Source organism: Setaria viridis, chromosome 8 (genome assembly GCF_005286985.2).
Source record: "Setaria viridis chromosome 8, Setaria_viridis_v4.0, whole genome shotgun sequence".
NCBI lineage: Eukaryota > Viridiplantae > Streptophyta > Magnoliopsida > Poales > Poaceae > Setaria > Setaria viridis.
Window position 1 is genome coordinate 31,259,018 of NC_048270.2, and position 70,302 is coordinate 31,329,319.

The following is a 70,302-nucleotide window of genomic DNA, read 5'->3' on the forward strand; positions in this document are numbered from 1 at the left end:
AAATAGTTTAATGTAATTTTCTCTATCATGGTTATTTTTGTCTTAGTGTATTTTTGCATTATTTTGTTGTAGATGGCACCTGGCAATACCACATCGTTTGCTTTGCGTTCGGTCCTTGAGAAGGACAAGTTGAATGAAACAAATTACTCGGATTGTATCCATAACCTGAGAATTATTCTTAGGGCTGATAAAAAAGAAGATGTTCTAGACACCCTATTACCACAAGTACTTGCTGATGATGCATCTGCTGCTGTTAATGCTGCTTACAAGGAAGCATTTGATGTCAATCTTGAGGTAAGCTGCCTTGTGCTTGCTTGCATGAAATCCGAGCTGTAGATGCAGTTTGAAACAAACCATGAGGCGCACGATATGATCGTGGCGCTTAAGGATATGTTCCAGACATAGGCCAGGACTGAAAGGTTCAATGTGTCCAAGGCCTTTGTGGAGTGCAAGCTAGCAGAAGGCGCAGCAATAGGACCACACGTAATCAAGATGGTTGGTTACACTCAGCGATTGGAGAAACTGGGCTTCCCAATAGGCCAAGAGTTGGCCACTGATTTTATCCTTTCATCTCTTCCGTCCAGTTATGGGAACTTCATCTCGAACTACCATATGCATGGGATGGAGAAGGGTTTGAATGAATTGTGGGGTATGCTTAAAACAGTAGAGGTTGACATAAAGAAAAACGCTAGTAGCAGCCATGTGATGGCGATACAGAACAAGCCTAACTTTAAGAAAAAGGGCAATTCTTCGAAGAAGAAGTGCAAGGCTGGAGTGTCCAAGCCAAACCCAGCACCCAAGGTTAAAGCTCGACCTGCTCCAGATAAAGAGTGTTTTTATTGTCACGAGCTTGGTCATTGGAAGAGGAATTTCAAGCAGTACCTAACTTCGTTGAAGAATGGCGGAAGTAAGAGTACTTCCACCTCAGGTACGCTTGTGATTAATGTTATAGATAACATATTTCTTGCTGATACAATTATTAATTCTTGGGTATTTGATACCGGATCGGTTGCTCATATTTGCAATTCGATGCAGGGAATGATAAGAGGAGAAGTTGATTTCCGCGTTGGCAATAATGTAAGAGTTGCTGCGTTGACCGTCGAGACGATGCAACTCCACCTCCCGTCAGGATTTATTATGGAGTTCAATAATTGTTATTTCGTTCCTAGTTTAAGTCGAAACATTTTTGTCTCCATGCTTGATGAAGGATGGTTATTCATTTGCGAGTGAAAACAATGGTTGTGTGATCTCTAAGAATAATATGTTTATGGCTTTTGCACTCATTGTGAATGGATTATTTGTTTTAAATCTTGATGAATCACCTGTCTATAATATAAGTGCTAAAAGACCTCGACCTAATGATTTGAGTCCTACCTATATGTGGCATTGTCGTTTGGGTCATATAAGTGAGAAACGCATGAAGAAGCTCCATACTGATGGACTTTTAACTTCATTTGATTTTTGAATCATACGAGACATGTGAGGCTTGCTTGCTAGGCAAGATGACCAAGACGTCTTTCACAGGTTTTCCTGAGAGAGCAGTAGACTTATTGGAACTCCTACATAGCGATGTATGCGGACCAATGAGCACGACAGCCAGAGGAAGGTACCAATACTTCATAACTTTTACTGATGATTTTAGTAGATATGGATGTCTACTTGATGAGGCACAAGTCTGAAACCTTTGAAAAGTTCAAGGAATTTCAAAATGAAGTTGAAAATTAGCGTGGCAAAAAAATTAAGGCCTTGCGATCTGATCGTGGAGGCTAGTATTTGAGCCACGAGTTTAGCAATCATCTGAAGAGTTGCGGAATTGTTCCACAGCTTACGCCGTCTGCAACGCCTCAGAGAAACGATCAATGATGAGCCAGTCGGACCTACCGTTATCATTTTTGGAATTCGCACTAGAAATAGCAACTTTCACACTTAATAGGGTACTGTCTAAATCTGTAGTTAAGACACCATATGAGATGTGGAATGGAAAGGTTCCTAGTTTGTCTTTTCTAAAGATCTAGGGACGTGAAGTGTTTGTCAAGCGATTTCAAACGGACAAGATCACACCCAAATCAGATAAATGTATTTTCGTGGGATATTCAAAGAAAATTTTAGGATATTATTTCTACAACCGGTCAAAGAGCAAAGTGTTTATCGACTTCTGCATACGGGCACTAGTAGAGAATTGAGCTTTAGTCCCGGTTGGTAGGGTGCAAAGATCCCGAAAAGGCATCCGGGATAAACCAACCGGGACAAAAGGGGGGGGGGGTCTTTTATCCCGGGTCACTCAACCGGGACAAAAGACTCCCTTTTATCCCGGTTGGTAATACCAACCGGGATAAAAGGGGTCACCCACGGCCGACGTTGCAAAAAAAAAAATTCCCGAGCTCCCAGGAGGCCCCCCCACACCGTTATCATTTTTGGAATTCGCACTAGAAATAGCAACTTTCACACTTAATAGGGTACTGTCTAATTCCGTAGTTAAGACACCATATGAGATGTGGAATGGAAAGGTTCCTAGTTTGTCTTTTCTAAAGATCTAGGGACGTGAAGTGTTTGTCAAGCGATTTCAGACGGACAAGATCACACCCAAATCAGATAAATGTATTTTCGTGGGATATTCAAAGAAAATTTTAGGATATTATTTCTACAACCGGTCAGAGAGCAAAGTGTTTATCGACTTCTGCATACGGGCACTAGTATAGAATTGAGCTTTAGTCCCGGTTGGTAGGGTGCAAAGATCCCGAAAATGCATCCGGGATAAACCAACCGGGACAAAAGGGGGGGTCTTTTATCCCGGGTCACTCAACCGGGACAAAAGACTCCCTTTTATCCCGGTTGGTAATACCAACCGGGATAAAAGGGGTCACCCACGGCCGACGTTGCAAAAAAAAAATTCCCGAGCTCCCAGGAAGCCCCCCCACACCGTTATCATTTTTGGAATTCGCACTAGAAATAGCAACTTTCACACTTAATAGGGTACTGTCTAAATCCGTAGTTAAGACACCATATGAGATGTGGAATGGAAAGGTTCCTAGTTTGTCTTTTCTAAAGATCTAGGGATGTGAAGTGTTTGTCAAGCGATTTCAGACGGACAAGATCACACCCAAATCAGATAAATGTATTTTCGTGGGATATTCAAAGAAAACTTTAGGATATTATTTCTACAACCGGTCAGAGAGCAAAGTGTTTATCGACTTCTGCATACGGGCACTAGTAGAGAATTGAGCTTTAGTCCCGGTTGGTAGGGTGCAAAGATCCCGAAAATGCATCCGGGATAAACCAACCGGGACAAAAGGCGGGGTCTTTTATCCCGGGTCACTCAACCGGGACAAAAGACTCTTTTTTATCCCGGTTGGTAACCAACCGGGATAAAAGGGGTCACCCACGGCCGACGTTGCAAAAAAAATAATTTCCCGAGCTCCCAGGAGGCCCCCCCACACCGTTATCATTTTTGGAATTCGCACTAGAAATAGCAACTTTCACACTTAATAGGGTACTGTCTAAATCCGTAGTTAAGACACCATATGAGATGTGGAATGGAAAGGTTCCTAGTTTGTCTTTTCTAAAGATCTAGGGACGTGAAGTGTTTGTCAAGCGATTTCAGACGGACAAGATCACACCCAAATCAGATAAATGTATTTTCGTGGGATATTCAAAGAAAATTTTAGGATATTATTTCTACAACCGGTCAGAGAGCAAAGTGTTTATCGACTTCTGCATACGGGCACTAGTAGAGAATTGAGCTTTAGTCCCGGTTGGTAGGGTGCAAAGATCCCGAAAATGCATCCGGGATAAACCAACCGGGATAAAAGGGGGGGTCTTTTATCCCGGGTCACTCAACCGGGACAAAAGACAAAAGTCACAAGTCACGCGATTTTTCACGCGAAATATGCGCGTGCGCGGTTCGTGGGATTCGAACCCACAACCTCCAGCCTCGCGCGTAGCTTCCTTGCCATCCCACCTACACACCACATCTGACTATGTAGGGGATACTATCCTTTTGTATTAACTCGTGGGGGACCCTTTTATCCCGGTTGGTGTGTCCAACCGGGATAAAAGGGTTCGAGGATTTAATCCCCTTCCAGCCACCTTCCAGTCACCTCGTTGGGGGATCCTTTTATCCCGGTTTGAGACACCAACCGGGATAAATGACTCCCTTTTATCCCGGTTGGTATTACAAACCGGGATAAAAGGCTCTTGACCCTTTTATCTCGGTTGGTGTTACCAACCGGGATAAAAGGGGGGGTCTTTTATCCCGGTTGGTGTTTCAAATCGGGATAAAATGCCTCTCAGAGTCTTTTTTTCCCACTAGCCTTTGCAACCGGGATAAAAGGTCCCGGTTGGTGAGCCCCCCACCAGTGACCGAGTTTTAGTCCCGGTTGGTGAACCTTTTGTCCCGGGCCAACTTTAAACCGGGACAAAAGGGGGCGTATGGAAAGCCAATTGTCTACTAGTGGGTGGCAGCTAGCACAACTGTTTGACGCTGCGGAGGAGGGAGCCACCGCGGGCGAGGACAGCCTCCACGGTAGCCGAGCTATGTGCGAGCTCAAGTGCCAGCATCATCATGATCCAGTGAACAAGAAGCGGTGCGTCGACTTTTGCATACGGTGGCAGCTAGCACTACTGTTTGACGTTAAGGAGGAGGATGGAGCCACCACCACCGCCACCATCACCGCTGGTGAGGACGGCATCTGCGCCAACCGGCGTATATGCAAGCTCAAGTGCCAGCACCATCACGACCCGGTGAACAGCAACCGGTGCACGACTTCTGCATAGGGTACCAAGTGGCACTAGATGCCATTATGGAGAATGGAGCCACCGCCACCGTCACCGCTGGTGAGGACACGTTACGCGGTAGCGGGCGTATGTGCGAGCTCAAGTGTCAGCACCACCATAACCCGGTGAACAAGAAGAGGTGCATCGACTTCTGCATTCGGTACCAGCTGGCACCGCATGATATCAATGATGGAGTCACCGCCACCGATGCCGGCGGAGCCATCCGCCAGGTGGTGTGACGCCGGCGCATGGATGGACGGCATGAATAAGGGCCTAAGTACGTGTCGCTGGATATTTACGGACCGCTCGTGTGCGTTTGTCTTTTACGTTGATGTGTGTGTGATGTGTGAGAGGCCCTGACCGAAGCTTACATATTCGGTTTCACTAGTACTTGTTGTCTTTGGTTCTACTGCGTTTTTAAGAGCCTTTGCAAGTGAGTTGTCAGTTGTGATGAATAAAATGGCAGGATTTTTCGTTCAGAGTGGATTTGTAAAAAGCACGGGCCAGTTAGGTTTATTTTGAACAAGATCGTCATCTTCTCTTTTAGCACGCTAGATCATCTCGAGAATGATTAAATTCTCAACTCATAAATGGACAATATTGTTGGTATAGATGGGTAATCACCAGTGACATATCACTATACTATGCATATACTCTCACACATATAAACACCGAAACACACATGCTACATGCACACAAACTGGAGCTGCTATAGCAGATACACCGTTTCAGTGTTTGTTGGGGTTGTAATAAAAGGGGATATCCCAAAGGAACTATTGTAATCTTTATGTTGTGTTGTACACTATTTCCTATGGCAACTATTATAAATAAGTAAATGAAGTAGTAGCTGTGTGACTGCATAACTGAACACTGGAGCGTCCATTACGCCGCCCGTTGTACAAGGATAGCAACATTGCCAGTTTGGCAGTCTAAATAATGTGTGTGAATAAAGTCTCAAACTGGTGCATGTAGCTGTGTACATGAGTTTAGGAAAACACCGAACAACTGCTACAAGAGGGACAGGGCAGCACAAGGGCAAGTGAGACATGGGGACCGTGAAGCTGTACACCTAAATTTCATCTGATGAGGAAGCAGGAAGGTTATAATAGCGATTACCTCAAGGCCTCCTGAGGGCGCCAGGCGACGACTGCAGCGGCAGTGGCGGCGCCGGGGACAGGAGCCAATCGAGCTTGGCGGTGCCGGTGAGGGCAAGCGCGGCGACCGGAGGCGCCTGCGCCGCCTGATTCGATCGCCTCCATGCCCATGAGGCATCGAGCAGTGGATGGGGCAGATGAAAAAACTGTTTCCATGTGTGCGGGCATGTTGTTTAGATGGGCCGGCCCAACGCGGGCACCCACTACAGACCTAGAGTTAGATTTATTCTATTTGTTGCTAAAATATTGGTATTAAGCCCGAAGTTGATCTGTGAGCTTAAAAAAACGAAAGAATAGGTTACATTTTGAGATAATTCCCTATTTAATACTGAAAAAGTTACTCGTTCCTTTCTTAACCCTCAAAAATTTTCGTTTAATTTTCATTCCCTATTACTAGGTATAACTTTAGTTCTTCTATGACACTCTGTAGATTTTCCATCCGATCGCCGTTAAATACCCTATGAAAAGATCATTTTACCCCTATGAATCCCACCACCCTTCTCCCTCCTCTCCTCTCCTTCTCCATCTGCTCCACACCGGCTGCCGTGCTCCTGCGGGAGGTCGAGCCCCGTCGGCAGCCGGGCCCCTTGGAGGCCGCACACCACCGCGGGAGGCTGGGCGCCGCCGGACGCCGTGCCCCCGCGGGAGGCCACGTGCGCCGGCTGCCGTGCCAACCCCCACCCGCGGTCGCCGGCGTACGGCCTCTCCTGGGCGCACCAACCCCCACCCGCGTCGCCTATCGCGCCGCGCACGCCTCCCTGCTCTCGCTCCGCGCCCCCGACCATTAAACCCAACGCCCCGGTCTCTCCATTCCCTCCCGCACACAAATACTCCGCCATTGCCAAGCCGAGCAAGCTCTGTCGCCGGCGTAATCCGCCAAGCACCAGCCATCACCCGTCGATTCACCACTCCCGCGCCCTCTCCACCTTCCTAGCTCCCTCCTCCACCTATCCGCCCAACCTGCCGTGCCTCCACCGGCCGGGTGCCGCGGTTCCGCCACCGTGCCGGCTCAGCGGCGCGGCCGGGGCTGCGCCGGCGCCCGGCCGCTAGTGCTGCGGCGGCCGCAGCGGGTGCACGCTCGGGCTCGTGCGGCTGGTGTGGCGCCTGCGGCCGGCAGGGCAGGCGGGCGCTGCGCTCCGCGGCCTCGGCGGCGTCGCTCCGCGAGTGCCAGTACGACCCGCTCAGCTACGCACGCAACTTCGACCTCAGCGGCTGCGACGGCGACGCCGACGACGCCGCGCAGGTCTGCTACGGCTGCTCCTTCTCGTCCCGCTTTGTGCTCGTCCCCGTCGCGTCGCAATCCGCCGGCGCCGGCTCTGCCAGCGCTGCTCAAGCAGCGGTCGCGACTGCTAGTAAGTACCGGATGGATGTTAATTAAAGTAGGTGGCCGGGTTGATCGCTGCATCATCCTCTTGTCGTCCCTGTAATTCATGGGGAAACATGATTATACGGTACATACGCACTGAGCAGCCCAGTGATTCTTGGTTTCTCGTCACAAATCACTCATCTGTTCATGTGTGCAAAATTTTCCAAACTCTGAACTGCTGGCTGCTAGCTGTGCACCTCTTGCGCCGCACCAGGGGTTCTTGGCGCTCGTGTCGCCAGCCATGGCGCTGCCTTCCTCGACGCTGTCGGCCTCCGTTTCTCCGATGCTGATGATGGCATCGAGAGAAGGGGGAGGAAGGAATGCTTGGCTCTCCACATCGTCGTCTTCCTCTCCTCATCGGGTGCCAGTACATCAGTACCGCGATCGCAAGCACATCGGCGGACGCGACACAGGGACACCGGCCGGTGGCGAGATTTGGGCGTCCGTTCAGCTGAGTGCGTACCCGCCCGCCGTTGCCAGACTGCCGTCCTCCGCCGAAGCCCGCTTTTCACGCCGAGCATGTTTTCAATCTGGACACAGGGGCCGCTCTGCGGTCCTGCCTTTGACGCCGGCCGCCGGAGACGCGAGGCGAGCAGCGACCGTAGCAGCGAAACCGTGGCGTCGCTTGCACTGTAGCTCAATCTAGACCGCAGATCAAAGGTCCACCGGCCCGCGTCGCAGCCTATGGCAGCGTAGACCGCGGTCAACTAAACTAGCACGAAGCGGCCCACGTTCTTCCGAGGGGCAAAATCATCTTTTCTTAGGGTATTTAACAGTGATTGAATGGAAAATCTAACGGAGTGTCATATAACACTAGTAGAGAATTGGCCTTTAGTCCCGGTTGGTAGGGTGCAAATCTCCCGAAAATCCATCCGGGATAAACCAAGCGGGACAAAGGGGGGGTCTTTTGTCCCGGATCACTCAACCGGGACTAAAGACCCCCTTTTATCCCGGTTGGTACGGGAGGGCCACGCGCACGTCGCAAGTCACAAGTCGCGTAATTTTTCACGCGAAATATGCACGTGCGTGCTGCGTGGGATTCAAACCCACAACCTCCAACCTCGCACGTAGCTTCCTTACCATCCCACCTACACACCACGTTTGACTATATAGGGGATACTATCATTTTGTATTAACTCGTGGGGAACCTTTTATCCCGGTCGGTATTACAAACCAGGATAAAAGGGTTTGAGGGATTTGATCCTCTTTCAGTCACCTCGTTGGGGACCCTTTTATCCCGGTTTGAAACACCAACCGGGATAAATGACCCCCTTTTATCCCGGTTGGTATTACAAACCGGGATAAAAGGCTCTCGACCCTTTTATCCCGGTTGGTGTTACCAACCGGGATAAAAGGGGGGGTCTTTTATCCCGGTTGGTGTTTCAAACCGGGATAAAAGGCCTCTTATGGTCTTTTTTTCTCACTAGCCTTTGCAACCGGGATAAAAGGTCCCGGTTGGTGAGCCCCCCACAAGTGACCGAGCTTTAGTCCCGGTTGGTGAACCTTTTGTCCCGGGCCAACTTTAAACCGGGATAAAAGGGGGCGCATCGAAAGTCAATTCTCTACTAGTGTAAGTAACCAAAGTTATACCCAGTGTCAAATAGAGAACGAAAAAATTTTGAGAACCAAGAAAGAAACCGTAACTTTTCTAGTATCAAATAGGGAATTATCTCTTACATTTTTCATATTCTCTTATAGATAGGATGAATAAAGAAGAAAGTTTTTCGATCACTTACTTTGGTAGCCCTTTTTTGATGGTTTTTTAATGCAATCTTTTTTAATACAAATAGATTTAATCTAATAATTATTTTAGATTAAGTCTTAGGTCTCGTTTGACCTGTAAAAAATCTCCTTTGTTGAAAAGTTTCCAAAATTCGAGGAGCCTCGAGCGTGCCAGGCCCAAGCCCACTTGAAGCCGAAACGAATCCGTTCCAGCCGGAGTGCGAGTACAAATCCAAGAGGTGGCACGACTTCCATGTCAGCACGCATGATCAGTGAGGTCGTCAAAGCCAGAGTGCACTACATCAGCATCAGCACCACCATTTTCTCACGGGAATCCGAAGTCCTTAATCATGTGATTGGGACGAGTTGAAGCACACAATATATATTATGTATACATATATACATTCCTCATAGGTCACCATGTCCGTGACCGCTTGTCGGTGTTTAGACCCGGCAACCTACCGAGGGAGTGCTCGAGATTAGGAACTCGAAGGTAAACGCAGACACACGATTTAGATAGATTCGGAAAGCTAAATAGTATAATACCCTACGTCCTGTGTGTTGGTTGAATTGAATTGCTTTGGAGAGGATCCTTGTCTCGCCTTATATTGCTGGGGCAGAGTTACAGGTCGGTTGTTTATAAAAATACAAGTCGGATTTGAATATACGAGCTCTACTCTTATTGCTACGAGTACGTTTCCTAATCCTCGACTAGTTCTTATCTTGCCACGTAGACTACACCGTCCTGCGCTATAGTCTCCATATCAGATACGTCTCAATATTTACCCATATTTAGAACTATCCAAACCTTCTAGTGGACCCATGGATGTATGTACGACAAGCCCCTAAGTACTTTTTAGTCAAATGTAGCAATTCCGAGTACTTTTGTAAACTTCATTGACTAGTTCTTGGTGCTTTTCAAGTACTTCATCTGGTTGAGTCTTTAAAGGGACCTGAGAACTGTCATGTGGCTAGAATATGCTCAAGCCTCATTTAGCTTAGTCTTGTATCCTTCATCCTTTTATTTTATATGGAATGTGCAACAAAAGTCACACTCCATATGGAGTAGCCCCCGAGTCTTAGGTTGAATCGAAGAATCATGCTGAGGGTCAATCTGTAATTTGCATCAATTTCCGCTTAAAACCTAGAGAAATTTTTTTTTGCCAATGGATACGTGGCACACAGCCCCCGAGCCTTTTACCGACTAGTTTGGTGGGTGTAAGGGTCAACCTCTGGTCAACGTGACCATCTTTGAAAGGAAATCTTATCCCTTCCGAAAATAGAGGTAACTGCCAATCATGTGTCGCAAAATCTGAGGATCCGTTAAACCTGATATTCCTACATTCGCGCTACTGTTACTGCATCGCGGTTACAAATAATGGAGGAATTCATTCCCTTCCATTTTACCTTTGTCATCTGCCTTTCCAACTTCAACACTTGAGCCCCAGTGCCGCTGCTGCCCGAACTTCGAGCGCTATCGCCGCCGCTCCCACCACTCAGCCCTCGAGCTTATGTGACAGAAGAAACTCGTGACATCAAGGATGGCGAGGAAGGCTGCTGCTGTCAAGCCTGCCGTGGAGGAAAAGTAGAAGAAATCTGACAAGAAGGAGTCGTAGTTGCCGACACCCAAGTATGAGAAGACGGATCAAACTGCGCCGCCAACTTCTGCTTGTGCTTGGAAGCGGTCATCTTTGAAGGAGGAGGAGATCAAAGTACTTGTGGCTGCCAATCTACTCCAAGATCATGACTTCATCAATTGGAGATCCGCCTACGTCAACCCGTGGCCATTGGAGGAATACCCTGATGAAATGGTAATCTCCGCTCACTTCATCAAGCGCCGTCTTGCATTGCCAATGTTTGATTTTTTTTCTGGGCCTGCTGGAGTATTATAAGTTGGAGCTGGTTCATTTGAACCCCAACAAAATTCTGCACACTGCTGTTTTGTGCACCTCTGTGAAGCTTTCTTGGGGATCAGGCCCCACTTCCAACTATTTCGGAATTTTTTTCCATGTAAAGCCACAACCGAAGAGGGAGCACACCCAAGTAGTCGGAGGTGCCGGTATCCAGATGCGGGAGAAGCTCAGCAGCCTGTACCTAGATTACGAGCTGATAGATTCAAATGCCAAGTGGAAGGAGATGTGGTGCTACATTGGCAACCATGATCCCAAACTACCCAAGCTAACAGGACATCGCCCCACCTGGAACAACCGGTGGTTGTATGAGCCAACTCATGGAGATTGCCTCCAACTACCCGAGCTCCTAGACATAATATCCAAACTGAAGCAAGAAGGGCTCACTAGAGTGGGAGTAGCCTTCAGCTTTATGAAGCGGCTAATCGAGTCCTTGCAACAGCGATATCACTGGGGCTACGAGTACACTAGTGTTAATGACCCATCTAGACTGTCTCCTGAGGAGCTCAACACAGAGGTAATTATGGTGCTACGAGCACACTGGTGTCAATGACCCATTTGATAAGGCCAGGTCGTCCTCTAGATCGGGGAAGCGCACAGCTGATGAAGATTTTGAAGCTACAATTCCTCCACCATCAAAGAAGAAGCGGTCCATTGCTATGAAGTGGGCTGTAAAGAAGTCTGTCACCACAAAAGATGTGCCTCCCACGATAATTAGTTATGAGAAAGGACAAGATCCTGAGGATCGAGTACTCCTAATAAGCGATTTCAATATAACCACCGTGTCTACTCAAGATGGCTTTGATGGTTTGCAGGTACTCAAGCTGGCAATAGATGCTGAGAAAGCGGCTACTTTGGCCGTGCAAGATAGGTTGCCGGTCATCGAGCAGGTGATCGAAATTGAAGATGATCCAAAGCCTCCTGTTGCTAAGGTGGACCCTGCTGGCGGAAGAAATACTCAAAGAACAGAGGCGGTGCCTAAGGCTAGAATTGATTGTGTTGTGACCATGCAAGTCGTGCCAAAGAAAGCGTCTCTGACCATCAAGATGTTGCACCTGATAAGAGAACCCCTTTTGAAGTTGAGGAGATCTACAAGGTATGTCTTGTTGCTCCTTTGAGTACTAATTGTAGCTCACGATCGACTTGTTGTGTCTCTAAAGCTTTGCTTTGTGTAGGAAATCCTCTAACGTGGACCTTGGAGGGCCTAGCTTGAGGTCCATGACTGATGGCAGTAGCCACTCAGTCCAGGACATTTGCCTGGTCCAAGCAACTCTGCACCTAGAGGAACACCCTGCGATGTTAAGCAATCCAGGTGCGGTGCCTCTTGTGGCAGCGTTGATGCAAGATGTCATATCATCTTTGACTGAAGTTGTAGTGCCAGCCTTCAAGCAACAAGTACCCGAAGACATGGTGGCGACTACCTCTGGCACCATGGCTACTCTCGTAGCCCCCGAGCCAGAGGTGGAAATTGAAGCAGCGACATTGTTGGAAGTTAAAGCTGCCGATGCGTCTTCCGAGCCAGGTCCATCGACAAGTCTTGCCATGGTTCCACTCAACACAACTGATTCAAAGATAACTTTATGAAAATAAAGGATCGAAAATGATTCTCCTGTGTGCAAAATGCATCAATTAAACATCTGTTTTTTGAATGTTCTATGGCCAAATATTTATGGAGCCTGGTGACTCTAGTGGTGGGAGCACCTTGCAGACCAAAAGGTATGTATATGCACTACTAGAAAACTAACCTTTCATCCCTAGCCTTAGTACTGGTTGCATTTGGAACTGGTACTAATGTTAGCATTAGTACCGGTTCCAAAGGATACTGTCTGGAGGGCGTCCCAATAACCCCTTTAGTACCGGTTGGGGGCAACAACCAGTACTAAAGGGTGAGCATTAGTACTGGTTGCTACCTTAAATCGGTACTAATGCTCCATGCACCCTTTAGTACCGGTTAGTGGCATAAACCGGTACTAAAGGGGGTACCCTCTAGTACCGGTTGCTGCCACAGCCCGGTACTAGTGCGGCACCATCAGAATAGGAGGGAAATGGATTGTGGAGGAGCAAAAGAAGAAGGGAGAAAGGCAAATCATCAGCTTATTATCACATGGTAGACTAGTCTTTGAAACATGTTTAGGGTAGAGCACATTACGTTTATCATGTTTTGCACAACAACAAATGTGACCTTTGGAAGATAGCCCTCCTTTAATTAAACTCGCACAACAATGTACATGAAGTACTTGTTGAACTTGCACACCGTACGTGTTCATCTCGGCGAGCTCATGAAGTACTAGAATGATACTTATGAGCACTCTGATGATGAAACTAGTGCAACTTTGCTTTGGTCAAACTAGTGCACTACTACAAGATGGTATAGCATGCTTCCTTTTTCCCTATGAAAATGAAGTTTTTAATGATCTCATAGCAGCTGGCAAAACAAATGATTGTAGAGATGTTTGCAGATGATAGTGATACTTATGAGCACTCCGATGATGAAGAGATAGATGAACATTTGGCCCGTCAACATATTTCAAATTAACATGTCAAATCGCACTCAAGACCACTCACCAACTCCTCCACCACTTTCCAAAGGCAAATCAACTTATTACCACATGGTAGTGTCTTTGAAACATGTTTAGGGTACAACACATTACATTTATCATCTTTTGCACAACAATAAATGTGACCTTTGGAAGATAGCCCTCCTCTAAACTTGTGATGCATTGTAATGATATGTCATGTATGTCTCACTTGTATCATAGCTGTTAAAGTACCAAGTCAAATCGCACTCGAGATCTCTGACCAAGGCAAATCAGTCAAATTCCTTGTTATATTCCACCTCTTGGTTGCATCCTTATATAGATGTCCATGTATACTCCTTTGTTTGTCTACTCAACTTATCACATGGTCGTAGTGTCTTTGAAACATGTCTAGGGAAAGTCCATAGTGGAGGGAAGTAAATGTCAAAAGAAGTTTGTAAGGATAAGACAACACAAATTTTGTAAGAATATTCTAATATACCATCAGATTCCTTGCAGGAGTTTGTATGTTGGTCCAACGGGAAACTAACGAAAGAGTGGGACAAGAATGTGACTCATGTCATTGTGGGAAAAGGTCCTTATAGCTCATGGAACAGATCATTTGAAGTCCTCATGGCAGTACTACTTGGCAAATTGGTTATCCATTTTGATTACGTAAGCCCAATAGAGGTTGATTACCAAAGATGTCCACAATGATGCTCCACTAGCAACAGCTACCAGCATCAAGGTTTGCAATGGATTTTTGCTAACTTCAAAGCTAGGAGGAATGTTAATCTTACTGGTACAAGTACAGTATATTGATAAGACGCGTATCAGTCATCTTTCCTTGGTTGAACTGCCAGTGGTTCAATGATGTCTTCTTATAGATCAGTTCATAGATCTTATGTATTTGGCTGTGATGACAGCTATGGAGCCCTCACAGCCCCTTTGAGTCGATGCCAAGCCCAATCTAAACTGCACATGGAATGTGAAAACTCTTTTTGCAATGAGCCAAGCTATCAATCCATCCCTGTGAGGCAACATCTCGATTATGTGGCTACTGAGTGAGGCATTTGTTGTACAAGGGACTCGGTTGATCCGCGAGACCTCTCACCAACTCCTCCACCACTTTCCAAGGCAAATCAGTTTATCACGTGGTAGTGTCTTTGAAACAAGTTTAGGGCACATCACATTACATTTATCATCTTCTGCACAACAACAAATGTGACCTTTGAAAGATAGCCCTCCTCTAAACTCGCACAACAACAAATGATGTCTTCTTATAGATCAGCTCATAGATCTTATGTATTTGGCCGTGATAATAGCTATGGAGCCCTCACATCCCCTTTGAGCCGATGCCAAGCCCTTTCTGAACTGCACATGGAACGTTCTCGTATGAAGGAAGCTCCATCAACTAGATTGGCACTCAAGTTGCATGAAGCAGATGCCACAGTCAATGGAGAGATCATCCAGGTCTAACCATATGGACACAAGTCTTCCCTTTAGATAATATACCATCGGATTTCTTGCAGGAGTTTGTATGTTGGACCAATGGGAAGTTGACGAAAGAGTGGGACAAAAATGTGACTCAATCATGTCATTGTGGGCAAAGGTCCTAGTAGCTCATGGAATAGATCATTTGAAGTACATAGAACAAGGAGGCAATAGTAGGCACACAGAGAAGCATGACCAGAAGCTTGAAAGAGGTAACCTTCAAAGCTAGGAGGAATGTTATTCTTGCTGGTTCAGTCGTGTCTTCTTATAGATCAGTTCATAGATCTTATGTATTTGGCCATGATGACAGCTATGGAGCCCTCCCAACCCCTTCGAGCCGATGCCATGCCCCTTCAAATAAGTTGATTGGAGTTAGCAGTTTCTTCAATTCAGTAGTACCTCAGGGGAGTAGCGGTCGACGAGGAAGTTAAGGCGACCTGCGCGGGGGTGACCTTGTTCTTGGGCTTGCTGGCAGCGTTGGGAGTGGTGGGCTTGGGTGGCGCCATGTCTAGCTTAGCTAATGCGGGGCTCCACTTAATTCCACTTTCAATGTGCTGATACAAGGAGGAGCATGACTAGAAGCTTGAAAGAGGTAATAACCTCGCTCTCATTAAGGGCATGAAAAAGAAAAACCTTTAGAAGATAGCCCTCCTCTAAACTCGCACAACAACATGCATTGCAGATGATAATGATACTTATGAGCACTCTGATGATGAAGAGATAGAGGAACATTTGGTGGACATTTTGGTGTACACAGGACAGGGAAGCAATAGTCAACACAAGGAGAAGCATGACAAGAAGCTTGAAATAGGTAACCTTCAAAGCTAGGAGGAATGTTATTCTTGCTGGTTCAATGTTGTCTTCTTATAGATCAGTTCATGGATCTTATATCCACAATGATACTTTCTACAGCTACCAACATCAAGGTTTACAATGGATTTTTGCTAACTTCAAAGCTAGGAGGAATGTTATTCTTGCTGGTACAAGTACAGTATATTGAACCAAACTGCTAGTGGTTCAATGGTGTCTTCTTATAGATCAATTCATAGTTCTTATGTATTTGGTCGTGATGACAGCTATGGAGCCCTCCCAGCCCCTTCGAGCCGATGCCAAGCCCCTTCGAATAAGTTGATTGGAGTTAGCAATCTCTTCAATTCAGTAGTACCTCAGAGGAGTAGAGGTCGACGAGGAAGTTAAGGTGACCTGCGCAGGGGTGACCTTGTTCTTGGGCTTGCTGGCAGCGTTAGGAGTGGTGGGCTTAGGTGGCGCCATGTCTAGCTTAGCTGATGCGGGGCTTCACTTAATTCCACTTTCCAATGTGCTGGTACAAGGAGAAGCATGACCAGAAGCTTGAAAGAGGTAATAACCTCGCTCTCATGAACAGCATGAAAAAGAAAAACCTTTGGAAGGTATCTCATGGAACAGATCATTTGAAGTTCTCAATGGTGTCTTCTTATAGATGAGTTCATAGATCTTATGTATTTGGCCGTGATTACAGCTATGGAACCAAGTCGACGGAGAGCTATCAGCAGCACAACAACCATCCAAAATTAGCCAAGCTATCAATCCATCCCTGTGAGGCAACATCTCGATTATGTGCCTACTGACTGAGCCATTTGTCCTAGAGTTGACCAAATTGTTTTTATAATTTTTATGAATGTTATTTAATGTACTGTGCAATAAATTAATATAATAGCAATTGTAAAAGAAAGAAAAATAAAAAGATGGGTGGAAAATTGAAACAGGGGTACTGGAGTGGGGCATTTTTTCCCGTGCGGGGAGACCCTCTAGTACCGGTTTTAAACTACAACCGGTACTAGAGGTGGGGCATTTTCATTTCCCACGCGAGGAGACCCTCTAGTACTGGTCGTTGTTAACAACCGGCACTAGTTAGTAACTCTAGTACCGTATATTAGAACCGGTACTAGACAATGGGGGGGGGGTATAAGAAGCGCCCAGTGCTCTGCTCTAGTAAACACTTAGACATTTCCAACCTCCACTTCATCTTCCTCACGTGCGTCGGCCACCTCCGATGCCCCCCCCCCCCCCCCCCCCCGACGTCGTCCCGGCCAGCCCCGATGCCACCCCTACCTCCCCGTTCATGCCCTGGCCCCAACGTCGCCACCCCCAACACCGTCGTGGCAGCGCTAGCCCCAATGCCTTCCCGCCGCCACCGTCGCCACCTCACCAATCGGCCATGCCCTTGATGCCGGCTGCCCCGCCCCGCGCTTGCAGACTCACGGCGGCCGCCCGCGGCCGCCGTGACGTCATCATGCCATTTATTTTTTTATTTCTGTAGTAGTACAAAATAGCTAGAAACTATAGAAAATTGCTTGAGTAGCTAGAAATTATACAAATTGAAATACTTAGTAATTAAAATCATGCCATTTATTTTTTTTAGAGTGAATTTTTCCCATGAATTGAAATACTTAGAAAATATCTAGAAAATTATAGAAAATTTGTATTTGTTAAACTTGCATACCGTGTTCATCTCAGCGAGCATGTTCTCTGCTGAGTGGCAACGAATGACAAGGAGGAGCTCTGATTCTATGAGGGAGAGCGACAACGGTCGTGGAAGACCGTGTCCCCTTCCTCATAGAATTGGAGCTCTTCCATGGCGAAGTACGGTGTCGCCCGGTGGAGAAATGCTCGCCGAGATGATCATGGTCTGTAAGTTCAACTAGTACGGATGGTTATTTATTTAAACAAGTTTTTTAGCTAGAATTTGATGGATATTTGATAACTTCAAACCTAGGAATGTCATCTTGAAATGCTACTACCCTCGAGGTGGCACTGTTGCCTTGTCCTGCAGGAGTTTACTTCCCTACTCCCGGTATCATCATGCCAAAAGGCGATGGAAGCAACGGAACAATAGTAATATTATTTTCTTCTTCTAATTGATTTTGTACTACACATAATTTCTAATTCTACTTACATACAATGTAGGTTATCAACATTATTAGATGGCTTAAACGAGTTGTCGCAGAGCTAGGTGGTACCACTCCTAGAGTGCAAGCCGATGTAGTTGGTCCAATTAGAAGACTACACATCTCTTTACAAATACCCATTCGAGAAGCACCAAGAGTATGAAGGCAGCCTAAGCCGATGGTTGCAATTGACGCATCGGGTCAAGCATCACCACTTAAGATAACTTTTGAAAGGACCATTGTGGATGCATGCCTGCAACAGCTAAAGGATCATGGGTACTTTGTGCCAGACTACTCGTACTTTAAAATAAAGGCGCTTGAGGAGGGAAGCAGTAGTGTGATTATGACTGCTGAGAGGCTATGTCATCTGAATCGACATGAAAAGGTATGGATCTAATCATCCTTTTATCTTTAATTACGTTACATCTTTTAAATTTCATAATAATGTTATTCTCTTCTTTTAGAATATCTATAATCAAACCTTTGCAGCAATAAGCTTTGAAGCGATTCTGGAGCAAGCTATGGAAAGGTTGGGATATAGTTACAATGTTGGATACCCGACACGCACTAGAGATTTCACGCTCCAGACTAAGCTCTCTTTCTACAAGGCATCTCAAGCGACGGACACACCATTGTTTGAGATTTATGGTTGTCCAAATTATTATCATTCTGAAGCGCTAGAGAGTGCACTAGTTCATGCTCTAACTATATTGATGACATTCTAGACTTTAAGATTGTAGATATGAATTATGCTCCATATCTAATTAAGCTATCCGGACTAAGCCCATAGTATGCATGGATGTAACATTTGTCTTATGTATTTGCACTTCTCTCTAAGACAAGTAGTGTTGTATGAACTTATATTTGAATTATTATCAGAAGTGGTTCTCTCTAAGATCTCAAATGTGATATTATAGATATATAGAACTTTACATAAATTAGCGTATTAGAACTATTATACGTAAAGGAAACAAATACGAAATACAAATATAAAATAAAAAACAGAAAATAAGAAAAGAAAGGGGAAAAAATTAGTACCGGTTAGGGATATCAACCGGTACTAATGAGGCAGCCCCGCGCGGGGCGTGGCAGGCCCGGTACTAAAGGGTACCCTGTAGTACCGGTTATTTCAACCGGTACTAAAGAGCCCCCCTCTAATACCGATTGGCCAGTATCGGTTGAACAACCGGTACTAGAGGGGGGTTATTGACCAGTACTAGAGGCGATTTTTCCAGTAGTGATGCCCCTGGGTGGGAAATTCCACATGGTCGTTGTGTCAGCCATATGCTGAGGGCTTTGGAGAACTAGAAACAATATTTTCTTTTAAAAAAAGTCATTAGATCCCCTACTGAGATGATATGTTTTGCATCTTCCTTCATTTCCTTCTAGCCAGAGCTGCAAAAGGAGAGCAGCGTTAGAAGGAGGAGCAGTAGCACTTACAGCGACGACGCTGCACTTCCACCCACAAGAAGCCCCAGCTGAGGACGCAGGAATGGTGCTCCTCCATTAGCGGCGGCGGCGATGTCCCTTGGTGTGAGATGAAGCGATGAAGTGGTCAAAATCAAGCTCTTTTTGTGTGTGATCCATTTTGTGTAGAAAAGAGTTTGTCAGTAATTCCCAGTTTAGTTCCCCTGTGAGGGTGGTCTTATTTTGTACTGCTGTTTGTTGCCCCCGGTTGTTGTAGCCCCAGATGCTGGCAGCCGAGGGGTGGTAGGAACCTGCTTTCCTAGAAAACTAGAGCAAAACAGTGCCGACCTGGTGGAAAGACATGTAATTTAGTTGCTTACTTGAGTAATGAAATTCGAGCATGGCCCTCGATGGAAATCAACACTTTACACGCACCTAAGCTAACATAGTTACTTCACACAATGTGGATCATTATTTCAGGGGACGGAAAAAAACTAAAGATCATACATATAGATTGTACCCAGCTTCCTTTCTCTGATTTACTAAACACTACTAGTGTAGAACTATTTGAGCGTCCGTCAACAATAATATCATTTTCATGGATTCTCTAGACTCATTTCTCTAAGGCCCCGTTTGGATCCCTTCATTTTAAATAAATTAGAATCTACTTAATGGAGTATGCTATTTATCTTGGGACGTGGCATTCCACAATTTTCCAAAGTTTAGATATAAGCCTATCTTAAATTTATGGAGGTGAGAGATGGAAATTGATTTTATAGATTCTCATGCTATGTTTCTAATGTGCAACTTATAACACGCTCTTTGACTCACTTCCCTATAGCGGAAGTGCAGCACATAAGTAATATACAAATATATTCCACGTACAACTATATTAGCTTAAATAATTTGTGTCTAAATTATGATTATAAAAATGGAATTTAATTCCAAGGATCCAAACGGGACCGGTATAAAGCACAAAGTATCTGCACAATAACCCAGCATGATCGGTTAGATAATAGATAAGACAAGAAGCCCATCTGCGCAATAAGCCCCCCAATCAACTCCCCTTATTCTGGGCACCCTGCCGCGGCCAACCGTGCAGGTCACGTCGCGTCGAATTCGCGTCCATCTGATCGTGGCTGATTCGGCGGCCCCGGGGCCGCCAAAACGTGCCCGTTTTTCTTGCGACACGCCACCCGTGCACTAGAATATTCGAATATTTGAAGATCGTGCCAATTTTGCGGAAAGACGCTCGCGTGGCGTTTTGCGGGGAGCCCTCTCCTCCTCACTCCCGCGGCGCCCTCACCGACCCTCTACCGCCTCTCCCGTCCCCCTTCCGCGCACCCCTCACCGAGCGAGAGGGGAAGAGGGCCGTGCCGCCGTGCTGCCGCCGCTTCCCTGGCCCCTGATCCGAGCTCCGAACCCTAGGCCCGAACCCACACACACCAGCGGCGCGATCGGCCCGCCACCCTGTCCTTGCAGCACCAGCACCGGCGGCGCGGCGCGATTGCGCCGATCCTCACCGCCTGCGGCGAGGACAAGCCACCGGCAGCCGGCGGCGCTCCCCCCGCGGCGGAGTACCCCTTCATGCGCCGGTCCCGCCACCGGCGACTCCTCACCTTCCTCTGGCTCCAGGGCCTCGAGGCCACCTTCGGATCGTACGCGCTCTAGCTCACGCCATCCCCCTCTGAAGCTCAACTACTGCTCGTTGCTCGCTGCTTGCTGAAAAAAGCTGCCTCTTTTTTTGCGATCGATCGCCGCGCGCTGCAGGATGGCCGGCGAGACGGGCGCCTTCTTCTCCGTGCCGCGGCTGCGGCAGCTCGTAGAGCAGGCTCAGTGGGTAGAGGCCATCCGCTACCTCTCCCGCTTCCTGCCTCGCGGCGACCTGAGCGTGGAGGCGCGGGTGCTCTACCGCTTCCTCGACGCGCACAGGAACCTGGCCAACTTTGTCGCCGGCACCAAGGACGGAGAGGCGCTGGCCGCCAGCTACGGCACGTGGCTCCGCCACGAGAATACCATCCGCAGCGGCGCCGTCAGGCTCCAGTCCATCTTCCTCAACATATTCCACGCCAAGCAGCAACTCAGGCATATTAATTTGGACATTAGATTTCCTATGTGGAGTATTCAGTTTGGCTCCTCCGATCCTGTCCAATTCATATCTTTCCAATATGTTTGCTTCGGAATTTCTCCCTTGCTGTTGGTGTTCTTGATCTGGTGCCTCAAATCAATTTATTCTTGCATTAACACTTAACGGTTAACATGTAATAGGGTGTACTGGGATTGGGAACGCGTGCGGCGCAAGGCGTCGGAGATTGTTGACGACTTGGCTTACAGAAACCCCGGAACTGAAAGACCTGGTGCTGATGCCAGGAGGCCCGATGAAGCCGCATGACGTACTTCCCATTGGGTTCAGTATACTAAACTCAATCCTTGCTCTCTGCAGTGTTGAGTGGTTTACTATTACACCAGCTTGTCGATATCCTGTTTCAGTAGTAGTACCCTTTTCATTTTATAACAAACTGATGTCCTCATTCCCTGCCGTGTTCTATTATTACACTAGGGTGTTCATATCCAGTTTTAGTGATACTCTGTTGATTGATTGTAATCATTGACAGTTTCCGCCGAAGGTATTGGTTCAAGAAACAAATCCGTCAGCCACGAGCATAAGCGCTTTTCTCTGAAAAGGATGAGGTACAAACAGTGTTATAATAATCTTAGGACGAATTAATTAAAACGCTGCTCACTAGCTCAATGCCTCCCCCCCCCCCCCCCCCCCCCCCCCCCTCTGTTTATGATGTTCTCCCCCCCACTACTGCATTCATATAAACACATGTTTTCTTTTGCAGCCTGCCAGATTCTTCGAATCACTTCCAGGGATCACAAGATGGTACAATATTTTCTTCTGTACAAACATCTTGTCAGTTAGGAAATATGGCTAGTAACAATTGCATATGAGGGAGCAATTGTATATAATATAATATAATATATGCTTTCCCATGGCAGGACTATCAAACAAGTCATTCAACTGGATAGCAGATGCTATTGGTAAGACTAGCCTATGTTATAAGTAAATGCAGCTTTTAAGTGCACTAACCGTTGTGACCCATTTCTTGTTAATTACTGTCTGGTAGCTTGAGCACACATGCAAGCATAATCCTATTCCAGTTTACATGATAAACTGCTACCCCTATAACAAACCGGAGATGTCCCTCTTGTTTAGGGGTTGGGATTATGTGTATTCATTTTTATACTGCAACAATGAGTGATCGACAACTTTGTGTGACCTTCAGATGATTGTTTAAAAGCTGGTAAACGTCCGGAGCCAAGTGGAAATGAATCTAAGTCCATACTTGTCTCATCCATGGTTTAGCTAGTTTTTATTGTCTAAACTCATTGTCGAGGTTTTTCACGGGATGTGCTATATTGAGGTAGCATCCGCATGATAATTTTTTCTCTAGCAGATTTTGATCACCCCTTTGCTTTGAACTTCAATTTAACCTTTCACATGGAGGTTATGATATTGTGGGTCCCAGTATTTCAATGCTTTGCAAATTTAGAGCAAACTAAGATATCTTACTTTGATATCTCCTGTTTCCCATAGCTTCATTAGTCATCTGGCTCACTTCATTTTGTTACAATCAGTTCTTGGATCCTGCTGTACATACTTATTATTGTAGCTATTGTTTTGCTTTTACTGTTGTTTTTTATTACTTCCCTAGGTTTATTATGCTTAAGGTATTCCTTTTCGTTATCATTAAAATGTGTGTTGTGGAACCACCTTTCCCCTAATTTTTTTCATCATATCATTCTTTTGTCAATTGCTTTAACAGTGTATAACTGGTATATGTGAATTATAGTCTTTGAGTACGCTCACATGTCTCAGCCTTATCAAGCTTGATTTGTTCTATGCTTTTTCTCAGTGCATGGTTAGTTGGCTTCGTCATTTCTAAGCATGGAACTTGTTGCAGGTGCTTCATTAATTAATGAAGTCTTGCAGAATACATCTGCTACCCTTGACAAATCATGCTATAAACCCTATGGTTTCAACGGTGAGAGGAGCAGGTAATGCTATTCAACCATAACAATGCACTGGATTTTTTTTCTTAAATCCTATGATAATATCAATATATTTTGCAAAAATGTGCAAAGTAATGGCCAAATTTATGTGTTGAATAGCAGCTCTGTGCTAACTTTATGCCTTTTCTTTTAAAAAATAGAGGAAGTAATTTGTGTGCCAATTAAATGTTCTTTCCTTAACTTCACCTCGGGGTATCAACTAAAACTAGTAACATGCCCTGCCTCTGTTGTGACATATACCTCTATAACTTCAGTTCCTATGCACATTGCTCACCCCTTCTGTAGAAGGTATCGCTAAGATTTATGGTGATCAAGTTTTCCATTATTATTCTTTTATTGGTCGCGTCACATCTTACACCTGCTTCATAGGCACGATAACTCAAACAACTCTCCATTGTAACAACCTCTTCAGGATTTGATGTGTGAAGTTCACTTAAATTCCTGGCTATCTGCTGCCATTTTTAACTGTGTTCAGCTCTTTATAGGTGCTCCCGTTGCTCCACTCTACCAAACTATGTTTGGTAATATGGCAAGCCCTGTTAGAAATCCCTGGGTCGTACCATTAGTGGCAAATGCAGGTAAGTTTGCAAACCCTGTGCTGAGAACACCTGCTGCTCCAGTCTCACAGACAACATTGGCAAGTCATGTGCGAACTCCTGGTGCTCCATTCTTGGGTCGTGCTCCAGTCTTACAGACAATGTTTGCAAGCGATGTGCCATCTTCGGCACTCCAGTCTCACAGACAATGTTTGCAAGCTATGTGCCAACCTCTGGTGCTCCATTCTCAGGTCCTGCTCATGTCTCACAGACAATGTTGGCAAGCAATGTGCTAACTCCTGTTGCTCCATTCTCAGGGACCATGTTTCAGGCTCCAGTCTCACAGACTGTGTTTGGCTGAATATCAAACCCGGATAAAAGCTCTGGAATTTCATTGATGACAAACGCAGGTAAATTAAGTGCAACACTACAACTCCATCTATGCAACTGATTCATTATATTTTGTTTCGTTAGAATAAGACATTACATCACATGATAGTCCTTACTCTATACAGGTTATTAAGCTAAAAATTATTAAATTGCCCCAGAAACTAATGGAAGTATATAAGTGCAGCTTCCTTTTGAATGTGGATGCGCCTATTCTTTCGACTTTGGTCCTCAAAATACTTGGTCTAAGAGTGTTAAACAAAATTTGATTCAAAAGGCTTTATGCCCTCATAAGGCGTAGTCTAATGATTCTAATGAGTTTTAATTCTTGGATAGGCACAAATAAGCATCCGAGTCAAGAGAATGCAGAGAGCTCACAGCAGGCCTTGAATCCAGAACACCATCCAAGGGCAGAGCTAAGTACTTCTAATGATCAAGATCTTTCTCCAGAAAGGCAACGCACAACTGGGGCCTTAGGTGAAATAATTCTGGTAATTTTACTATTCTTTTTGTTCTTGCTTTAAAATAGCAAGTCTCATGCAAAATTATTTGAAACTTGGTAGTTCATCTCGCCAGTAAGTTTCAAGTATTCTGGGCAAAAATACTTTGATCTCTGGTTTTCTATTTCATTTTGCAGCATGCAGCTATCTCTGTGTTATGACGTACTATGTAATCAATTTCGTCCTTTGATTGCAACTGTTCTAATTGCTTGCTTTGCTGCAGACATCGGTGACCAAAACTGAGGCTGGACATTTGGCACATTGAACTTGATCACCTAGCTGAAAAAGTCAATTAACTACTTAGCTGATGCTAAATAATTTGCTATATGATATACAAGCTTCAGAGTGGAACTAACACCTCGTAAGAACTCCGCTTGTGATGTTGCCATATCGGTCATCACTAGTGGTTTGTTACTGTTACATGCTATATTTGGACACGGTCCGGTCATTCTTGAACCATGTGGCAATAATTAAACTAAATCTTATGCAAACTCTTGAGGGAATTCTTCATACATGCCCGGCAGAAACAGGCCTAAACGTGATGTGAATTGGCACCTTTTTGTTGTAAAATGACATTTGGTATGTGTGAACAAAACAGTTAGTAGCATGAGCAAAGCTCCAAAATACAAACTAGAAACTGGAAGAGGAAGGAAAATGTATGCTGATAAATTTGCCAGAAATTCACCAGCTGATGATCGGAGCCATACAGTCGTACTTCCTACATACTGTGTCCCTGTAGTACATTGTGCATTTACAAGCTTTAAGAATCAGTGCATTTTGTATTACCATTTCTCCGGGTTAGAACTATGCCGCCCAGCACCCTCAGTCATCAGTGTTTCTACACCTAGTATCCTCAGTCGTCAGCACTTCAAGACCAGACGGGAGAAACATCATGGATGGTTGTGCTGAGATAGTACCACACATCATTTGAACACTGGAGAAATGTCATGGATGGCTGAGCTGAGATAGTACCAATCAGCATTTCAACACTGGAGGAACATCATGGATTGCAGAGCTGAGCCAGTACCACACCTCTTCTCCCAGAGTACATGTACATACCTACATCACAGAACACCAAATGCATTGAGCATGGTCTGCTCTTCATTTTTTTTGAGACCGCTCTCAGATTGCATGCAACCTGAGACGACTCCAGATACCTGCAAGGCTGGACCAAATATGCTTGTCGTTTGTGCCCCACAGCCAATGCTTGCATCTCCTCCTTCCACCATGCCAAATGCTGGAACCAACTGAAGATATTACTAGTCCCTTGTTCTGATTTGCCAGTCTAATTTTTGTGCATCCTATTTCCCATCATGCTAGCAATCACCAACCACAGCAGGAACGGAACACTGAATGAATTTGGCCAGCTCGTCTATTTCCATGTGATTCTGCATTTTCCATGCTTGATGTCGCACTCTGCACGTACTGAGCAACCAAATAACTAATGAAGATAATTTTAACCAATACTGTGCTTATAAAAAAAATTCTATAATGATTATGGAGTGTCTAAACTGGAGAAACAGACAATAGATTCAAATCTAAGTAGACTACCAGTTCCTATTGTGGAATAATTGAGGCACCAACCATTTTCTTGACAAAATTTTAGGAAAATATTATATTCATGGGAAGTAAAGTAGTTATCAATTGAATATGCTCTATTTGATCCAGTGAGCATCACATTAATGAACCAACAGGCAAAATATCTACTCCAGGTATTGTACCTTTCCCAATTGAAAATTAAGAAAGGATATTTAAAAGTAGTAAATTTAATTACCTGAACTGTTATGATTATTATAATGGAAATAGCATGACCTTTGGGAATGCACACTCTCTATAGCTTCCAGCTGCACTAATCTATCTAACATCATAAGTTACCACTTACCATTTTTCAAAATTTAGAAGATCAAGTCAGTGGTCACAATAGCTAAAGTTAACTAAAACAAAAATCATGCTGGTGTGTGATAGAGTACAAATCATGCACAGGAATTAAAATAGATACCTTCTTATATATTTGTAGTAGTGGTTCTAGAGATGCCCAAAGAAGCATGCCTCAGTAGATCCTGTGGATAGAACTTTCACCAATAATCCTTGCATGAGCACTTATAACTTTTGAAGTGATGAAACCTATTGTTGTCTCGCACAATTATCTCCCTACCAACAATACCAGATATGAATTTAAAAGCTCGGTGACAATCTACACAAATTCGCAAATTCTTCATGATCCTTATAGGTACACCAGGCGGTATACAGATCAATCCAAAAGCCAAGGCAAGCTTTTCACTGTGTTGAAACACCTCTGATTCTTTCTCTTCTTCCTCAAGATCATAGAGAGCATATTGTGTGTCTGCCATGTACCCAGCAGCTTGCATTTGACTTTTGAGCTTTGCCAGTAATGCTTGGATCTCATTATTCATCTCATGTTTTGTGTCCTTAGCCTGGAAAACATGTACAACATTTTTCCAGGTGATCCAACTGCGCCCTGGTTCTTTCTTGATCCCAACATTTTTCATCTCCTTTCTCACATCTGTTGCTTCTGCCCACCTGGAGAAGTACAAAAAGACCCAGTAAATCCACGGCACAACTAATGAGCGAGTGTAATTTGATTGCATGGCTTCTTTTTTTGTAAGAAAACATATTTAAGTTATCTTTACCTGCCAGCAGATGCAAACATGTTAGAGAGCAAAACATGATTGCCAGAATCCTGAGGATCAAGTTCAAACAACTTCTCAGCAGCAATCTTTCCTAGCTCTGTTTTACCATGCATCTTGCATGCCCCAAGTAGCGCTCCCCAGACAGAAATAGAAGGCCTCATCGGCATCCCTTGTATGATCTCATAAGCTTGCTCTTCCATTCCTGCACGACCAAGCAAGTCCACCACACAAGCATAATGCTCAATTTGTGGCTTGATCCCAAACCTATCATTCATTGTCTTGAACAGCTCATACCCTTCCTTTGTCAAACCTCCCCTGCTGCATGCTGCGAGGACATTGACAAGTGTGATGTAATTGGGTGCTGTTTCTCCACACTTTATCATATCATCAAACACTGCAAGTGCATTCCGAGCATCACCAATGTGGGCATAACCTCCTACCATTGCATTCCATGTAACAAGATTCCTCTGTGGCATCTCAAAAAAGACCTGTTCAGCATCTTCAATACCCCCACACTTCCCATACATGTCAACCAATGCACTTGCGACAAAAATGTTTGCATCAATGCAAGAGCGGACAGCAACTGCATGCAGAGCACGCCCAAGGTCAAGGCCTAGCAGTCCCGCACAAGTGGTGAGTACACTGGAAACCATGAAATCCGTTGGCTCTTCCCCAGCTCTCCTTGCGCGCAGGTAGACCGAGAAAGCTTCCTCCTCTCCACCATTCTGCGCATATGCAACAACCATGCAACACCAGGACACGCTGTTCCGAACTCCCATCCCATCAAACACTACCTTGGCCTTCCCCACACATCGACACTTCCCATAAAAATCAACCATAGAGTTGGATACGGAGACATCTCTCTCAAGCCCACACTTCACCACGAAGCCATGGAACTGCTCCCCAAGGGACAGGTATGTCGCTCCAGCGCATGCATTGAAGAATGCACAGACCGAGACCACATTCGGCATCCCACCAGCCTCCCGGAGCCCAAAGTACGCCTCCACCGTCTCAAGGGGCCGTCCATCAAGCAGCGCGTTGGTCATCACCGCGTTCCAGGCGACCACGTTCCTGTTGGGCATTTCCTCGAACAGGCGGCGTGCCAGCGCAAGGCGGCCAGTCTTGAAGTACATGTCCAGCGCCGCGCACGAGACGAAGGCGTCGTCGGGGAGGTACCCGAACCTGAGCGCGAGGGAGTGTACCTGGGGACCGATGGCGGAGCTCGGCGGCGCGATGGCCGCAGCCTTGAATGCGGAGGGGAAGGTGAAGTCGTTGGGGCGGAGGCCGAGCCGGAGCATGGCGGCGAAGGCCGAGAGCGCCGGGGCCGGGCGCCCGTGCTGCGCCGCGCCAGAGATGAACGCCGTGTACGACACGACGGTGGGGCTCGGGTCGGAGGCTAGCGCCGCGGCGGCGGGCCCCGGGAGGTCGAGCTTGGAGTAGAGGTTGACGAGGTGGGCGCGGATGAAGGGCGGGATGGCCGGGGCGAGCAGCCTGAGGGCGCGCGCGTGCGCCGCGCGACCCAGGCGCGGCGAGCGGGAGGCGATCGCCGCCTCGACCGCCGCCGCCAGGAGCTGCGGGTCAGTCGCCGCCACGGGGGCAGCGGCAGCGGCGGCGCTGCGCATTTGAGGCTTGGGTTGGTTTGCGAATTTTGGCGCGACCATAAATTGAGGCCATGTGTACACGGGAAGCGGGCCGGGCTGGAATTGGCCGATCCTGGGCTTGACCTGCAAACCTTCCAGCCCACTTGTTATTCTCGTGCTATACCTTCTCTTTGGAAGCTGTTTCTGTTAATTCGAAAGGAAGAAAAATGTAGGAGTAAGATATAGGGCAACATATCAGGTGCAAACTAGGGAATTGAAAACTACCAATCAGAACCACTAGATGCTGATCCATTGGATGGGGTAAGAGGTGGTATTTTTTTGCGCTTAAGCCCCCACCCGCCGGCCTTTTTTCCCAAAAAACCCTGGCGATTCGCGTCCGTTCCTGCTTCTGTTTCATCGCGACGCGCGATTCCAGAGTCCCCGCCGCCCACCGCCAGTTCCGCCGCCGGGCGCCCGTGTCCCGCCGCCGCCCCTTCGCCCTCCGCCAGGGGATTCCTTGCCAGTTCCTGAGTCCACCCTGCGACCATGCACCGTTGGGTCCATCGCCGCTCCAACATCCCTCTACATCCCAGTAGTATACATGCATGTATATGCTTGATGTGCTGGAGGTGATGATGCACCTTTTGAGTGTCAACTTCGGGTATTACTAGCTTGTTTCAGTTACAACATACATGTGTGGTGAAAATGGGAATGTAATACACTAAAATATCTTTCGTGAAGGTCCAAAACTTACCTAAATCATGACTATAAACAAGATATGGCACGGCATAATACCATGCAAAAAGAGATCACGTAGCCTCTCCAAGACTGCAGCGAGGCAGCGATCCCACACCATGGCGTCGTCCCGCGAGCTCCCCCTCCTCTTCCTCCTCGTTGTCGCGCGCGCGGCCATCCACGCCGCAGCGGCGGTGCCCGTGCCGGCGCCGGCGCAGGCGCAGGAGTACTGCGGCGACTCGCTGGCCGGCCTCATGGAGTGCCGGAGCTTCGTGTTCGGCGGCGCGGCGGCGCCCTCGCGCGCGTGCTGCGCGGCGTACGGCGCCGTCTACGCCTCCGACGACGACCACCTCTGCCTCTGCTACGTCGACGATGGCACGTTCTGGCGCGCCGCGGGGTACGACGTTGACTACGCCACCGGCGACTCGTTCCAGATTCCGGAAAGGTGCGGCCAGGTCGGGCCGCCCATCGAGTTCTGGTGCGAAGGTAAGCAGCTAGCCGCGCCGCCCCGGCCCTGATCTGGTCAATGGTTATCATCTTCGCCTCCGGCGTGCATCGCCGAGCGTTTCCTGACTGCTCGATGGATCGGTTCTCCGTGTTGCAGAGTCGGGCCAGCTACCTCCCTACGGGCCGCGGGGCACGCCGCCGGCGCAGCCTCCAGCCGCCGCGGCCGCCACTCCGATGGCGCAGCCGCCGGCGCCATCAGGTAATAACCGTGATCCGTTGCCGAGATCAAATCAGTGCGTTGCACCCATATCCACGGGGCTAGTTGCTGCAGCTGAAACTGATGATCTTCTGAGAGCTTTTGATTTCTGCATTGCCGCAGGGTCGTCGTCGGTAGCGACGGCGCCGACATTCACCTCTCCACCGCCACCACCGCCACCGACCTCCAAAGCGAAGCGCCATTCGTCGCCAGAGCTACTCATGCTGCTCGTCGCCATCGCCGCCGTGTGTTCCATCATCTAGATCCTTCCGGCAAGCGGCCGCATCTCTGAACACCATGCATGGACTGAAGTTTGAGTCGACGTCGACCTATCGACGCCCCGAGGGCGCGTTTAGGAAAGACACGTATGCTAAAGTGAGATATGGCAGGCTGATAAGTAGTCATAATCATGTTTAAAACATATTTGCTGCACGTAATTCAAATTTTTGACGGAGTGTTTTTTCGGTTGGGTCGTCCATCGTCTCTGGTCTCTCTCGTCTCGGCTTGCCGACAGGTGGGCCCAAACCCCCAACCTTTTCGTATCTCTCGTCTCAACTCACCGACAGATGGGGCCAACCGCCAACGCCCCAACCTTCTCGTATCTCTCGTGACGACTCACCGACAGGTGGGCCCAACCTTCTCGTGTTAACTATAGATGGAAATCATGGAAAGGTACCCGATGGGGGGAGATGAATTCTGCTTCAATAATATCTTCCATTGTGCACCTAGTAAATGATTAGGACTGCACTTGCATTTAAATTTCCTATAATCATGTACCACTTTCTTTCCTATTCTTTTTGCATGAGGATAGAGGAAACTTCCATGAATGCATATGGAGGATCATGCACACTTCTTCTTTCTTCCTATTTTATCTCCAATAATTTTTTTTCCCAATTTATATCCTTCAATTTTGTCACATGAACAAAGAGGCTTCATTCCATCATAGGTGTATATAAGAATCCCACATGAAAAAATTAGAGAGAGATTGTTTATTAACTGTTACATACCGCGCCCAAGCGGAAGGAGACAGAGACTAACACTACTACATAAATTGTCTTCACCAACACTCTATCACTGCCGATTTCATTTGAACTGTTGGTGATGCCTTTTCACCGCCAGTTCCGGAGCAAACGGGGCAACAACTATTAAAACCGGCTGTGATACATCTTTTCACTACTGGTTGGTGGTTAAAACCAGCGATGAAAACTTTCACCACCGGAGTGATGGGGTGTTTCAGACCTGAAATTTTTATTGAACTCACCTTCGTGTCACTACAACATATGTGGCCTTTTGTAATGTTTCATTTATGTCATAAAAAACTGGTTTTATTATCATGTTTCATAATTTGTGACGCTAGCGTGACGAAATTCCCTCCGTCGCCTATACCCTATAATAAAAAGGTAATTTTGAAACTTGTTATTTCTTTTGCACTAAAGCCTAACTCTATAGTGGGCCTCAACTATTGGAAGCTCAATTTCTTATTTAATTTGGACCGTATCCATTTAGAGGTTTAATTCTCGAGTGGGCCTGAATTATGCCCACATCAAATCCCACCCATCACAGGCTAGCCCATATATGCATCAAAGCCCAATACAACCCAGCAAATTCATCATAACCAAACAGCACATTAACTGACAGAAAAACAACAGATTCATCACTACTTCAAAAAATAGCCAAGTCACTGGACTTATTACAGGTTCATCATTTCTCCAAGTCGCATACATTGATACATCCATGCCATACATCCAAGTCACATACATCCAACCATCACATTCAAGTATCCAACCGAAGTAATAAGTCATACATCCAACCGAAGTAATAAATCATACATCCAACCAACCAACCAAGTCACACACAATCCATCTGAACTTGCATAATGAACTAGCTATGTATCAGGTCCAGCAAGGTAGCAACATAAATTGCAGTCTCGGTCCAGCCAACATCAAGGTAGCAAAATAAAAAATGCAAGTCTTAGGTCCAGGCAGCAAAATGATTCAAACTCATGAATATGTAAGGATAGCAATGATCCAACCACATGAACCTGTATGGAGTTAAGAAACTACCTACTCCTTGTTGAGGCACAGCAAACGACGAAGAAGAGCATTGGTCTCCTCTCCTTGCTTCTTCAGACTCTATATCTCTTCAATCTGCTTCTGTTTTGATGCTTCTGATTCCTGTATCTTGAGATTCATAGCCTCCAATTTGTTCCTCTGGATCTCAATTTGATCTCTAAGTGCTGCAGCACCCTGCTTCTCAGCTTGAACTTCATCCTCAAGTTCTTGCACCCGTGCACCAAAAGCGGACGTGACGCTCCTCTTCGGGGCTGCTGTCTCAAAGCCGGCATTTTGCAGAAATTTTGTTGACGGCAAGACTTGTGCGCAGCATCAGCAGTAGACTTTTGTGCTTGCCCTTCTTCTGCAGGCTCAGCCATGATAGCTTCCATTTGTTCCTGACATGATCCACCAAAATTACACTTACATTAGTATCCAGACCACAAGTTTGTCTAACAGTTTATTATTCATCGATTCAGCAAACAAAAGGCAGTCAAACGAGGGCCTCCAATCATTATTCTGTTATCAGCTTGCTACAGAGCTAAAAAAAAGTTGGGCATCACAACCACTGATAATTAAGATGTGACCAAATCTTAATGTTTTCAGCATAATGCAGCTAAAACAAGAGGCTCAAAAACTAACCACAAGCTTCCAGATCTGAAATAAAATTAAACAGTAGATAATCCCAATTCTGAATTCAAACGACATGTCTCGTGATTCATTTCCAATTCTGACCCAAGTCAAAGTCAATTGCCCACGCATATAAACAGTTACATGTTCACTGTTTATCTCTATTTTGTCAATCATCAACAAGCAAGTATTATGCTCTTTCTTTCTACCTCAAACAATCCATTAAGCTACCCCTCACACACAAACAACAACAACAATGAATTGAAACTCGAGCAAGATAGTCCTTTGAACTGATACTTGTAGAACAAGATAGAATATTATAGTACTAATGCATGGTATTTAAAAAAGGTGTCATACTTTTATCATTCACTAATCCAATAATGCAACTTATAACTATTCAAGACAAAACATGATTCCATGCATTAGGTTAATACCAATCCATTTAGTTTTTCAAAGCTTATCAAACATAGCAAATGCAAGAACTGAACTTACAATAGCTTCCTTAATAGGCTCACTAATACCGGTCTTCCTGCTGCAGTGAAACTCCTTGAAAAGATCAATCGCAGTGGGTGGCGCATCTTTATGTGTGTCTTGCTTCTGAAATAACATGCAAATAATTTGGAGTCAGCTGCTGGATAGTGATAGATATTAGCAAGACAAATAGCAGTGAAACTCCTTGAAAAGATCAATCGCAGTGGGTGGCGCATCTTTATGTGTGTCTTGCTTCTGAAATAACATGTAAATAATTTGGAGTCAGCTGTTGGATAGTGATGGATATTAGCAAGACAAATAATATTGCTTATTTATATGCTGTTTAGTGGTTTTACAATTGGACATAGACATTTGTTTCACAGGATCATAACAGTCATCGCAGGAGAGAGGATATCAAGACCATAACAGCATAACTCAAGTACTTAACATATCCACCGGTTCACATGACACTTGCTGATGGTAAATGATTGAACAATCGATGAAAAATGTCTTAAATTACAAGGTTCCATGCAAAAGTGGAGAAAGTAGAAGCGGTGGCGGCGAACAGGGTGAGCCGTGAGCGGCACAGTGAGCTGCGGTGACTATCAACATTCGTAGGCAAATACTGGCTTGGAGTGGCGGCGGAGCATGGGCTGGCCCAGATCCTATGATGGGAAGTCCAGATCCGGTGACCCACATGGTGGTAGCGACGACCGACGACGGCGGTAATGCTAACAGCGGTGGCAATGGTATGTTCTTTTTTCTTTTTTCCTTTTTTGACAGCGGCGATGCTAGCGGCGGCGGCTCACTGGAACGGTAGTGAGCGGGGGAGGCACGGCCAGCGGGTCGCTGGCCAGGGTGGGGTTTCCTTTTTTTGTTTTTTTAAATGGGCATCACCTCCAGGTGGTCATCTGTTGATGAAAGAGATACTCATCACCGCCGACCCTTCACCAACAACGCCCAAAACCGGCGGTCGTGCTGTTTTTGGGTCCGATGGTGATAGGATCTAGTGTAGTAGTGTGAGAGAGCCACATGGGAAACTGAAGTCCGCTTCCCCACATGTGCGCGTGCAACACTTGGAGCTAGCTATTCGTGTTCCTTCAAAATAAAGGAAGAAAAACGTAATTAAGATACATGTATTTGGCATAATACAGTGTATTTAAAAAATAGTATAATAGGATGGACACGTGTGCATACATGTGAATGTCTATATCTTTAAAGTTATTTCAAAAAAGTTGAAGAGGCAAGAAGAGGCCAATGACCATGCCAAAAGAGGCTCCGATCCGGTGATATTGTGACCCATTTGGAACATGAATTTTTCACATGTTATTGTGACCCTATGATATATAGCCATCCATTTTTAAATCAAGGGCCCAACCAAGAGGTGGATTGGATCATGGTTAGGTAAGAGAATCATGGGTAGACGAGAAATTAATGGTTGGATAGCACATCCTGTAAGTAAGATGGACAATGTAGATAGAACATGTAGCCACGTATACACGTGGAGAGGCCTTTTGCCCAACCCATTTGGGCCGTCACCACTCCTTTTCCACATACCTAGCTAGAAAATCGTGTGCGTGCAATATAGTCATGAAATAATCGACCTATCTTTTTTTTAAAGTAAAAATATGATGTTCCTGAGATGATGCAATTTTTGAGTGGCAGCTTTGGCTACTAGCTTAGGGCATCAGCAGTAATGAATCGACCGGAGAAGAAGTTCATTTTTCTCTCTATCCGTACAAGTCACTACCAATGAACCCACTGATCCAATATAAAAAAGTACTTCTCTACTAACTTTTGCACTTCGTTTCTCCTCACAAGCGCAACAACAGACTTCTTTCTTCCTTTCTTTATTCAGTATGAATCGGATTGAAAATATGAGTCGATTCTTTCTCTCCTACGAATTGCCCTCATCCAATACGATGATCCGATTCAGGCCAGTACATTAGGTGGCGCAAATGGCGCGACCACATCAGGCCACCAATTTTGAGGGGCCACCCTAAGCAACAATTAGCCCACTAAAATATAAATGTTATAATTCAACGTCTTCCACGTCAAGCCAGTCAAGCCAATAGCTTCAAACCCAGATGATCAAATCAGCCATATACAAAAAAAAAAAGAGTCTATAGTCATAACGCCTCACCTTCCATCGGCAACTACAGCACGAGGCTGACCCGGACGCAGATGCAATCAACATTTAGCGGAATTGCAACTTAGCACGAGCCTGCGAGGTATTAATGATTATGGTAATTACATTGTTGAAGAGGCAAGAAGAGGCAGGCAATGACCATGCCAAAAGAGGCTCCGATCCGGTGACAATGTGACCCATTTGGAACATGAATTTTTCACATGTTATTGTGACCGTATGATATATAGCCATCCATTTTCAAATCAACGGCGCAGCTAAGAGGTGGATTGGATCATGGTTGGGTAAGAGAATCATCGATGGATGAGAAATCAATAGTTAGATAGCACATCATATAAGTAAGATGGACGGTGTAGATACAACATGTGGCCACGTATACACGTGGAGAGGCCTTTGCCCAGCCCATTTGGGCCGCCACCACTCCTTTTCCGCATACTGTGGCTAGAAAATCGTGTGCGTGCTATATAGTCACGAAATAACCGACCTATCTTTTCTTTAAAAGTAAAAATACGATGTTCCTGAGATGATGCAATTTTTGAGTGGCAGCTTTGGCTACTAGCTTAGGGCGTCAGCAGTAGTGAATCGACCGGAGAAGAAGTTCATTTTTTCTCTATCCGTACAAGTCACTACCAATGAACCCACCCCAACATAAAAAAAGTACTTCTCTACTAACTTTTGCACCTCGTTTCTCCTCACAAGCAGAGCAACAGACTTCTTTCTTCCTTTCTTTATTCAGTATGAATCGGATTGAAAATATGAGTCGGTTCTTTCTCTCCTATGAATCGCCCTCCCTCCTCCAATACGATGATCCGATATTCCGATTCATCGGTTCCACGCTGGCTCATGCACCTGTCACTAAAGTCTGAAGAAGTCTTATATTATTACAACATACGTGGAAAAAAAATAAGCATGTAATACAATGAACAACTTTTGTGAAGGATATATTTTTTTGTCACGGCGCGTGGTGAAAAAGTTATAACAAGGCGTTAAGCGTGTCTGTTTCTTGCACGACGCAAACTCCTCGGTGCTTCCGAATCCAAAAATCCGTCCCTCCCTTATTCCTCCAAGACTCTGCTATCTTGACTATAAATATAATATATGCATGGCACGGCATTTACCATGCAAATTACGTAGCCTCCAACCTAGGACACACCAGGGATCCCATGGCGTCGTCTAGCAAGCTCCCCCTGCTCTTCCTCCTGCTCGTGGCGGCGGCGGTGCTGGCTCCTCCGGCGCAGGCGGCACCGCAAGTGTACTGCGGGGACTCGCTGTCCGGCCTGATGGAGTGCCGGAGCTTCATGTTCGGCGGCGCGGCGGCGCCCTCCCCCGCGTGCTGCGCGGCGTACGAGGCCGCCTTCGACGCCAACCCCTTCTGCCTCTGCTACGTCGCCGACGGCACGTTCGGGCGCGCCACGGGCTACGACGTCAACGTCTCCGACGCGCTCCGCATCCCCGCCGCCTGCAACCAGTTCCAGCCGCCCATCGAGCTCTGCGCAAGTGAGTAGCCGCCGTCCGCCGCCGCGCCCGGGCCTCCCGTGATCTTCTTCACCACCTCCGGCGATGACGACCTCTGCAAATCTGCAATAATTCCTCGACTGTTAATTTTTCTGATGTTGTTTGTGCTGCAGTGCAAGGGCTGGTGCTTCCTCCCTACGCGCCGGAGGGCACGCCAGCGCAGCCTCCGGCCACCGCCGCTGCCGCTCCGACGGCGCTGCCACCTTCAGGGTCCTCGGAAGCGCCACCGTCGTTCACCTCTCCGCCGCCGCCGGCACCGACCTCCAAAGCTGATCCGTCAGAAGATGCGTTCTTGCTGTTGGTCGCCACCGCGATCCTGTGGGCGCTACTTTAATTTGACTCGTCGGACCTGCCGACGGGGCGCTACTTCATTAATTAGACTGTTATTAGGGCAGGCACATATGTTATTACAGGTTGATAGCAAGTACTAGTGATAATCATGTTTAAAACATGTTCGCGACATGTAATTATATAAATTTCTGTGCCTTTTTGTGTCATGTGATTTGCTTACGAGTTCACATAGCAGATCATTAACGTGACGAAAGTACAGTATTTTCAGAGATACGTGAGGTAAAAAGGTAGATCAGGATCTCAATCAAAGCACACTACTAATTTTTGTTCCTAATAACGAGACGTATAACTTGAAGGCATGACTATCTTATTCAGCACTGCTCTTAGGCCGTTTGGGCCAGAAGGCTTTTTAGCTCTTTAAATAAAATTTTGATATACAATACACGCTTTGTCAGCAGCTCCAGGCTCGACAAAACAGAATAAGCTTTATCGAAATTGATTCATGACTTCAGAGACAGATCCATCTCAATATATTGGTTCCTTCTCTGAACTTCCTTGCGGAATTCTGCCCTGCAGACTTCAGCTCTATCCCCAATTTCTTCCGGTGGCAATCCTGAACCAAGCCCAACTTCAACTCAACTGATGTGCCATGTTTCATTCAAATTACATCCCGTATCATCTAGTTAGTCGATCACAACGCATCAGCTTGCCTAGTATCGCTACATCAGACACCCGCTGTGTTCGAATTGCAAGTCTTGATGACAGCACTAGCCACAACACTAACCACTGCACAGAACATAGCACAAAAGTTGAGCTTATATGGCAACGCTGAACTTTGGATTCCTCAACTTCTTCCAGTAACCACCCATGAACTTCTTTCAGTTTTTCCATGGAACCAGATGTGCCACTCCGTTAAGTTTGATGTCATCCCATGGCATATTATGGTGGACCAGAACCATAGTACCAAAGGGTATCGCACAAACAAGAAACAATCATCTTGCATGACTATTGTTCCATCAAGGATCTGCAATGTTGAGTCCTGAAGAAAGCACTTGCCATGAGAGCATTCACTACACAACACAGCTCTGGTATCACAGTCAACACTTGTTCCATGCAGCACCACCCCAAATAACTCACTTTTCGAGGTACAGGGAGGTTCTAATTTTCCTCCCGTGCGAAGTGAGATGACATCCTCAATAGCAACTTCTTTCAAGATTGTCTAGATCTCCTGTCAACCAAAAAGGGATGCATGGTAGCTTTTTTATGCGCAGAGAGCTTGCCCATAGTCTTGATCGAAAACCAAGCCCATTGCTTCAAAAAGACCATCATATAGATGATCCAACCACAATGATGTTTGTAGGATATTATTTTTTGCTATCTCTCATGTGTGATAGATCCTGTGAATGAACCTTAAACTGTAAGAAAAAACCATGGTCAGCATTCTATTGCAACAGAGATCATACAAATACGCAAGAACAGATAGACAGATATACACAATCCATTGGTAAATTGAATCCTGCATGATGACTTTAAGGTCGACATGATGCTTATTGAGTGAGCCAAATACAAATTTAACATAAGGTGCGGTGAGCAACTAGCTAGAGGAGTGTTTTATGAGATTATCAAAGAAACATAAACAAATGGAACGAAAATGCTAAGCTGGCAGAACAACCTACCATCAGTCAAGATGAACTTTTGGCTCAAAATTGAATTGCACCTCAACGTAAAACTGCTTCTTTTGTAAGTCCACATATAGACAACATGTTGAAAGTCAACAAAATGGAACATGGGATGTGGAACAGAACAGAGAAGACCAAAACACTAATTTCATATGCCTACATCAAAAGATTCGTGGAAAGTTGATAAGAGAGCGACCGAGAGAATTAGAATTGCACGATCTCTTTATTGAACAGTAAACATCTTAAATTTCTACAAAATTACAACACTACCATGTATGGAGAGCTGGCTTCTACATTCAACATATGTCGTGATAAAATTATTAGTCCACAAATAACATGGGGCATAACTTAATTATCTTCAATCATGGCAAAAATTCCAGATATACTAGCATTCACCAAATCCTCTAGAACAGTCATTCCCATTTTCTAAATGACAAAATAGAGTCTGATTGCACAACATAATCTCCATCCTGTAGGATTGTTAGACTAACTGCAAGAATAAGTAGCTGCCCTCACAAAATTATGCTACTCGTTGCCAAGATGCAATATCCCGTACCTGAAATTACAAGGCTGAAAGAAATCACAAGGTTCTCGCTATGCAGCAGAACAGCTTCTCTAATATCTTCATCTCACAAATCAACTTACTTTTCCATCGAGCTTCAGAAGGATTTTATCACATTCTGGATGTTTGTTACCTCCAGCTGCAAACTTGTGATTAGGATCATTCAGCTCCATCCAACTGGATCCTGTTTCTTTCGAGAACCCATGGAGTTTCATTACTCCCCTCACCTCTTCAGCATCATTCCAACTGCCAGATTTTGCGTATATCTTCGATAGAAGCACAGATGCTCCATCATGATTAGGATCCAACTCCAAAACTTTCTTTGCAGCAAATGCACCAAGCTTGAGATCACCATGCATCCAGCATGCTGCTAACAGAGAGCCCCAGATAGCCACATTGGGCCCTAAGTGCATTGACTCTATGAGATCAACTGCTTCTCGCAAAAGTTTAGCTCTTCCCAGAAGATCCACCATACAACCATAGTGCTCATGCATGGGCTCAATCCTGTATTCTTGAACCATACATCTAAACAACGAACGACCTTCATGAACTAGACCAGCATGACAGCAAGCACAAAGTAAATTAAGAAACGTCACTTTGTTGGGTTCAACACCTTCCTTTTTCATCTGCTCAAACATAACCAAGGCAGATTTTCCATCGCCATGCATAGCAAAAGCAGCAATCATACTTGTCCAGGTGATAACATTCTTGTGAGGCATTTCATTGAAGATATTCAAGGCAAGAGTTATACCCCCACATTTGGCAAACATATCGATAAGAGCATTGCAAATGCGCAATATCTTGGTCATTCTGTTATTCTCAGTGAAGGAGTGGATCCATATGGCTTTATCAAGGGAACCTAAATTGGCACAAGCAGATATGGCACTTAACACAGTAACTTCATCAGGCCTGATACCATGCTCTTGCATATCACTGAATAAACTCAATGCTTCATTAGGTTGGTTACTTTCAGCATATCCTGAAATCATAGCACTCCAAGACACCACGTCCTTCTCCGGCATTCCATCGAATATAGAGCGAGCAATCTCAACTTTTCTGTTCTTGGCATATCCAAAAACCATGGCAGTTGATGATACCAAATCCTTCCTTGGCATCCCATTGTATAGCTTTTCTGCTATATCCATTTTGGCACAGCTAGCATACAAGTTTATGAGAGCACTACTGAGGTGAGCATTGATAAGAATATCCGACACCAACATGTATGAGTGGATGGTTTTCCCAATTCTCAAATGTCTTAAATGCCGACAGGCTGATAGAACAGTAGCAAGGATCAATTGGTCAGGAACAACTCCAGATCTCTTCATCTCAGCAAACAGAAGCAAAGCTGCTTTGTAGTTCCGAGTCTGACAATAACTGTCAGATGATATTACATGGTAACAGTAAATCAACAAACCAAAATGGATAACTGCTTATTTGTTTTTCTGAATTGCGGAAAAAGATGGCTGCATTTAAGGAATTATGCTATCTGAAACTTAAATTACCTAGAGAGTTCATGCATGATAAATGGAGATCTTTTAATAAACTAAATATTGTGCCATTCCTGAAGCATATGACTCACATGAATAATGCACAATGTATATTCTACTTTCTTAGAATGTCCTTCATTTGCATCACCTTGAAATTTATTAAGTGATGTTTAGAAAAACATAGAAAAATCCCACAAGTAATGCATCTTTCATAATGATTTGAGGCATTATGCTACTGCAAAGCCAGGTCCTGGCTACAATTTTCCAACTAATGTGTAGCTGATCTGATCGAATGTGTTCTGAACCTTAGAACAAGGTAGTTGCTCCTTGCTCCAATAAAGAAGTGTGGCAAGCAGCGAAAAGAAATATAAAGTTCTTGGCATGCAACCACTACTTAATTCTTTTTTTCACCCATGTAACATTATTTTCATGCAAAATACAGACGATGCTAACTTGCTAAGCTGTACAGCAAGTGCATTGGGCGGAACCATTGAAAGAAGTAAGAATCCATCTTTGGTCTCGACTCTCAAACGACCGCACAAAACAAAAATGTTGGATCCAAGCGCGTGGCACGTTACCTATCAAGCATCACGCCCCAGGCGACGACGTCCCGCACGGGCATTCCGTCGAACACCCTCCGCGCGTCCCCCACGCGCCCGCACGCTGCGTACGCCCCGACCAGCGCGGTCCCGACGAACCCGTCGCCCAGCGCCCCGACCCTGACCGCCACCGCGTGCGCGCCCCCCACGTACGCGCCGGCGCCATCGCAGCGAGCGGCGGAGCGAAGCAGGGCGGGGAGCGCGAGGGGCCCCGGCGCGGGCAGGCCCGCGCGGCGGAGGCACGCGCAGGCAGCGAGCGCGAGGCGCGGTGCGGAGGCGGCGGCGGCGGCGCGGATGGCGGCAAGGTGGGCGCGGTCGGGGTGCGGGTTGGCCTCCGGCGGCGGCGGGATGGGGAAGCCGCGGCGGAGGAGGGCGGCGCGCAGCTGGCGCGGGTGCTGCTGCTGGTGGTGCGCGTGCGCCTCCATTGGGACGGCGTGTTGAGCTGCTAGCGTTCATTTGAGCCGTCCGATGGGAGCTTGGATGTCCGAGATTCATTAGACGTTGGTGGTTGATTGGTAGAAAAAGAAAGACAAGTCTAACTAAACCAACAAAAATAATTCAACATCCAACATAAACACAATGCGAAATGAATAATGTTCAATCCAACTCTTTTAAACCCAAGTCCATCTAAGATATCCAATAATAGAAAGATTAGTATAGTTACATCACTAATAGAGAATTGGCCTTTAGTCCCGGTTGGTAGGGTGCAAATCTCCCAAAAATCCATCCGGGATAAACCAACCGGGATAAAAGAGGGGGGTCTTTTATCCCGGGTCACTCAACCGGGACTGCGTGGGATTTTTCACGCGAAATATGCGCGTGCGCGCTGCGTGGGATTCGAACCCACAACCTCCAGATTCGCGTGTAGCTTCCTTGCCATCTCACCTACACACCACATCTAACCATATAGGGAATACTACCTTTTGTATTAACTCGTGGGGGACCCTTTTATCCCGGTTGGGAACACCAACCGGGATAAAAGACCCCCTTTTATCCCGGTTGGTAATACAAACCGGGATAAAAGGGTTCGAGAGATTTAGTTCTATTTAAGTGGTCTCGTTGGGGACCCTTTTATCCCGGTTTGTGTTACCAACTGGGATAAAAGGGGGGGTCTTTTATCCCGGTTGGTGTTTCAAACCGGGATAAAAGGCCTCTCAGGGTCTTTTTTTCCCACTAGCCTTTACAACCGGGATAAAAGGTCCCAGTTGGTGAGCCCCCCACCTGTGACCGAGCTTTAGTCCCGGTTGGTGAACCTTTTATCCCGGGTCAACTTTAAACCGGGACAAAAGGGGGCGCATCGAAAGCCAATTTTCTACTAGTGCATGTGGGACTTCAACTCAAAAACCGGACCATACAATTAAGATCCCATGTGTCACATATTAAAATGTTAGCAAAATTGAGAAAATTTGTTACGGAAGAACCAATATATGACTGTTAGCTACTTGGTATAGATTAACGTTTCTAGATACACATGTAGCCCCAGATGAGGAATGCCGAATGTTAAAACTAACACCTCACATCCATTAACTAATATTTTTGCAACTCGTGTATAGATAATAACATATAAACTAATTCAACATAGCAAATGTCTGTATATATAAGGATTGTACTTCCTCCATCCTAAAAAGAATACAACTCTCGCTTTCCGAGAAGTCAAACAATTTTAATTTTGACTAAATTTATACAAAATAATACTAACATTTATGGTACAAAATAAGTATCATTAGATTAATCATAGATATGTTTTCATACTAAATCTATTTAAAGATATAAATGTTCGTAACTTTTGATACAAATTTGATCAAATTAGAAATCGTTTGACTCCTCCGGAACTAGGCCCAGAAGAACGCACGTACCAAATGGTAAGCAGCTTATTATTTGCCGTTTTCAGGCTGAATCCTAGAGAAGATCGTGTAGCCTACTTGCATTGTTTGTTTTTCTATACTTTTCATTCTTTGCAATTAGCTCAGACCTACGGCTACGGTACATAACATTGGTGAGAAACTGATATAAATCGTCTGAAAAAGGGGAGAAAATTAGAGGTACATTAAGAATTTATTAGCAAGGGTCATGTGAGAATCGGTGAACCGTGCTCGTGATAGGGTGCAGCTAGGGATGAAAACGGATCGGATACGAATGGATATATCAGATACAAATACAGATAGTTTTTTTTCTCGGATTGAATTCGGATACGAATAGCTCCAAGATGTGTCAAATATTGATACTCATCCTATTCCGATCTTAGAAATCCAACTTTAAATACAGATATGATACGAATAACTACGGATATTGAATGTACAGATTTATTTAAGTGTCTCAACCCCTTCGGTCAGACAAACGAATGGATCATCCCTATGTGCAGCCGTGCAGGGAGGGAGCCAATCACCTCTGGTTCAAACTTGAATGGCTGGGCCGATACAGCAGGGTATAATTTGCTTATGGGCCTTGTTTTGCCTACAAGTGGCCCAGTTTGGCACTAATTTGTTTGCACCGGGTACAATGTCTCATTCACGTGACACAAATCATAATCATAAGCAAATACTCTTTTAATTCGAATGTAACAACGACAATCTTCTGTCGAAAAGATTACTCATACATTTAACAGCATAGTCGTTGGTCAAAGGCTTATCCGATCCTAATTAACAAAATTAAATTGCATGATGCTTATTAAGTTTTTTAGGCCAATGATGCTTATTATACTAAGTTGGAGTGCAAGATTTTCCCGAATAGTGTGACATAAAGGTTGGTGCATCATGCATGTGATGTTGTATATGCGTGAGTCCATTAAGTTTTCCTATGTGAAAAGTGGAACTAGTTAATTTAAATTTTGTCATGAAGACCTAGATAGTTAAAGCAACTCCAACAATACCCTTCAAACCAAAGCCCCTAAAAATTAAATGAGGTTCTTTCTATTTTTAAGGGTCATCAAAATTTCTCTAACTCCAGCAATAACCTCATGGATAGAGGACTCCCTAGAGACCCTAGGAATGGAGGGTGGAGGGGGGATTTATTTTTTTTTTGAAAGGAAAAGGGCACGAGAATGTGCCTATTTCATTGATAAAGTAGTGGTTACAGCCGGCGAGCCGGGCAAGGAAGAGGGAAAAGGAAAAAAAGGGGGGGAGGCAGAGAGGCACCCAGCGTGTTGTGTTTACAAAAGAAGGGCCGCTAAGGCTCTCGCTCCTGCTGCTACCCACATGTTGGTTGAAGATTTGATTTTTGCTATTAGCGATGTCGTCGGGGAACCCTGGTGGCGGAAGATGCGTGAATTTCGCTCGTTCCATATTTCCCACATAATAAGGAGGGCGAGGCTTCGGGACGGGGGAATTTAGAGACCTCCCTAAAATAGGAAGCCAAGTAGAGGACATGCTGGAGTGCGTTTTTTCACTTGACCCTCTAAACTTCGAGTAGGTGGCTATTGTTGCTCTGACAACTTTCTCATTTGTAAGACCATATTAAGCCCCGTTTGGATACCTCCTGCTAAAGTTTAGCACCTGTCACGTTGGATGTTTGGATGCTAATTAGGAGTATTAAATATAGACTAATTGCAAAACTAATTGCACAAATGGAGTCTAATTCACGAGACGAATCTATTAAGCCTAATTAGTCCATGATTTGACAATGTGGGGCTACAGTAACCATTTGCTAATGATGGATTAATTAGGCTTAATAGATTCATCTCGCGAATTAGCACAGGGTTCTGCAATTAGTTTTATAATTAGCTCATGTTTAGTCCTCCTAATTAGTATCCGAACATCTAATGTGACACTGCTAAAGTTTAGCACCTAGTATCCAAACACCAGTTCAAGGACGACACAACTAACAAAGACGAAACGGTCAATGCATGGTAGAAACGCATCGTAGTTCATTGCTAGAGAAGTAACTTTTAGTATCAGATCCAAATCCTCTCTTTTAGTACCAATTTCAAAATTGGTATCACTATGTCGGTACTAAAGGGATCTGGGTCATCCACGCGGCACTAAAAGGCACCAACCAATACTAAATTGTTTTGCTCCAAAAACTAAAGAAAAAATATTTGTTGAACAGCCGGGAGGCTCGTACACACGCGCATCGTCATAAGTTACAAGTGACCTTTTGGTACGTGGGATTCGAACTCACAACCTCAAACCTCCCGCGACCCTTCTTTATCATCTCATCTACACAAACACCCGGTACTAAAAGATCTTCGGAGACCCCTAAATTTAGACCCAGTACTAATATTAGCATTAGTACCGGGTCAAAAATGTGGCTGGTACTGGTGCATGGGACGAAATGTGGTTAGAGCGAGTAGATACCGAACGATGAACCACACCATTCAAATAGGTCGAGAATGAACCACATTGCAGGTGCACGCATGAACCATTTTAGTGTGTTTACTGGTCCCTCCGTTTCAAATTTTAAATCATTCCAACTTTCTTGGAGAGTCAAACCATTTTTATGTTTGACCAAAATTATAAAGAAGATCATAAAGTTTTATGGCACCGAATAGATATACTATGAAAATATATTTAATGAATAAACTAATGATACTTATTTAATATTATGAATGTTAGTATTTTATTGTATAAATTTGATTAAATTGTTTTTAACTCTCGATAAAGTTGAAATGATTCGTAACTTGGACGGAATGGAGGGAGTACGCGGCAACGTTTGTTCGCGCATACATTGGCTCTACTGCGGCGTGCTACGTCGGATAAAGGAACGGCGGAGTCCCCATGCAGAGGCAAGGCGATGCTCATCCGCTCCATTCCTCCACGGAAACACGACACCGTCTCACCTACTCCCCTTCCCGGCAACCTGCGAAAACTCCAAGTCCCGATCACTCCTCTCCGGTCACGTGGAGGTGGAGCCCGCACCGCCGAGCCCGCGCCGCTCGTCACGCCACCTCGGTCGTCGACGACGCAAGCCAACTCTGCCACTGAGCTCGGTCACGCTCACTGTCACCCACCCTGCTAGCCGTCAAGTCACACCGAGCGTCCGATCGTGGACGTGGCTGCGGTCGACGTGGTGTCGCCGCGCCACGGCCACACCCCCGCTCGCCGCGCCACGTCGCCATGCGCCTCGCCACGTCCCGCCGCCGCCGCCGCCGTCGTCGTCGTCCCGAGATGCATGCACGCGCTGCGTCGATCGATCTCCCCCTTCCCCGCGCGTGTATAAATACACCCGCTCGTCCATGGCCATCGGCACCACACCACCCATCTCATCTCCACAGTCCTCGACCACTCCTCGACCGCTAGTAGTAGCAGTGATCGATCGGCGGCCGGCCATGGGGAAGTGTAGTGGGGGCGGCGGGTGGTGGGCGTTCCTCCTCCTCGCCGGGGTCCTGCTAGCCGCGGCGGCGACGGCCGGCGCCGCGGAGGAGGTAGCGTCCGCGGCGGGAGAGGTGGCGGCGGCCGAGGCCGACCGGGACCCCAAGGGGGACCTGCAGTGGTGCAGGATGGGGTGCCAGTGGCAGTACGGCAAGGACCAGGGCCGGCGGAGCGAGTGTGAGCGCGAGTGCCGCCAGCGGCACCGCGGCCAGGACGGCGAGATGCAGGAGGAGGCGGCAGCGGACGTCGACGTGCTCCGCTCCGGGAGGGGCGAGTGCCGGTGGAGGTGCGTGCGCCGCTACCAGGACCAGCCGTCGCTGTTGCAGGAGTGCATGACCCAGTGCCGCAGCCGCGAGCAGCAGGGCGACGGCGTCGAGGAGGAGGAGGGCGAGAGCGTCGGCGCGTACAACTGCAAGAAGTGTCGGGAGCGGTGCGAGCGCCGCCCCGCCGGGGACTGGCAGGAGAAGCAGCGCTGCCTCATGGAGTGCCGCCGCCGTGACGGCCCCATCGCCGACGAGGAGGAGGACAACGACCGCTGCAGGCAGCGGTGCCAGCACCACCACGACTACGACAGGAAGCAGCAGTGCGTGCGCGAGTGCCGTCGCCACCACCAGGGCGGCCGCGGCGACGCCGACGAGGACAACAACTACTGCTCCGACCGCTGCCAGCAGAGCTGCCAGCGCCACGGCGACCGTGAGACGCAGCGCCAGTGCGTGAGCTGGTGCGAGCGCCAGGAGGGCTGCCGCCGCCGCGACGGCCCCATCGCCGACGACGAGGAGGACAACGACCGCTGCAGGCAGCGGTGCCAGCACCACCGCGACTACGACAGGAAGCAGCAGTGCGTGCGCGAGTGCCGTCGCCACCACCATGGCGGCCGCGGCGACGCCGACGAGGACAACAACTACTGCTCCGACCGCTGCCAGCAGAGCTGCCAGCGCCACGGCGACCGCAAGGCGCAGCGCCGGTGCGTGAGCTGGTGCGAGCGCCAGGAGGGCTGCCGCCGCCGCGACGGCCCCATCGCCGACGACGAGGAGGACAACGACCGCTGCAGGCAGCGGTGCCAGCACCACCGCGACTACTCCAGGAGGCAGCAGTGCGTGAGCGAGTGCCGCCGCCAACACGGCGGCGGCTGGGAGGCGGCGGTGGCCGGCGCCGTCCTCCAGGTGGTGTGACGCGCATGGCGTGGCGCACAGCGAGTAAAATAAAAACGGCCGTACGACGTGTCACCGGCCGCCGCCGGCGTGCCTACGTGGCTAGCTGGCCTGCGGAGACAACCCCACATCGACCGAGCACTGCTTCCCGTCCGTATATACACCTGTATATACGCGCGCGTATACGCCTCGCTGTACGTAGAGGAGGCGTAGGAATAAAGAGCGGTGGATGCGTGCGTGGCGATGGCTCTCCGCACGAGAGAGCTGTCTTGTACCGCATGCGATGATGTAAATATGGGGATGTGAGGGACCTGCTATGTGGTGGCACTGTTCTGCCTAAATCATGCTCGAAACGTGTGTAGCATGTTGAGAGGCTATGTGTGGTGTTAAATAAAGTGAACGTTTTCTGAAATTTTATGGTTCTTTTTTTTAAAAAAAAGACTGTCGTGGTGATTTTTCTGCATTCCTACGAAAATTGAATTGTTTTAAGTTTTAACTACATGTCTACATCATAAAACATGCATGGAACCAATCGCGCATGCTAAAAGTTCGACTGCGGTGGATACGATATGTGTACATACAGTACCTGTTCCTCAAGTTATAAATTTAGCATCAATAATAAACGATGTTCACACTATTCCATCAATTATTCTGGGATAGGTGACACTTTAGACATCTCTTCATTTCGGATTGTTCAATGAATCTTTCATTTCGGATTGTTCAGTGAATCTACAAAATCCCTCGAGTTGGATATAAATCTAGGCTTGCGACCAACTGGAGTGAAGTCGTAACAAGGAAGCCTTGCAACGGTCTTAACTAAATATCCAGACAAAAAAGAACAAAAAATTGAGTTAAACTTCTCTAGTTATGTTTATAGAAAAATACATAAACATCTACAATATCAAACACTTTCATAGTTTCATTAGATACACCATACAATATATATTGGTTGAGCATTTATTTAAGATTATAGATGTCAATTTAATTTTTTATAAACTTAGTCTTAGATAAGTTACTAGTTGCTATGTTTTACAAACTCCCTCCGTTCCTATTTATAAGAACACGCATACTTCAATAATTTAGCCAACAATTTTTTATTTTTACAATGATTTAAACTTTATAATCTTTGATCAATAATTTAGCCAACAATTTTTTATTTTTACAATGTAAACTTGGTATGGTTGTATTTGTATTTAAATGTACTCTCCAATAGTTATAAGTTTATAATCATGCATAATATAATATAAGATAAATGAATGGTCAAAATCTAATTTAGGAGACCTTGTCATGTCATATCACCCCTTATAAATAGGAACGGAGGGAGTATTTTGTAATAGAATGTACTCTCTCTCCCATTATAAATATTTCCATATTTTGTCCTAAGTCAAATATCTACTGCCATTTCACTTACTAAACTCAACAAGTGAAAGGTATTTTGCAACCCACGAAACTTGTCACTTGTTTGTTGTTTCGAGAGGCAAATCAACAACTCGCCAGCACTAGATTTGTGACCAACTACTAGGGATGGGAACTAGGGTGCCCGATCTTTTATCAGATGAAGATAACTCTCGATATGGTGGAGAAACAACACACTCGATCCGACTTCTGATAAGCAAGATTCGAACCCCGCAATCGAAGCACCACTTCTCCTTTGGTTATCAACCGTACACAGCCCGGTTGACCTCGCCACGAAGGCTATCCCCTGCATGCAAATCGAGAACACAAGCAAGGGTAAGGAAGAACGTAACTCAATTGCAAAAAATCTTGAATTTAAACACACGAAGTTGGGGTCTCACAAACCGATGAACGGTGACTGTCAATGACAAAAATAATCTAAGTAAAACTCAAACCCTAACTTAGCTGACTCTACTAAATATAAAGTGTTTAGGGGCGTGCAAGACCCCTGGACGCACCCCTAGTGGGCTCCAACATGATGCACGGGCCAACGGCCCGAAAGATGGTGGCGCAGCATCCTAACAGATTCTAACATCCACTTATTTCGACGATTCCCATTGCTCTGATGGAATTTTAGCATGGGACCAGCTCCATTGAAAGCTCTATCAAATTATCTTTCCATCCATATATAGAACGTCACAATCCGACTCCGTATGCGGCCTGGGCGGCCAATCTAAGGCAGACTGCTTCTGGATTTCGAGGTGGACTCGAAGTTGATGTGCATTGGGCCTCCGTGTGACTTGGACGCTCCTTGCTGGACCTCTCCACCTTCATGCTTCTTCTCAAGTACTCCCTGGTCATCTCCATTATTCCTAAGCGCAATAACATTATTGGGTAGCAATCCATTCTCAAAATTAATAAAAGAAGTACACAAGAACGAGCTCACTTGTTGATACAATTGTCTATTTCAAGTTCTAGTGATTGGTCCCTGCAGAATAATTGGAGCTGCTCACCTGTTGATTCAATCTAGCTCGAGCTCTAGTGATCGGTCCCTCCAGAATAATTGGAGTATCATGTGTAACTAAAGGAGCGATGTCCTCATCAACTAGCCTTCCTAATCAACCTCCATGTGGTCGTGAAGAGATTTAGTCCAACAAATAATATCACATAGCAATTCTATAATATACGTGTACATTTATATATAGGTATAATAATTAGGCATTGGCACATACAACAAATAACTTACTCTCTGTTTATTCTAGTGTCATCTCTAATCTCTCATGTCCAGTACTAGCTGCATACACGCATATTTCGGTTGGACTTCTCTATAATCTATACATGCATATTTTGTAGAGAGACGAGCCGACTTCACTATCTAGGCCATACCTTTCCTTTTTGCAATGCTACAATGCATTTTGTAACCTGTCAGGTGCAGCAAGAGCTGCAGTCTTTTCAGTGGCACCCCCTTTGTGCTTTGTTTATGAGTTATTTTAAACGAATGAATCTACTAGTGTAGTCTACTACCATCAACTCTGCAGAAGGTCACTATCTTTGTTTTTCTGGCTGGCACAAGTTATGATTCATTCCATAGTACATTTAATTAACACATCAAGGGATTCACAGCCAAAGCACAACACAAAATTTCCTCTGTCAATTAGAAACTCTCGAAGACTACTTAAGTACTGGTCTGGTTTTTCCACAGGTTCCATACTTCAGGATTCATCACCGCTGTTCGAGTCCACGGAGGAAGACGGGGGTGGCGAGTCAGGAGACTGGTACTTCACTTGAGACCGTCGCCATGTCTGGTTCATGAGGCTCTGAGCATGGAGCAGCGGGGGGTGGCGAGACTGGTTTGCGGAATGCTTCTGGCTGTGGCTCATGTTGACGATCGCGGTCACGATGTCCATGATTGTGGGGAGCAGTCTTGATAAAATCGTAAGAAGAGCAGATAGCTGCACATGGCAAAATCGTAAGAATAACAATCATTTTGAGATCAGTGTGAAAACTACAGTAGTACAATTGCACAGAAATGCATCAGGCAGAAACACAAGAACATTATTATGTTGCTTGGTGAAAACAGATGAAGTGGGGTTCTAGGAGCAGAAACGCTGCTTTATGCAGCAACTTTGGATCTAATGTCTGTGTAAAGAGATGTTCTTACCGTGCCATGGCGAAAATAAGCAGTGATGTCATATTGCAGCCATATGGCATATGATAGCACGAAGGCAACAAAGAGCCCTAGAAGGTACAACGGGTTCCTGTTCATCAGCAAAAGAAAATGATTACACTAGTTACACGTGCTGACGTGCCAGCAATGAAATCTGCATTCTGGAAGTGTGTGCAATCGCTTATTAGGCTTAACCAAAGATGGAAAGTGAATAAATAAATTATTTTGGCGAGATGATTACCTAACAAGAAACATAAATTCATTGTAACCTAGAATTGCCAGAAGTAGAACAGTCCATGCAGGCGGCAACCAGTTCTTGCTACGCCTATGCGATTCCTGGCAGGAGAGAATTCAGATTGGAAGAGTTTGATAAGCAAAATGTATTCAGATTGAACTATCATAAACATAATTCATCAAAATTCACGTTATACCAATGATCCAGCAAAAGTATACTAAATTTAGAAACAGAATTCTGTGAAACCAAGGAAATCAGTTTCAAAGTTGATTATATGCAACAAAACTACGGATGCAAGTGGGCTGACCCGCGAACCCAGGCCTAGACGTGGGTTTGCCCGTCAGCCCCACCTGCATCCCTAAACAAAACTGTGAACATGGATCATAGTTATGCAATCACTGACCCCTCAACATGATGAGCAATTGAGAAGCAACTGAAAAAAAAAAATACCTGCATAGACATCGCTTGTGCAACAGCATACTCTGTCTCTGCTTTGAATTGCCTCCAGATGGATTTACACTGCACTGGTGTAATCAGTGTATCCCTTGGTGACACCTGCACAATTCGAAAAGTATTGCAAACTATTTCTCACTGTATATCATCCTAATAAACCGTAAATATGCAGGTGCAGTGTAGGCAGCAAAACCTCTTCCCACGTGCTTGAAGCAAGTGGGTCATAAGTAAATTCAACACTCCTCTTCTGGGAAAGGGGTCCACCATCTAAAAGAGCAGTAATCAGAGCCCGTTCTATTTTGTCTGGTTTATCATCCAACCGTATAGCTGCCATTACAGACATAAGTCTTAAAGCCTGCAGTGCAACACGAGATCCAGACTATGTTATGGACAAACACTATGAATCAGGTCAGTGCAATATTGATTAGCTGAAAAAATGTCAAGGATAAATACTGCTAAGCGTGCTTCTCTAGTGATTGCCCAAAGATCTTCATCTCCTGTCCATGTCCTTGGCATTGAATCCCTATCACGGCTCAACACAGTGAAAAACCTACAATGATGTTAGGAGAAAAGGTATGCACGCTTATGGTAGTAGGACATGAAAACTGGGACTGCATTATCCCTTTCTAATTTTTCAAATAAAAAAAAGAAGAAAAGTATACCTTTCTTTCATACGCAGCAGAACATTTCCAGCTTCCTCTCTAGATTTCATTTCCACTACACTTCTTGCATGTTTCCTTAAGTCTGAGACCATCTCACTGGAAATTGTCTGGTCCAGGTCAAACTCAGAAAGGGAAGCTGAGAATGCAAGAGCAGCATTTTCAGTCTCACGCCTATATAGTCTCCTAATACAAGCCCAGGAGTCTCTCTCGCCAGTTTCCAGTAAGGATTGTACAGGCCCAGCAAGTGCATCTGATAACAGCTTCTGCAACATGCAATGGGAAAAGGTCAAAAGATAAGAAATGTTCTGAAAATGACCATGGCTTGTAGAACTTGCAAGATCAAGGGAGTTAACCTCATAATTAGCTTTTAGTTCAGCCAATTTTGCATTCCTAATAGATTCTACATGAGCTTGTATATGCTCTAGCAGTTTGTTCCTAAATTTTGAAGTATCCCACTCTACATGTTTTACTGCTGCATCTGCATAAAAAGGAACAAGGACTTGACATCACTGAATTGTAGATTGGCAAATATAAAAGATACATAATAATGAGTATTTTTTAAAGAAAACGCATGAGCAAGTGTTTTATTAAGAGGAGAGAATACATATAGCACAACTATCTATATAAGCATCATCTGTTCCAGAAAGACACACAAAATGGTAAAGGGCTTCATGAGCTTAGGATTGCACTGATGCTACTGTCCACCAGAAGCTCAGAAAGCAAAATCTTACTGAAACCTGAAGTGTGCAATGAGTTGAGGATAACTTTGTAGCAATATATGAGATTTCACTAAATGTTACGTAGTTGACAAAGGAATATCTTGTTTAACTTGATGGCTAAACATTTTCTTCCCAAGACATCTAGTGGCAGTTGTTCGCATACCTCTCAGTCCAGCATCAAACTCTGCTATTGCAGCCTGAGCACACTGACGAACTGATGCTGCAAATCCCTCTCTGCTCCTTAATGATTGTTCCAGATCACTTTCGAATTTTTTCAGAGTCACAACATGCAGGTGCTCTATCACTGTCTCGAGAGCAGGATATGTGTGCTGCAAAACAGAGTTACTCTCATGATACTATGAAATAAAAGGCCAGCTATAGGGAAGGTGAAATAGTCCATTAAGTTTCAAAGAAGTTGTCCTTTATTAAAATGTCCCATTTATAACATTACAGCAGCCATAATTATGCATGCATCATCCCATAGGACTTAGAAGCACACGGGAAAGATCTAGCTGTCCAAAAACAGGGCTGAGATGTTTGCATTATGATCACAGTGACTGGAATATACACTCAAATACTAGAAAATAACAACTTACAAAATAATTCATCATTAACCACTGATTCTTAAGCAAACATAGATATTAGTCCTTGAGCTTAACTATGGCCCTCCTCATCAGCAGATATCATCAGGTAGGATAAACTAGCTTCTCAAATCAGAGGTGAAATTGGCCATTTGGAAATGAGTTACTTACATGTAGCATTGAAGATTCTAATTGTTGCCGCTTAGCAGTTCTTACACCTTCATCAAAATACATGGTTTCCATGTCATACCTACAACAAAATTAGTATGATAATTTGTCACATGGGCTTACAAGAACCAATCAAAATAGCTAGCTCAGGAGACCTCTGCATCTGTGGGGTATCCAGGACTAAAATACGGCCAGTCAGATGTAAAAATATACTGTTCCCGGTGTTTGAGAATTTGCATGCTCCTGTTTGTAGGTTAAATTGTTTCAAGAGAATAGACTGCTTTTATCCTAGTACAAGCATTAATGGATGGGTATTTTTAGAAGTAGAAGGAGAAAAACCAAGGGCATTATAAGGAAACCAGTAATTAAATTGATTGATTGTCAGATACCAACTTAGTTTCCATATAAATGTCTAAGCATGCAGCATGAAAGGAAATGCATTAGCATTGTGTCTCATGACTCAAGAGAATGAAGAACGACAAGTAGTCAAAGCTAGCGAATTCAGGCTGTTGAATTCATGACAGCCACTGTGTTTATCTTAACTTTCTTAAAAGAAACGCCGCAATGATTAGTCAGATCACCCACCCTGATAGATAAGAATTGAGAATAGCTCCGAGCCTCGTTCCAAAGCTCAGTACTGGACCAGATTTTACAGCTGCATCTAGCTCCAACCAACCCTGCAGATCACAAATTCACAATAATTAATCCCCATTCAGTCAATTAAATAAATAATGCAGAGCTAGACACAAGAGCACTGTTACCTTATCGGACAAAAATTGCCCGAGCTTTTCATGCACAATCTCTTCACATCGAACAGTAGCAACCATGACCTAGGAAACAGAAGAAAGTGTTACATTTTCAATATATAGTATTGAAAAACAAATTGATGGCATGCTCACGTGCACAATTATAACTGTTTAGTTTTGTAGCATTGATGGCAAAGAATTGCACAGCAACCTTGTGAGCAGGAAGGTTGAGGTCCTTATTTTCACGTATTACTTTCCAAATCTGCAGTGCACTGAGACAGAAACCTGAAGCAGGTATCACACCTCTTCTATCAGCTGCAAGACCGCCTGGTGCAATTGAATGATAAAACCTCTGCCTGAGTTGTCCAACCTGTAAGAAAGGAAAAATAAATATGACATGGTACACCATAAGGCATTAAAATGGAATAAGGTATGCATTAATGCAGAGCTCGTATGTTCCATTGAAGACAAAAGTTCCACAACAAATGCAATTGTAACCAACAGAGAAGCGAAGGGAATTCTGGTACATTAAAGAGAGAGAAATGGAGTACTTGAACGTCCAATGTACCTGCTCCATGAATAGTTCTTCTTTCTCTTCATAACTTGACAGAGCAGTAACCTCCACCTTTATATTGCAGAAAACATAGGTCAGTTGATGCATGAAAGTGTCACTTTCAGAAAACTGATGCACTGACATTGAAGAATTCACTAAGCGCTGCTTCCTTGTAGGCTTCCGGTTTCCGAACAGAGTCCCATATCTGGTAGAAAACGATCAACAGTTAGAGACGAAGAGAAAAGCAGGTAAGCAGATAATAAAAAATTGGCACCTTCTGAATATCCTCCTTGAGAGCTTGAGTTAGAAACTCTAGTGGGGTCTAAAAATAGGAAAAACAGAGCACAGAAAAGTCAAACCAACTAAGAATATCAGACTGCAGATATACAGAGAAAGTGGAGCTCAGCCTCCGGAACTGTACAAACCTTTGTTTTATCACGGATAACAAGTAGCAGTGTCGTCTTGCGGGGGCTGAATAAGCGCATCAAAACCTTAAAGAGATAATAATAATAAGACGACTGAAAATGGGAGAATTCAGACACTGCCTTATTGGAAGATATCTATCACCTGAAATACCGTTCTCAAAAGAGGCCTGTTTGCAGCATGTTCTCGTCCTATGTCATGACACCACCTGCAGAACAGATAATAATTAAACATCTCTCTACTCATCCAAATTTTAACTTTCAATAAAGCATCAGTATGTGAACAGTAACTCACAAATTTATCATAACAATGTCTGAAACTGCAAGAGCAAACAGAGCACTCTGCTTCTCGAAAGCAGTATCATCCTGCAACAATAACACAAAGAATAGTATTTGAGTGATAAATAACATTATCATACAATAGTAACTAGGGGCTCACGAGTGGTAAACTGAAAACACTAGAGCATCACAACAGGAAACGAATGTCAGATTTATGAAACAAAATGACTGAATATGTACATTTTAAGTTGATGCGATGCAAGGAAATCTTCACTCGGCACTCATAGCAGGTATGATTAATTAAAAATGAAGTTAGTCTAATTCCACTGAAAATAATAGATGCTCAAATGAGTGGCTTGTATTCAGGCAGCACAGGATGGTACTAGTAAATAACATGGAAAGGGTCATGTATAGCTCCAGGCAACCAAATGCATTAATCACCAACGTGGCCCCTTTTTCGGAGCCATTACTCACAGCATGGTAGTCCTGGAGATCATCACAGCAAAGTTAACAAGGGCACTAATGCTGCATGTGAATCAAGCCAGGTACCACTAATTACTAAATGCAGCCATTTTCTTCTTGACAGGTTAGATGCAATAGTACATAGGAATGCAGCTACTTCAAATTTGAAGATCTGTCAGCACATAAGGTACAAGGAACACGAGAACATGCTATAGCGCAACGTACAGTTACTCCATCAATTCCACATGGAACCAAAAATGGATATGATGGGAACAAAAGGAAAAAAAAAACTCTGTTCAGGAACATTTCTGCAAGTAAACTTTCACCTGCCCCCTTTCCCTCCCGTCCGTCCCCTCCAGATCCAGTACAACGGTGAAGGGCTCGACCCCAACGGCCTTGGCGATCCAAATCCCCTTGGTGGTCTGGTGCCTGCCATCAATCAAACAAACAACAACAAAAAGCGTCCAGAATTCCGCACACCGCAACGCACCAAAAAAGCAGCTGATGAAGTCGACGGTTCCGGCACGGCCGTGCAGTTGGGTGCCCGCGGTGAGGCGGCTTACCTTCCTCTCAAGGCATCCATTTCCCTGAAGCTTGTCCCGAAGAGATGGTTGAGCAAGGTGCTTTTCCCTGAGCGCGGAGCAGAGCAGCCGTGAGCTCAGAGGTTTTGGATTTTAGTAATAACTTCCTAAACAAAACTTGCGACATGACGATAATTGGCGAAACAAAACGAAATCACCGCGATTGCTCCCGACATCCTCTATTCCTCACCCCCGGTGATCACCGGAAGTACGTAACCGAGACGAACATAGCGTAGAGGGGAAAATCACGCAGCATCCACGGAGGGAGGGGAGGCGCCGAGGCGGCGGCTGGCGAAACGTACCGCTGCCCTGGGGCCCGAGGATGGAGACGACGGCGTAGGAGAGGCCCTGCCCCGGGAGCCCCGCGGCGGCGGCGAACCGCTCCATCGCGGCGCCGTCCATCTCGCCGTCCGCGCCCACCACCTGCGCCGCGTGGCACTCCCCGCCATCCCCGCCGCCAGCTGCGGCATCGCCCATCGCCCCTCGCTCGTCGTAGCTCCGAAGCAAACCCGCCGGCGGGGGGGATCGGAATTCGGAAGCGACCCGCAACGGCTAGAGAGGAAGCAGAGGAGAGGGAGAGGGAGAGACAGGTGTCGGCGTGTGGCGTCGCCGCCGCCGCTGCGGGTTTATACGTGGTTTTACGGAAGGAATTGAAACGGCGGGTGGATTGCGACGGAAGGGTTGGAAAAGGGCCCAAAAAAGGACACGATCACACACGGTCAAGGAACCCCTCCAGTGGCTTCCGAAGCATACGTGTGGCAAACCATACAATTTCCTTGCCTTCTAATGCGTAGTACGTGGCTCCGAGAAGAGTTAGGTTGCATCGTTGGAATGCGTGGAAAAATAATTAAATTAATATTTAGTATCATAAGTAAATAATAAGTTGGATGGAATTAGGGATTCTCGTTTGAAGGACTTGATTCTGATGCGGTGACCATTTTTCAACGGAGATTGTTCCATAGGGCACTGCACCTATAGCAGAATCTTTATTACATACTCATCCATCCCAAATTATAGGTCATTCCAAGAATCTTGGGAAGTCAAAAGGGGTGTTTGGATCCCCGGACTAAATTTTAGCCCTTGTCACATCGAATGTTTGGACACTAATTAGGAATATTAAACATAGGCTAATTACAAAACCAATTTCACAACCCCTAGGCTAAATCACGAGACGAATCTATTAAGCCTAATTAGTCCATGATTTGACAATATGGTGCTACAGTAAACCTTCGCTAATGATGGATTAATTAGGTTTAATAGATTCATCTCGCGATTTAGCCTAGGGGTTCTGCAATTAGTTTTGTAATTAGCTCATGTTTAGTTCTCCTAATTAGCATCCGAATATCCGATGTGACACGGACTAAATTTTAGCTCCAGGATCCAAACACCCCCAAAGTATCTCAAGTTTGACCAAATTTATATGATAATATAATAACATTTATGATGTCATCTAAGTATCATTAGATTCTTCATCAATTATATTTTCATAGTATACCTATTTGATGTCATAAATCTTTATAATTTTCTCTATAATTTTGATCAAACTTGAGATGCTTTGACTCTCCAAGATTCTTGGAATGACTTATAATTTGGGATGGAGGGAGTACCATGGAGCTTCTTTGATCTATTATCAGCTTATGATAACCTAAGGGGAAAAATGTGATTTGGTATAATCTAACTTAACATGAGCGCTCGGCATTAAAGAAAAAAAGTTGCATGTACATCTTTATAACATGGGTTTTCTTTAAGCACTATAACAATCCAACGTACTACCTCCATATCATTTTATTTGACGCTCGCCAAATAATATGAGTGGGAGGGAGTAATAAATTAGGTGTTCAAGCACTTTGCAAATTTAAATAACCTGTTATTAGCCGAATTTTAACCTCTTTAGGCTAGTGTGATAAGGTTTATACTATATTCCCAATCCAGTATTTGAAAGCCAATTACATGTATAAGGAAACCAATTGACGAATTAGACAAGGTTCAAATTTAAAAATTAGGTGTAGGCATGTAGCATGAACATCATTAATTTTCAAAGAGAAATGATAGAAACTTCGGTTCTGGGTTCGGGGATTGCATAACTTGCAACCTCTGTAAATATGCTAAATGGAAGCATGTTAGGGGAAAACTGGACATGGCATAGTAATTTGTTTTTGTATAGGGTCATTTCGTATGGAATAAATATATTTGGACTGAACGTCAGATGAATTTGTAGGGAACGTGTCCTTTCTTCTGCTAAAACCTTTGGAACCTCAATTTTAAAGAACATAGAAATTACAAGTTTAAGATAAAAATAAATTCCCACGCGATGGATAATTTGCGAGGCTGCTTTCCTTTTTTACGGAACCTTTTCTACAAAATCCTGGCTGTTACGGCCCATGTGAAATGATGGGCACTTACCTTTCGTGGGCCTTCTGCTGGAGGCCTTCTCCAATGTAGATACTGGGCTGTTCGTTCCATGCTTGTTGCACATGTTGTGCAAACTGCAAAGTGCAGAGCACGCATTCTTTTTTTTTTTGTTTATTAGGTGATCGCGCAGTAAGTAACATTTGTACTATCCAAGTTCGCTATGAGCTTGAGAGATTGTTGTAGGGTTCTTTTTTTTTGCGAGGAAAGTGGATATTGGACATTATTGTTAAAGATGAACAAATGTGACTACATAAGAGCTGTCTGCTATATTGATGAAGGAAAAGTTAGATGCTTAGATCTACATTTAACACTTACATGGCTAAAACTAAAACTGCTGTATATCCTTGAACAACCAATGCTTATAACATGTTAATTAGATTAAAAATAAATTAATAGCTTATCAAGATCGAGAGAGAGAGAATAATGTTTTGCAAGGGAGTTGATTAATGTTGCTCACAGCTTGGCTTTCACATTTATTTGACGAAAAAAACTATTACCAAGTACAGTGCTTATTTACCACGATACTGTTTTATGTGTAAGTAGGAAAACAAAATCATAACACGGAAGTCAGCAGTTGCAGATATCACCCTAGAAATATAAAAGAGGGACATCTCGTGACGGAGACCCTGTTAGATAGACGGAAATTAAAGGAGGCGGCCATCACCGTACCGTATCAAGTCAATCAGCCTGAATCCAAGGGCTCTTCAAATTATGATTTTAAAAAGACGAACCACCGTGAATGGGAATTACAAGCGCCTTATTTAAAGCTATAGGCAGTAAAAGAATTCCAGCAGCCGTGCTATACGTGTGTTCATGTTGCAAAGATCGGCTTAGACTTGGATCGTGCAGCCAGATGCTTTGGTTGCAGTAGCTATCAGAGGATATCATCAACGTCGTCGTCGGTCGGGGCTTCAGGACATCACCGGCGGCGGCCGGTTCGCGTCGTCACGGTTCTGCTTCGCCGCTTGCTGGCGGTGGCGTTGTGGTTTGGGCTCGGCCACACGACGAAACCGCGCGCAGCTTCGTGCGGGGCCCGGGGGAGCTTCGCGCTTTTTTTTGCTGGCGCTTAAGGGCCAGCTCCAGTGCTTGTTCGACCTCAAAAAATACAACTCTGGTGCGCGCTGGTTGACCGAAACGCCGGGACGGTAGCGCTGGGGCGCTCGCTCGAGTTTTTGTATTCCGCAAGAGTCGAACGGCATATTACAGTTTATGGCTACACGTTTTGACCTGGTGTGCGCTGGTTGACCGAAAAAGATCATATTACAGTTTGACCTTTTTTTACTCCCTCTCTTTTGAATTTATGTAACATTTGGATAAAATAGTTATTTTAAAATGACTAGCTAATTTATTTTAAACATCATATTTGATAACAAAGGTAATATCTTTTATGGCTACACGTACGAGATGTATCCTTTTCTGAGCGGCGAGCGGCTTACCATCACAAGCATGCCATGCATGCATATAGTAGAATCTGTAAACCATTTTAAATTATAAGTTATTCTAACTTTTTTGGAAAGTAAAAGTATCTCAAGTTTGACCAAATTTATACAATAAAACACTAACAATTTTATTACAATAAAGTACCAACAATTTTATGATACCAAATAAATACTATTAGATTCTTCATTAAATATATTTTCATAGTATATCTATTCGGTGCCATAAATCTTTGTAATCTTTCTCTATAATTTTGATCAAATATAAAATAGTTTGATTCTCAAAAAAGTTGGAATAGCCTATAATTTGGAACGGAGGGAGTAGTACTTATGCTATGTCATGTTATAATGGACACCGCTATAGAAACAATTCCAATACACCATATTCAGTCTGTCCAATTAATTAATCACTCAATTTCTCCCACTCCTATCCACTAATTAATCATCTTACCCATTTATCATCTAGACACGAACTCTGCACCAACACAAAATTTGGTAGTACCTAGTGTATTGGTTTTCTCATTCAAATTATATCTTACATGAATCAAATTGGTTTAAAAAACACTAGATGGCAATGTATTTAGTGTCATGGATACCATTCTTATTGGAGCATTATGGACTGCCCCGCGAGATGTTGCACCAAATATTTAGCTCTTTCAATTAGTTTGGACATTTAAATTGACATCAAAATTAAGGCCTATATATATGTATTCGTATAATAAACAAAGTGTACATTTACAGGACGGGGCCGCGTGGCAACGTTTTTCTCCTTTCCGCCGTCACCGCCAGGCAGGCAGGTCAGGCGGGCCCGCTAGAGGGTGGTCTGGTAGGGCCTGTTCGCTGATGAGTTTTGGCCCGGCTGTATAGCCCAGCCGTTCAGCTACAGCCCAAACAGCATCAGCCAGTAGCCCAGCTGTTCGGCTGTAGGCTTATCTCCCGTTATCCGGTTCCCATCTGAACTCCCGTCTCCGGTTCCCCCAGTTGCCTTCCATCGAACTCGAGAGAAGGTAGGGTTTCGAGGCCGGCTACCGCCCGTCGCCTCCTACCCCGTGAAGGTCGCCGATGCTAGGAGGGCTCCAAATCGAGTTCTCGGCACCTCCTTGATCCGTTCCCTCACCAGCGACAGGACCTCACCGGAGCCGGCGTCGACACACTGCCGCATCTCTGCCCATCAGTGACTGCAAATTGAGCCGGCCTGCCAACGTTAGTATCCCTCCAATCTCCAATCCTCTCCATTCTCGATATGCATGTTTGTATGCTGCTAGATTTCATGCATCTAAACACATAAGCTGGGGTAAGATCTCGTGTGCCTTTGATTAGGCCGTAAGCTTTTATATCGTGCGAAATTGATTAGGGATTTATCTTACGTTTTTTCTTTTTACTTTGGACATGGTTCAGTTTCCGATGTCAGAAATTCTAACGTTTCAATTTTGTTAGCTACACTAGTGTTCGTACTTCGTAAGTCAGAATCACTCTAGAAGAGTCCTGATAGCTTCTTCGATCTATTCTTTTTTCCTAGCAAATGCAAAATTGTAATGGTAACTCATGATAATGGTTGTTGCATATTGTGCACATTCTTTTTTTACTCATTCCCAAGATGGATGGCCGTAGGCATAAAGAGAAAATGAAGTAGTAAAGGATAATCAGTATGGTAAAAGTTCATAATCTCACAATATATCAATGTTTATTCTTCATTGTGTTATCCAAGGAATCATAGTATTATAGTATGAGTTAGTATTTTGCATTGACATCCGTGACAAAATTTCCTGACTTCGCCCCTGTTGTTTACTCATATAACTGTCATACATTGTGCGGCCTTATCTGAACTGCATATGTTAGTATTCCAAGTTCAGTACATTACTATGTAATATGACTACATCTTTTCAGTAACATTAGAGCAGCTTACATATATTAGTTAATTTCTACACTTCCTTAATTTTTCTTATTGATATTTGTAATGTTCCATGCTTCATTGCCACACTGGTGTTATTTGGGCACATGGTGTTCCATGGGTGCAACTATTGGTGTGTTAGCTGCGTATGCATCATCTACCTCAAGTGGAAGTGGAGTGCAAGATGGTTCCTTGCACTTGCAGGAGTTGATTGGTCGTCAATAGGTTGCTATTAACCTTGCTGATAGTAAGAAGTGCTACAAAAATTTCCGTCTCCATCCATCTGCATTCCAGTTGTTGCATTCAATCTTAGTGTCCAACCATGGGGTAAAATCCACACGACAATGTGATTCAGTTGAGGCCTTAGGGATGTTCCTATGGGCATGTGGCACAAGACAATGCCAGAGACAAATGTCAGATAGATTCCGTAGGTCACTGGACACCGTGAGTCGGAAGTTCAGTGAAGTGTTAGATGCCGTGGTCTCTTTTGCACGTACTATTATTAGGCCAACAGATCCATTGTTCAGATGTGTGCATCCTAGGCTGCATCAATTCTCACCATATTTTGATGGGTGCATAGGAGCTATAGATGGAACGCACATTCCGGTGTCAGTTCCTGAGCATGCACATGATGATTTTATCAATAGAAAGGGGTTCACTAGCCAGAATGTCTTGGCTGTTTGTGACATGGGCATGAGGTTCACATTTGTCGCTACGGGTAAGAAGGGTGCTGTCCTTGACACTGCTATTTTGAGGGAGGCTTTAAACCAGGCTGAGCATTTCCCTCACCTACCCCAAGGTGAGCTTATTTTGTTTGTAAGGTTTATGGTAACTAACATATATAGGACTGCCATTCTAAATTGCTTTATGTATACCAATGTTGATATGTAGGAAAGTACTATTTGGTGGATTCTGGTTACCTACTGCGTGAGGGTTATATGGCGCCATATCGCAAGGGCATCTGAGTTTAATGCCAAAGATCCTGAGAATTTGAATGAAATTTTTAACTACCATCATTCGTACCTTCGGAACGTTGTTGAACGGTCTTTTGGAGTGCTAAAGAATAAGTGGCAGATTCTACGAGGGATATCGTTATATACTAGCAATCAAAGATTATTGTTGCATGCTTTGTGCTACATAATTTTGCATTGGACAACAACGAACTCGGAATGGATGCGGCTGACATGTTTGGTCATGGCACCTACTTTTTTAGAACTGGTGATGAAAATGACCCTGTATCAGATTGGTTAGCTGCTACTGCCAACGACGATATTAGTAAAGTACGTGATTGGATTACGGCTAGAACTATATGGTTTGCATTGATTAGATTACATTCTTGACCACATGATTTTGCTGATTTTATGGTTATAGTAGCATGAAATCTGTTAGGGGGTAACATGCAACATATGTATGGTTAATTTTATGTGTGTAACATCTGGTGAATTCTGTCATCCGTGTGTCTTGGATTGAACATACTTTAAATTATCTTCTGTAAATTACCTAATTGCAATCTGGATGCATGGAGTGATTATGTAGAGGTATAAAGAATTCATGCTCTGTTCAAAATTGTTTTAGGGTGCTTCCCGCCAAGTTTTGATTTGTTGAGCTTCAAATGAAATCAGCGTTGGTTGGCTGCACTGTTGGGGCTGCAGCTTGCTGTAACGGGCTGCTGCAGCTGCAGCCAGCACTACCGAACAGATCCGTAATTTCCTCGCGATCGCACATATCTCCTCCTCGGTTTTCTTTGGAAAAAAAATCGGATCGCGTTTTCCTCGCAGTTTCCTCCCGCGCTGCGGTCCGCTACGCCATGCCACGTCATCGTCTCGTCTTCCTCCCCTTTGCTCCAGGCTCCAGCACCACGACATCCTCCCAGCTGCGTTTCAGGGGGTGTTTGGTTCCAGGGGCTGAAGTTTAGTCCCTGTCCTATCGAATGTTTAGATACTAATTAGAAATATTAAATATAGATTAATTATAAAACTAATTGCATAAATGAAGATTAATTCGTAAGATGAATCTATTAAGCCGCTAATTCGTGAGACGAATCTATTAAATCTAATTCACGAAGTTTCGATGCAGCCTGGGAACCCAGCACCCCCTCGCTTCACCGCCACCATATATAAGCGAAATCAAACCAAGATCACGAGGAAGTTTCGCGGTTAGCGGTTACTCCACCACCACCACCACGCCACCACGGCCGAGGCGCACACCAGGCACCACCCAACCCAGCGCCCGCCGATCGAGAGGAGAAGCAGCAGCCAGCAGGGCAGCAGCAGCAGCAGCCACACCCGCCGCCGCCGACCGCCGGGGAGAAGAGGAGGAGGAGCTAGGAAGGGAGGATGCTCCGGGGCGTGGAGCTCGCGCGGCGGCGGCGCGTGCACTACCACGGCGACGCCGCCTCGTCGGCGGCGCCGGGCGCCGGGGACCACCACCACCACCACTACGCGCACGCCCGCCGCCACGCGGGGGACGCGGCCGCGGCGGGGCCCGCTATGGCGGCGCGCATCCGGCTCGAGGAGAAGCTGCGCGGCGCCGCGCTGCCGCCGTCGGCGACGTCGCCATCCAGGTCGGTTGCCTCTTTGCTTCCACCCCCTGCCCCCCTCCTGCCCTGTTTTCCAAGCTTTTCGTTGGGAAGATACGTGCTGACCCAAAACCAAGCGATTGGACAAGAGCAGGAAAGATTGCTTAATCCTTTCCTGCACTCCAAGATGTAGGATCACCCTGCGAATTCTCTGTTTCGCTGAAGAAGAAAAAAACATTCAGTTCGAGCAAGATTCTCGAATGCAACCATGCTACCTGCTGAAAGTGACATGGCACGCGGTTTCTGAATTGTTTTTGTTAGACAATAATGGAGCGGTTGAGATTTAGATGTAGAGCTCGTTTGATTACAACAGCATAAAGCCAAGCAGCCAGCCTGATGGCGGCTTCGATTCGGAGGCTCCAACTTTCCGAAACTTCCCATGTTAGATCGATCAGAGAGAGCGCAATGCTCCGTTGTTTTGCTGTCGACCTATGACTTTGACTTGCATCTTTCTTTGTTGATGTCTGAATCGCGTGATCAGATCGCTAGAAGGTAAGTAGGCCTAACATGGGAAAGGGGTGTTCCTTTTCTCCTGTTTTTTTTTTTGGCTGCCACATCACAGGATTTGTAGTGTAACTGTGTACCTACCGCGACATTCTTTCGCCGTCGATCTTGTCATGGGTTCTAGCGAATTCTAGAGCCTGAATTATTGTGCGCCTACTTGGAATATGGAATCTTGCATGTGTTGTAGCGTGTGTTTGGATACACCCCGCTAAAGTTTAGCACCTGTCACATCGGATGTTTGGATGGTAATTAGAAGTATTAAATATAGGCTAATTATAAAACTAATTGCACAGATGGAGTCTAATTCACGAGACGAATCTATTAAGCCTAATTAGTTCATAATTTGACAATGTGGTGCTACAGTAACCATTTGCTAATGATGGATTAATTAGGCTTAATAGATTCATCTCACGAATTAGCACAGGGTTCTGCAATTAGTTTATAATTAGCTCATATTTAATCCCTAATTAGCATCCGAACATCCGACGTGACACTACTAAAGTTTCGCAGCTGGTATCCAAACACCCCTGTGTCTTAAAAGTTCAGTAACCCCAAAAGGTTCAGTCGAAAGAACACGGTTCAGAGGAGCTAGTACATGCCATGTGATGAGAGAACACTTGAGTCTGCTGTTCCAAGTAAACGGCCGGGCGATCAATCAGCCTCGTTTATCTGAAAGGATTTTAATTCTGTTTCGATCAAGTAAACAGTCACGACCACAGAGGTGATATATAAAAGTAAAACCATGACTAGATTAACCTACCTCCATGTAATGTCAAGAATTAGCGCCAGTGAACAAACCCCAGTAATCTAACACTCTGTCGTCGATCTGTGAACGATGCAGGTGGAGCCGGCTGGTGGGAGAGCGGCAGGGACGGCCGGCCTCCGGGCGCCGTGGCCGACGAGAGCCGCAGCGGCCGCAGCAGGAGCAGGCCGAGCGAGGGATCCCGTCGGTGACACCGGCCCTCACCACCGCCTCGGCGGCGTCGACGGTCGGCGGCCGCCGGCGCGCGGAGCTGACAAGGACGCTGTCGAAGGTGGAGGTGTGCGCGGTGTGCCTGGACGAGGTCCGGGAGCGGCGGCAGCGGGTGACGCGGCTGCCGTGCTCGCACAAGTACCACTCCGAGTGCGTCCTCCCATGGCTCGCCATCCAGCCCGACTGCCCCTGCTGCCGCGCGCTCGTCCCCTCCGCCGACACCCTCGACTAGTGTGTAGTAGTAGCTAGCTGCTGGCGGTGACGTGGCAGTCCGGCCCTGCAGGCTGCAGCAGCTGCTGCAACAAGTCTCTGCATCTGCAACTGACGATAGCTCTTTCAATTTTTTTTTCTTTTCTTTTGGTTGGTTTGTGTAGTAGGAGGCTGTAACTGAAAGTTTGCCACATAGAGAAATTAAGTTGTAGATGCAGGGTAGTTGAGCTTTAGCACTGGGAGATGAGCTTCTGATGCTGTGCTTTTGTTCAAATCCATGTCAATTATGCACGAGCTGTGATGTGTGTTTGTATTTTTGCCTGTAGTGCTTCATGATCTGTTGCTCCGGTATTGTGCAGGGTTTCTTTTTTTGCATTGTTTTCATTTTGTTTTCCCACTTGTTGACTAAGAAATGGTCCTTGAATGTAGATTTTGACAAGTCATCTAGGAAAAAACATGAGGAATAATGAAAGAAATTAGTGGCTACATTTAAATTTGAGGTTTTGTTAGTGGTATTAAATTTTTTTTATTTGCCGAAATATGAACTTGGAGATGAAATTTTCGGAAATTGTTTGTTAAGGTGCTTCGGTTCAAGGAGGATCCCAATTTGTGCTTTGGGCTGGACTAGAATTTGAACTTTCTGGCCCACAAACGGCAAGCCCAAAACGCCGTTCGACAATTTGTTTATTAGCAAGAGCAAAGCAGAACAAACAGGAGTCATGGACTCATGATGACGTGTCGAATAAACATGAAATGAGTTTTCGTTGGCTAGGAAACTTGGATCCAAGACAAATGCTGACGGTTGAACAGGAAAATAAAAAGAAGAAAGAGATATGGCCTAACTTGTGACGGTGTTCCCCATGATAGGTGATGGATGTACTGAATGAGCTGCAGCGGTTTGACTGAATTAGCAGAAATTTTCATACATACCACCTTGCTTTGCCCAATGTTTTCTTTTTTTAAAAAAAATATATCAGGAGTCAGGACACCGATCTAGGGAGCTGCTTAGTATATGCTCTTGGTAACTCCCATTGATCCTTAGGCCAATAAACACGTATTTTGAACGTAGCTCTAGTGACATATATCTCTTTAAATGCCCTGATTGTTAACATTACATTTTTTTTTGCGAAATGATTGTTAATTTTACTAATTAGGCAAGCTGAAAATATCATAAGTGGGGTTTTCTCAATAATATGCTCTTGGTAACTAGTAACATTAACTTGCCATTTTAGTTTTGTTTTTCGCTCTTAAAATTAATTACACGGAATGATATTTTGTATTTATTTTACCAATTTTTGGGCCGACCAAATGACCCAAAAGAATTGAAACTTGCATCCCTAGCCTTATGCCATTTCAAGAATACTATTACAATATTCGAAAGTAATGCTATTTGGTTTAACTAATATATTGTATATTTTTTATATGGGTACTGAGAAATAAAGAGGTCATGCCTAATTAAGCATCTCTGCTTAATGTGCTCATCTTAGCAGACCTCTGTCCCATTTGATATGAACAATGCATCGATCAACTCTAATAAACCAAGAGTTATCCAATTTCAGATTTTTTTTTCCACTTGGCTTCCGTGTCTTTACATGACGAATGGATATGCTTCGGCGCAGCTCGTAAGCATGTTTCGTCCACTGCATTAGTCCCGGTTGTAATTGGACCCGGTACTAATCTGAGCATTAGTACCGGGCCTAACGGCTAGTCCCCTAGGGCCGCCCCGTGACTCCCTTTAGGCAATAACCGGTACTAAATTCCTTCTTATAAATCCTCCTTCCTCCTCCTCCTACCCAAGCCATTCACCACAGCTCCAGTTTTATCCTATCCATGACGCCATAGGGGAAGTGCTGCTGGATTGAAGACAATTTCGTTGGGATTTCACTCATTCAAGTGTTATAAAGGTTAGAAACTTTATCCTCTCTTGATACATGGTTAGTATACTAAGTTTTATACTTTAGAGCTAGAGTAATTTGTGATTTTTAGAATAAGGTACAATGGAGAAATTTTTCATTTATCTACATATGTTATTTAGAGCTCATATTTGTGATTTTTAGAATAAGCTACAATTTTTTGGATGCTATGTTTCGTATTAGTCAAAAAAATTGATACGAGGTTAGAGAAATAATTTCATAGTTTAGTACTTTTCAAATATGAGCTAAATAAATTATGACAAATATGAGCGAGATAAATTGTGGTATGTAGAGATAATAAGATAAAATAAAGGTACATAATTAATCATTTTTAGAATAAATTACAATGGAGAAAATTTTCATCTATATGTTATGTTTGAGCTAAGTAAATTGTGGGGAAATTATATAATTCGTTCATAGTTTAGTCATTTGCAAATATAAGCTAAATAAATTGTAGTACATAGAGATGGCTTTTGCTGCTGGAAGTAGTGGTGATGATGAGGGCGATTGTCGTTCCTCTCGTGGCAAGGGGAAAACCATAGTTGACCCTCATGATAAGCCGAAGAAAATGAACACGTGGGAGAAAGCAATGCTTCGTTATGCAAAGATGTCATGAAGATGCTGTTGCGATGGGTC

The 70,302-nt window shown here is 45.1% G+C and overlaps 6 protein-coding genes across 9 annotated transcripts; 3 read left to right on the top strand and 3 right to left on the bottom strand.

Annotated features, from left to right (window-relative positions):
• Window positions 1-25,351: 25,351 nt before the first annotated feature.
• LOC117866339 (pentatricopeptide repeat-containing protein At4g14850) lies at window positions 25,352-29,046 on the bottom strand. Of its 2 annotated transcripts, XM_034750534.2 has the most exons (4): window positions 27,421-29,046; window positions 26,769-27,310; window positions 25,927-26,194; window positions 25,352-25,828 (listed from the first exon to the last, which is right to left on the bottom strand). In XM_034750534.2, exons 1-2 carry the CDS (start codon window positions 29,040-29,042, stop codon window positions 26,845-26,847), a joined length of 2,088 nt encoding a protein of 695 aa, XP_034606425.1. In that variant the 5' UTR covers window positions 29,043-29,046; the 3' UTR covers window positions 25,352-25,828; window positions 25,927-26,194; window positions 26,769-26,844. The 2 variants fall into 2 exon arrangements, with proteins under 2 accessions (XP_034606425.1, XP_034606424.1); XM_034750533.2 differs by having other exon boundaries at window positions 25,352-26,194.
• A 7,826-nt stretch (window positions 29,047-36,872) lies between these two features.
• LOC140223580 (non-specific lipid transfer protein GPI-anchored 15-like) lies at window positions 36,873-37,877 on the top strand. Its single transcript, XM_072295566.1, has 2 exons — window positions 36,873-37,233; window positions 37,365-37,877. Exons 1-2 carry the CDS (start codon window positions 36,900-36,902, stop codon window positions 37,583-37,585), a joined length of 555 nt encoding a protein of 184 aa, XP_072151667.1. The 5' UTR covers window positions 36,873-36,899; the 3' UTR covers window positions 37,586-37,877.
• Window positions 37,878-37,888: 11 nt separating this feature from the next.
• LOC117834012 (pentatricopeptide repeat-containing protein At4g14820) lies at window positions 37,889-42,336 on the bottom strand. 2 transcript variants are annotated; one of them, XM_034713622.2, is made up of 4 exons: window positions 41,849-42,336; window positions 39,778-41,157; window positions 39,219-39,377; window positions 37,889-38,957 (listed from the first exon to the last, which is right to left on the bottom strand). In XM_034713622.2, the coding sequence occupies exons 1-2, from the start codon at window positions 42,292-42,294 to the stop codon at window positions 39,858-39,860; spliced, it is 1,746 nt and encodes a 581-aa protein (XP_034569513.2). In that variant the 5' UTR covers window positions 42,295-42,336; the 3' UTR covers window positions 37,889-38,957; window positions 39,219-39,377; window positions 39,778-39,857. The 2 variants fall into 2 exon arrangements, with proteins under 2 accessions (XP_034569513.2, XP_034569514.2); XM_034713623.2 differs by lacking the exon at window positions 39,219-39,377.
• Window positions 42,337-47,066: 4,730 nt separating this feature from the next.
• LOC117834060 (uncharacterized) lies at window positions 47,067-48,647 on the top strand. The gene has a single exon (XM_034713678.2). It carries the CDS (start codon window positions 47,133-47,135, stop codon window positions 48,345-48,347), a length of 1,215 nt encoding a protein of 404 aa, XP_034569569.1. The 5' UTR covers window positions 47,067-47,132; the 3' UTR covers window positions 48,348-48,647.
• Window positions 48,648-51,252: 2,605 nt separating this feature from the next.
• LOC117866415 (protein ROOT HAIR DEFECTIVE 3 homolog 2) lies at window positions 51,253-58,344 on the bottom strand. Of its 2 annotated transcripts, none has more exons than XM_034750619.2 (22): window positions 58,052-58,344; window positions 57,732-57,798; window positions 57,495-57,597; window positions 56,723-56,793; window positions 56,573-56,636; window positions 56,431-56,496; window positions 56,280-56,327; window positions 56,148-56,210; window positions 56,021-56,077; window positions 55,664-55,822; window positions 55,468-55,536; window positions 55,292-55,383; window positions 54,710-54,788; window positions 54,121-54,286; window positions 53,592-53,716; window positions 53,239-53,501; window positions 53,030-53,099; window positions 52,770-52,931; window positions 52,574-52,678; window positions 52,130-52,224; window positions 51,883-51,979; window positions 51,253-51,673 (listed from the first exon to the last, which is right to left on the bottom strand). In XM_034750619.2, the coding sequence occupies exons 1-22, from the start codon at window positions 58,224-58,226 to the stop codon at window positions 51,434-51,436; spliced, it is 2,436 nt and encodes an 811-aa protein (XP_034606510.1). In that variant the 5' UTR covers window positions 58,227-58,344; the 3' UTR covers window positions 51,253-51,433. The 2 variants fall into 2 exon arrangements, with proteins under 2 accessions (XP_034606510.1, XP_034606509.1); XM_034750618.2 differs by having other exon boundaries at window positions 53,030-53,126.
• A 7,275-nt stretch (window positions 58,345-65,619) lies between these two features.
• Window positions 65,620-68,189, top strand: LOC117833975 (uncharacterized). Its single transcript, XM_034713569.2, has 2 exons — window positions 65,620-66,051; window positions 67,412-68,189. The coding sequence occupies exons 1-2, from the start codon at window positions 65,825-65,827 to the stop codon at window positions 67,773-67,775; spliced, it is 591 nt and encodes a 196-aa protein (XP_034569460.1). The 5' UTR covers window positions 65,620-65,824; the 3' UTR covers window positions 67,776-68,189.
• Window positions 68,190-70,302: the final 2,113 nt, after the last annotated feature.

What these genes read in the sequence shown, in the direction of transcription:
- LOC117866339 (XM_034750534.2), bottom strand. Translation starts at nt 29,042, where the DNA reads ATGCGCAGCGCCGCCGCTGCCGCTGCCCCCGTGGCGGCGACTGACCCG. An exon ending in ATGTTTGCATCTGCTGGCAG is followed by an intron (nt 27,311 to 27,420) that starts GTAAAGATAACT and finishes GTACTTCTCCAG; the next exon opens with GTGGGCAGAAGCAACAGATG.
- LOC140223580 (XM_072295566.1), top strand. Translation starts at nt 36,900, where the DNA reads ATGGCGTCGTCTAGCAAGCTCCCCCTGCTCTTCCTCCTGCTCGTGGCG. An exon ending in GCCCATCGAGCTCTGCGCAA is followed by an intron (nt 37,234 to 37,364) that starts GTGAGTAGCCGC and finishes TTTGTGCTGCAG; the next exon opens with TGCAAGGGCTGGTGCTTCCT.
- LOC117834012 (XM_034713623.2), bottom strand. Translation starts at nt 42,294, where the DNA reads ATGGAGGCGCACGCGCACCACCAGCAGCAGCACCCGCGCCAGCTGCGC. An exon ending in TGGGGCGTGATGCTTGATAG is followed by an intron (nt 41,158 to 41,848) that starts GTAACGTGCCAC and finishes ATCATCTGACAG; the next exon opens with TTATTGTCAGACTCGGAACT.
- LOC117834060 (XM_034713678.2), top strand. Translation starts at nt 47,133, where the DNA reads ATGGGGAAGTGTAGTGGGGGCGGCGGGTGGTGGGCGTTCCTCCTCCTC.
- LOC117866415 (XM_034750618.2), bottom strand. Translation starts at nt 58,226, where the DNA reads ATGGGCGATGCCGCAGCTGGCGGCGGGGATGGCGGGGAGTGCCACGCG. An exon ending in TCAAGGAGGATATTCAGAAG is followed by an intron (nt 56,211 to 56,279) that starts GTGCCAATTTTT and finishes GTTTTCTACCAG; the next exon opens with ATATGGGACTCTGTTCGGAA. An exon ending in CTTCAAGCACGTGGGAAGAG is followed by an intron (nt 52,679 to 52,769) that starts GTTTTGCTGCCT and finishes CGAATTGTGCAG; the next exon opens with GTGTCACCAAGGGATACACT.
- LOC117833975 (XM_034713569.2), top strand. Translation starts at nt 65,825, where the DNA reads ATGCTCCGGGGCGTGGAGCTCGCGCGGCGGCGGCGCGTGCACTACCAC. An exon ending in TCGGCGACGTCGCCATCCAG is followed by an intron (nt 66,052 to 67,411) that starts GTCGGTTGCCTC and finishes TGAACGATGCAG; the next exon opens with GTGGAGCCGGCTGGTGGGAG.